The sequence below is a fragment of the Macaca nemestrina genome, chromosome 7 (assembly GCF_043159975.1).
Source record: "Macaca nemestrina isolate mMacNem1 chromosome 7, mMacNem.hap1, whole genome shotgun sequence".
Taxonomy (NCBI): domain Eukaryota; kingdom Metazoa; phylum Chordata; class Mammalia; order Primates; family Cercopithecidae; genus Macaca; species Macaca nemestrina.
Window position 1 is genome coordinate 33533755 of NC_092131.1, and position 63176 is coordinate 33596930.

The following is a 63176-nucleotide window of genomic DNA, read 5'->3' on the forward strand; positions in this document are numbered from 1 at the left end:
GAGATCCTGCCACTGCACTCCAGCCCGGGCGGCAGAGCGAGACTCCGTCTCAAAAAAAAAAAGAAAAAAAAAAAAAAAGAAAAAAAAAAAAAAAGAAGTATGCTGGCCGTGTGTGGTGGCTTATGCCTGTAATCCCAGCACTTTGGGAGGCTGGAAAGCAGGAGGATTACTTGAGTCCAAGAGTTCAAGACCATGTTGGGCAACATATTGAGACTCTACAAAAAAATTTTTTTTAATTAGCTGGGCATGGCTGGGCACAGTGGCTCACCCTTCTAATCCCAGCACTTTGGGAGGCTGAAGCGGGTAGATCACCTGAGGTCAGGAATTCAAGATCAGCCTGGCCAACATGGTGAAACCCCGTCTCTACTGAAAATACAAAAAATAAGCTGGGCGTGGTGGCGGGCACTTGTAATCCCAGCTACTCAGGAGGCTGAGGCAGGAGAATCGCTTGAACCCAGGAGGCAGCGGTTGCAGTGAGCCAAGATCACAACATTGCACTCCAGCCTATGTAACAACAGCAAAACTGTCTCTCAAAAAAAAAAAAAAAAAAATTACCTGGGTGTGGTGGTGCACACCTGTGGTCCCAGCTACTCAGGAGGCTGAGGTGGGAGGATCACTTCAGCCCAGGAGGTTGAGGCTGCTCCAGCCAGGGAGACAGAGTGAGACTCTGTCTCATAAAAAAGAGTATCTAGAGATATTTAAAACCAGAGGGTAGGCCGGGCGCGGTGGCTCACGTCTGTAATCCCAGCACTTTGGGAGGCCGAGGCGGGTGGATCACGAGGTCAGGAGATCGAGACCATCCTGGCTAACACGGTGAAACTCCGTCTCTACTAAAAAATACAAAACAAAATTAGCCGGGCGTGGTAGCGGGTGCCTGTAGTCCCAGCTACTCGGGAGGCTGAGGCAGGAGAATGGCATGAACCTGGGAGGCGGAGCTTGTAGTAATCATGCCACTGCACTCCAACCTGGGTGACAGAGCAAGACTTCGTCTCAAAAATAAATAAATAAATAAATATAAAATAAAAATAAAAATAAAAACCAAAGTCTTGCCAGGCACAATGACTCATGCCTGTAATCCCAGCACTTTGGGAGGCCAAGGTGGACAGATCACCTGAGGTCAGGAAATCGAGACCATCCTAACACGGTGAAACCCGTCTTTGCTGGAAACACAAATAATTAGCCAGGTGTGGTGACACACACCTGTAATCCCAACTTCTCAGGAGGCTGAGACAGGAGAATCACTTGAACCCGGGAGGCGGTGGTTGCAGTGAGCCAAGATCACACCGTTGCACTCCAACCTGGGCAACAACAGCAAAACTCTGTATCAAAAAGAAGAAAAAAAAAACCAAAGTCTTATTGCATATGTGTCTTTCAATGGCAAAGTGTCATTGTAAAAGGGTTCTGTCTTTATCTCCAATAAAGTGAAATATGATTGTCACCTAAAATTCTGAATGAGGACATAAAATTACAAACTACACTTACTGGACCCTGAGAATCCTTGAATTTAGGATTAAGAACCAGTTATGTAGTCAAATGTTTATAAACAATTCCAGGGGGCCTAGGTCTTACCAAGCTTTGTAACCTTCCTCTCCCTCACCCTCAGACCTCAACAAATGTGGATGGAATGAATGAAATACCAAACATGTCAAAGAGTCCGGGCATGGTGGCTCATGCCTGTAATCTCAGCACTTTGGGAGGCTGAGGCGGAAGGATTGCTTGGGCCCAGGGGTTTGAGATGAGCATGGACAACATAGGGAGGCTGCCTTCCTATCTCTGCCCTCCCCTGCCAGCTCTCTCTGCATGACTCTATTTAAAAAAACAAACAGGCTGGGCATGGTGGCTCACGCCTGTAATCCCAGCACTTTGGGAGGCCAAGGCAGACAGATCACGAGGTCAAGAGATCGAGACCATCCTGGCTAACACGGTGAAACTCCGTCGCTACTAAAAATACAAAACCTTAGCCAGGCGTGGTGGTGTGCACCTGTAGTCCCAGCTACTTGGGAGGCTGAGGCAGGAGAATTGTTTGAACCCAGGAGGCGGAGGTTGCAGTGAGCTGAGATTGTGCCATTGCACTCCAGCCTGGGTGACAGTGTCTCAGAGACTCTGTCTCAAAAAGAAGCAAAACAAAGAAAACACAAGTCAAAGACACTTGGTTCCCTCCTATTTCCATGAAGATGAGCTCTGAGGATCAGTGGACGTTGCGGCCATCAGTCTTTGTCCTGGATACTGCCATGCAACCCAGTTATGCCCTCCTTGTTGTGCACCAATTCTATTTTTTGTCTTTTTTTTGGGATGTGTGTGTGTGTGTGTTGTTTGGTATTAGATTCGAGTTTTTTTTTTTTTTTTTTTTTTTAGACAGAGTCTCACTCTGTCACCAGGCTGGGGTGCAGTGGCACAATCTCAGCTCTCTGCAACCTCCGCCTCCCAGGTTCAAGCGATTCTTCTGCCTCAGCCTCCCGAGTAGCTGGGATTACAGGCATGCGCCACCATGCCCAGCTAATTTTTGTATTTTTAGTAGAGACGGGGTTTTACCATATTGGCCAGTCTGGTCTCAAACTCCTGACCTCGTGATCTGCCTGCCTCGGCCTCCCAAAGTGCTGGGATTACAGGCATGAGCCACTGTGCCTGGCTTTTTTTTTTTTTTTTTTTTTTTTTTTTAGACAGGGTCTCACTCTCCCAGACTGGAGAGCAGTGGTACAATCTCGGCTCACAGCAACCTCTGCCTCCTGGGTTCAAGCGATTCTCATGCCTCAGCCTCCCAAGTAGCTGGGATTACAGGCATGCACCACCATGCCTGGCTCATTTTTTTGTATTTTTAGTAGAGACTGGGTTTCACCATGTTGGCCAAGCTGGTCTCAAACTCCTGACCTCAAATGATCCACCACTTCAGCCTCCCAAAGTGCTGGGATTACAGGTGTGAGCCACCACGCCTGGCCTTTTTTTTTCTCTTATTTTTAGACACAAGATCTCACTCTGTAACCCCAGCTAGAGTGCAGTGGCTCAATCATAGCTCACTGCAGCCTTGAACTCCTGGCCTCAAGTGATCTTCCGGCCTCAGCCTCCCAAAGCACTAAGATTACAAGCATGCACCACTGTGCCCCAATTTTGTTTTTGGTTTTTGTTGTTGTTGTTGTTTTGAGATGGAGTCTCACTCTGTTACCCAGGCTGGAGTACAGTGGTACGATCTCAGCTCACTGCAACCTCCACCTCTCAGGTTCAAGCGATTCTCCTGACTCAGCCTCCCAAGTAGCTAGGATTTCAGGCACCTGCCACCACACCCAGCTAATTTTTGTATTTTTAGTAGAGACAGGCTGGTCTCAAACTCCTGACCTCAGGTGATCTGCCTGCCTCAGACTCCTAGCGTGTTGGGATTACAGGTGTGAGCCACCGTGCCCGGCCCACCCTCCCAATTCTAACTTAAGTGACAACAGATAACTCTGCCCAGTTAAGGCATCCAGAAACTGATCTCAACTGTCAATACCTGCAGGCTGCCACACTGCAGAGGCCCCTGTCTGAGCCAGGATGGGCTGCGGCGGGGCAGGGAGGCAGGTGAAGGAAAGGGAACCAAAAGCCACTCAGCCTGGATGCTCCCCAAATACCTCCCTGATCCCACAGCCTGCACTTCTCCTCCTCCTGGCCCTGGGGGCTGCAGTATGGAGTGGGGTGAGGCATTGGCAAGGACCCGCTGTGGTCTTCCTGCCTTCTGCCAACCCAGTGGTCTCTGCAGGCAAAGGGTGATACGCGAGCAGCTGCTTGCAAGTCTCCTGCTGGCTGCCCTCCTATCTCTGTTCCCCCAGCTCTCTCTGCCTGGCACAGAAGACCTCCTAGAGTTAAGTGGATTTCATGCTATTTTCAAAGTCATTTTTCATGGAATTTTTTTTTTTTTTTTTTTTTTTTTTGAGACGGAGTCTCACGCTGTTGCCCAGGCTGGAGTGCAGTGGCGCGATCTCGGCTCACTGCAAGCTCCGCCTCCTGGGTTCACGCCATTCTCCTGCCTCAGCCTCCTGAGTAGCTAGGACTACAGGCGCCCGCCACCGCGCCCGGCTAATTTTTTGTATTTTTAGTAGAGACGGGGTTTCACTGTGGTCTCGATCTCCTGACCTTGTGATCTGCCCGCCTCGGCCTCCCAAAGTGCTGGGATTACAGGCTTGAGCCACCGCGCCCGGCTATTATTTTTTTTTTTTTGACAGAGTCTCGCTCTGTCACCCAGGCTGGAGTACAGTGGTGCGATCTCGGCTCACTGCAACCTCCACTCCTGGGTTCAAGCGATTCTCCTGCCTCAGTCTCCCGAGTAGCTGGGATTACAGGTGCCTACTACCATACCTGGCTAATTTTTGTATTTTCAGTAGAGATGGGGTTTCGCCATATTGGCCAGGCTGGTCTCAAACTCTTGACCTTGCGATCCACCCGCCTCGGCTTCCCAAAGTGCTGGGATTACAGGGGAGAGCCACCACACCTGGCCACATGGAAAAATTTTTATGCCATTAAACCTACTTTCTGCTGCTTCTCATCTAAAACCTTCCCTCCTCCTCTTCCATGAGATAAACTAGCAATGGGAACACTTAGGAACCCACTAGTGACACCCTACAGGTAACCTGGGTGTCACTGGCTGGGGCTGGGGAGAAGCAATAACACTAGGAGAAGGTTCTGGTGAGATATCAGGCCAGTGAAAGTGGACAGCCACTGGGCGGGAGCAGGCTCCCCTGCACACACTCTCCGGGCTTTGCTTCTCAGCCTTCCAGCCTCATCCTGACAACTGCCTTGTGGCAAGAGCCCTGTCCCCTAGCTTCCCATCCTCCTGTGACAGCCACCAAACTGGAATGAGTCTTTTACAACCAGTGACTAGGGTCACCTGAGGGGCAATTGAGGCATTTCCCAGAGACTCCCAGGCAGCCAACACTCAAAGAGCTGGCTCATTCTCGGAAAATAGGCCACAAGGTACCAGACACAGATCAGCCAGCATAGCCTTCCTGTGAGCCTGCTGCACCTTTTGCCCATTCCATATGGAAGCCTCTATCACACTGTGTCACACCACAGCTGCTGCAAACTGAGGCCTTTGTGAGGACAAGAGTTGAATACAGGCCGGGCGCGGTGGCTCAAGCCTGTAATCCCAGCACTTTGGGAGGCCGAGACGGGTGGATCACGAGGTCAGGAGATCGAGACTATCCTGGCTAACATGGTGAAACCCCGTCTCTACTAAAAAATACAAAAAACTAGCCGGGCGATGTGGCGGACGCCTGTAGTCCCAGCTACTCGGGAGGCTGAGGCAGGAGAATGGCGTGAACCCGGGAGGCAGAGCTTGCAGTGAGCTGAGATCCGGCCACTGCACTCCAGCCTGGGCGACAGAGCGAGACTCCGTCTCAAAAAAAAAAAAAAAAAAAAAAGAGTTGAATACAAACGGCTCTGTCTCCTCAGCTCACAGCACAGAACTCAGCCTCTCAGAGGCTGCTAGATAGGAACCTATTACATCTGCCAGATCCCTCATGAGCAGGGCCGACACAGGCCTTGGCCAAGACTTGGGCTGTCTAGTAGCCTCAGGTGTGACCTGTTATGAAAGCTGTGCTCAGGGGAAAGGATGGGACAGGGATGGGCTAGACCAGTGGAATTCTCTTCCCTGTGATTACCCAGCAGTGTGCAACCTTGTGAAACCTGACTTTGAAAATAGCGTGAAATCCACTCAACTCTCCCTAGGGTCCTGCTGGGATGGAGGTATGGGAACGAGAACGTTCTAGGACGACTCTCAGCTTTCTGGCCAGTTCAACTAAGAACCTGATGCTGCAGAAACCAGGATGAAAAATACTCAGAGAAGTGTGTCCGAGGGGGAATGGGGGGATGAGCCCAGATTGGCAGGCAGTGAGATTGAGGCAATGGTGGGACATCCAGGAGCAGCAGTTGGGATATGAGGTGGCTGCTCAGGACCCAGAAGCCACCAGCAATGCCCTGGGGCCTGAGTGCTGGACTCCAGAGAAACATTTGGGGAGCAGTTTATGTTGACCTCTTCCTGCAGAGGATAAAATTTTTTTTTTAATTTTTTAAAAATTATTCAATGTTTCACTGGATTTTTTAGGGGGGTGAAGCTTTATATTTAAGATTGTTAAATCTTAACATCATCTGAGTTCAGGAGTTCAAGACCAGCCTGACCAACATGGTGAAAACCTGTCTGTACTAAAAATACAAAATCAGCCAGGCATGGTGGCACACGCCTGTAATTCCAGCTACTCAGGAGGCTGAAGCAGGAGAATTGCTTGAACCCCGGTTGCAGTGAGCCAAGATCGTGCCACTGCACTCCAGCCCGGGCAACAAGAGTAAAACTCTGTCTCAAAAAAAAAAAAAAAAAAAATCGTTAGAAGCACTTGTTACATTACAACTGCACAGAATGTTAGAAGAAGATGCAAAGTTAACCTCACACTTTTTTCCTCCTTTATTCACACACTGTTCATTTCACTGGACTTTCTTTCTACACTGCATCAGAGACAGAAAATGAAGAAAAATACAAATAAGTTCAACAGATGTTGATTTCAAAAATCAGCATGAAGTATTCTTTTTTTTTTTTTTTGAGACGGAGTCTCGATCTGTCGCCCAGGCTGGAGTGCAGTGGCGCGATCTCGGCTCACTGCAAGCTCCGCCTCCCGGGCCGACGCCATTCTCCTGCCTCAGCCTCCCGAGTAGCTGGGACCACAGGCGCCCGCCTCCGCGCCCGGCTAATTTTTTGTATTTTTAGAGCATGAAGTATTCTTAGCAAATACAGTCAGCACTTGGTATCCCTGCCTTTCTAAGCATATTAGAAAGAAAACAGCTTTTCTACATAATAATAATGTATCCATACTTATGAAATCTTTTCCAAATCAATCAATACTGATATACCATTTTTTATCTTAATTTCTATCAACAGAAGCTAACATTTCTGCCTGTGAGTTCAGGGCTCAGTGCTAGTCTCTGGAAAAAAACACCTTTCAGTCCTGGGACAGGAGTGTCTTTAACCTGGAGGGTAACCTTGAGCAAGAGTATCCATGGGTATTGACTTCCTCCTAGAATACAGGAGTCAGACTCCCAGGGGTTCTCAAACTGGGCTCACCTAGCACTGTGTGCAGGGTATTATCCTATAGGCATTACTGTAATCCCATCTTACAGATGGGAAAAGTGAGGCACAGCAAAGTTATGTAAGTCATCCGTGTGCATATACTGCCTCTCCAATGTCTAAGTTTGGAGTCAGCAGGTGTGAATGGGGCCCTGGAATCCACACTCCTAATAAGCTCCCGTGGAGACTGCGATCCAGGTAGTTTTTAGACCCCACTGTGATATACTGCTCCAGGCATCAGAGGATTTGCTCTGGTTTGAGAGTGCAGGCAAAAGAGGAAACAGGAGAATCCAGAACCCCAATAAGGGTAGTTCTCAGGAAGTTGCTACCACCCTCTGATGGCCAAAGCAGTAAGGCAGGTACACAGCTGGTTGGGAAATCAGAGCCGGGTGCCTATTGGGAACCCAGACAAGATTTTGTCTGTTGCTGCACCCGATTGCCATCTGCTGGCTATACATGGCTACTGCAGGCCAGATGGACACATCCCCAGTCCAACTCGTCCATCAAATGTTAAATGGTTACATGGTGGTGGGGATTCAGTGAAGACTCCAGGGCTCAGTCCAGAGTCTCAACAATGCCATTTGTGGGAGGGAGAAAAGCATGCAAGGGAAAAGGTCAGTCTGAATGAGGGGCTGGTGGGGAGAAATAAGCCGGAAAGTAGGGGCCAGAATCAGGTGGACCTCAATACAGAGTTAGGATTTTGTGCTGAGGACTATGGGAAATCCAGCAGTTAGACTTTCAGTAGGATCATCTTGGCCTGTCAGGAAGAACTAGGATAGTTTGAGTGGAGGCAGAGTCAGTTTGAAAACTGTTCCAGTATCAAAGATGAGAAACAGATGCTGGTATAGATTAGGGGGTAGCTGTGGGGATGCAGAAAAATGGTCCATAAGAAATATGGAGGAATTGGGGTTGATTAGGTCTGATAAAACCAAATCCCAAAGGAAAACAGCAGGAAAGGGATAGAGACCCCATTTCACTTATTCCTTCTTTCAACACATTTTAGCACCTATGATGCCAGGAGCAAATCTACCTGCTGAAACACAGTGGTGTGAGCAAGTCAGGGAAAAACCCAGATTTTCATGGAGCTTGTGTTCTGCTGGGGAGGTGGGCAATAATCAAATAAGCAAATAAACAAGAGAAACATCAGATGGGAGTAAACACCCTGAGAATGAAAATGGTGGTGCGATGGTGACCCTCAGAGATCTGAACGGTGAGAAGTCTGCCATGTAAATATGACAGGGAAAAGCATTCTAGACCATAGGAGCAAATGCAAGGGCCTTTAGAGCAGAAACAACTGTTCAAGACCAGGGGCAGCTGGTTTGGCTGTAGCATGGTGGGTTGCGGCCAGCATGGAGCAAGGAGCAGAGAGTCAGGGGCAGATTATCTGGGCTTTGTAAAGCAGCACAAGGAATTCTAGGAGCAAAGGGAAGCCACAGACACATTTTAGGCAGGAAAGTGATAAATCCGATTTCTCTGGCTGCTCTATGGAGAATGGGTTGTATAGGGGCCAGGCATGGCGGCTCATGTCTATAATCCCAGCACTTTGAAAGGCTGAGGCAGGCAGATCTCTTGAGGTCAGGAGTTCGAGACCAGCCTGGCCAACATAGTGAAACCCCGTCTCTACTACAAAGACTAAAATTAGCCAGGCATGGTTGCACATGCCTGTAATCCCACCTACACGGGTGGCTGAGGCATGAGAATTGCTTGAACTCAGGAGGTGGAGGATGCAGTGAGCTGAGATTGTGCCACTGCATTCCAGCCTAGGTGACAGAGCAAGACTCTGACTCAAAAAAAAATAAAAATAATGGTGGCCAGGCGCGGTGGCTCACGCCTGTAATCCCAGCACTTTGGGAGGCCGAGGCGGGCGGATCACAAGGTCAGGAGATCGAGACCACGGTGAAACCCCATCTCTACTAAAAATACAAAAAATTAGCTGGACGCGGTGGCGGGCGCCTGTAGTCCCAGCTACTCAGGAGGCTGAGGCAGGAGAATGGCGTGAACCCAGGAGGCGGAGTTTGCAGTGAGCCGAGATCGCGCCACTGCACTCCAGCCTGGGGAACAGAGCGAGACTCCATCTCAAAAATAAAAATAAAAATAAAAATAATGGGTTGCAGCACTTTGGGAGGCCGAGGTGGGTGAATCACAAGATCAGGAGTCCAAGACCAGCCTGGCCAAGGTGGTGAAACCTCATCTCTACCAAAAATACAAAAATTAGCCAGGCATAATGGTGGGTGCCTATAGTCCCAGCTACTCGGGAGGATGAGGCAGAGAACTGCTTGAACCCGGGAGGTGGAGGTTGCAGTGAGCCAAGATCACGCCACTGCACTACAGCCTGGGCAACAGAGTGAGACTGTCTCAAAACACAATAAAAATAATGGGTTGTATAGGGGTATAGGGGCAAGAGTGGAAGCAGGGAGATGGGGTAGGAAGCTCCGATGTGCGCCAGCAGAGACAATGGCAGCAGATGGAGAGAGGGTTCTGGGTATCATTTGGAGTCAGCATCAATAGGACTTGCTGATGGATTGGATGTGGGGTGAATAAAAAGCAGAGGCGAGAATGACTCCCCAGGAGTACAAGGATGCCAACCACTGCAGGAAACCTAGACAGGAGGAGAAGGGCCTAAGGGAACTTCTTCCCTAATGATTCCTCCCTCACCAAACAGGCAAAGGCCTGGGCTTAACGCTCCCATTACATCCCTGCCTTCACCCTTGTCCCACCAGGCAGAGGGAGCATGCAAATTAGCCACTGTAAGGCTGTGTCCTTATCTGTGACTGGGCCTACCTGCCTGAGAACATTGCAAGGACAAAATAGAATGCCTGGCACAGATTTGACTCCAGGTGCTGGCCTGGCCTCCATGGCCCAGGGCCAGCCTCACAGTGGGCCCCTTTCAAGCCAGCCTGTGGTGGCAGCAGCCCCTTCCCCACTGGGAATGCCAGGTTTCTCCCATGGGAGGGAGGGCATTTCCAGGTAGCCAGAGCCCCACCCTTCAGCTGGAAAAGCACCCAAGGTCACTTCTAGATCCAATTCAGAGTCCCCAGAATAACTCTTTTCATCCCCCAAGCCCTAGACCTGAGTGTGTCCCATCAAGAGACAGAGGTCACTCTTGTCCTCTTAAACCAAAGGGGAGCAAGGGAATGGGCAATCACATCCTGGCAAAACAAATACCAGAGACTAAGCACTGTGGGCACCACATCACTTTATTTCTTTGGTTTTCAAACTTTAATCTCGGACAAGGCAAACTCAGTCTCCCACCTGCCTGGCCGCTTTGTGATCCCTCACTGAAGATGGGCCTCCAGCTCCAAGGAGACGCTCAGCAGAAAGATGGAATCCCCAACAGCCAGCCAGGCTGGCAGAGGACTGCAGGGTCCCAGCAGGTGGATCAAGCACCCGCAAGCAGAGACTCTGGGCTATAACCCCCAGAGCCTGCATCTCCTCCCAGCCTTGCCCCACCTGGTACCACGCTCCTTGCAGGGGACAGGCCAGCCCCTCAGTGATCTCTGGCGCCTCAATGCCGTTCCTTAGAGGCCAGCTGTGGTTCTTCCTATACATCCCTGCTGCTACTCATGCTGAACCTGGCACCTTCTCCCTTGGGGATGCCAGGCACAAGCTGCTGATCAGCTCCACGTTTGCTTTTTTTTTTTTTTTTTTTTTCTCCTCCAAGAGAGGGGGTCTCACTACATTGCCGAGGCTGGTCTCTAACTCCTGGCCTCAAGTGATCCTCCTGCCTTGGCCTCCCAAAGTGCTAGGATTACAGGCATAAGCCACCACATCTGGCCCCCATATTTGAGCCTAATGTTCGGGAAACAACTGAGTAAAGAGGATGCCAACCCCCAAAAGAAACTGAAGATCTATGTTCTGCCCAGTGGGACTGATAACCATGCTATGATGCTCCTTTTGTCCCCAGGAAAAGCTGAAAGCAGCTCTAGCTAAGCAACCCCCCTCTAAACCCCCTGACATACATACGGTTTCCAACTCCAGCAAGGGGGCCAGCCAACCCACTCAAATCAAAACCAAAAACTAAATCATAACAGTAAAAATGTGACCAGCAAACAACCAAAGAGAACATCTCTGGTCCCACAGCTTCCTACAGGAGACCAGATGGCTGATTTCTGGCACTCTGTCCTGGAGCCAGAAAATAACACAAATATACCCTTGGACTTAGGGTAGACACTGTGGGACCCAGAGCAAAGGACATCCTGGCCAAGCCTGGGGTCAGCTCCGGTCCCTGACCTTCTCCAAACTGGTCCCCCTTCCTCCCAGCCCCTTTTGTACCTCCCTGTCAGCCATCTACCAGGGTGAGGCCATCATAGAGGGCTCGCTTCCACATGTAGTATGTGGAGCGGGCAGTGAGGGGGAAGAGGGCACTGAACTCCTTGTAGGAGGGGAAGCTCTTGGACTGGAAGCGCTTCTGCAAGAACAGCTTGGCCTGGGCCTTAAACTTCGTGGTAGCGATCATGTCCATTACCAGCATCCGGCCATCCCTCCCACCCGCTGCTGCCACCACAGGTTGGCTCAGCAGGGGCCCACTGTGGGGCTGGCCCTGGGCTGTGGCCCCCTCTTGCAGGGCCCCCTCTCTGGAAGGCCCTCCCTCTGCATCTTCTGAAGAAGCCCTCACAGGTGGGGCCATCACAGTTGTCACATCCCTGCCAGCCTCCTCCTCCTGCTTCTCCTCAGCCTCCTGACCTCCTTTGCCCAAGGTGGGGGCTGGCACCTGGAGTTTGGACAGGCCTCTGGGCCAACCCCGAGCAAGACTCTTCCAGACCCAAAAGGCAGAAGGTGACAGGCTGGGGTAGCGGAGGCGGAAGCGGCAAAAAGGGAGATGCCCACTCAACACCTGCCTGCGGGCAGCCCTGCGCAGACGCCTCTGCCAACGGGACAGGGGCATCCTTAGTGGCAGGAGCTCCTGGGGGGTGGGAGGCTCCTCATCCGTGGCCTTCCCTGCCCCCTCTTCTGCTTCACTCTTCCAAGGAATTACAGCCCCTTCCCCAACAGATGCTGGCTGGGGAGTCCCAGGAGCAGAGAGGGCTGGTGCTGGCTTGAAGCTGGGGTTCCTCCGGAGGGCCTTTCGCCGCCAATTGTAATAGGTGGACCGTGAGATGCCAGGGAACCTACGTTTGAAGCAGCGATAGGGTACCAGTGTGTTCAGGGAAATGCAATGCTCCAGGTACAACTTGGCCCGCTGCATTAAGACCATTCCAGGGCTTGACACCGCCAGTGCTGAGCACTCCAGCTCCTCCTCAGCCACCTGCTCCTCTGGCAGCTTCTCTAGCTCCTCCATGCCCAGCACCTCCTTGGGGGGCAGGGCCGGGCAGGTGCCAGAGCCCAGCAGCTCATGCTTCCAGGCGTAGTAGGTTGAGCGGGAGATCTCGGGGAACCGCTGGAGGAACTGCTGAAGCGGCACGACGCCCCCCCGGTGGAAGCTATCCTGCAGGAAGTGCTTGGCGGAGAAGCGGGCAGCCACCCTCTGCCGGTGCTCCTGGGACTGCCGCCGCCAGCGGTAGAAGGTGCTCTTGGTGACGCTGTAGCGCTCACACAGGTGAGAGTAGCTGAGGCCAGGTTCGCGGTTGAGCAGCTCCAGGGTCTTGGCCGGCGATGACAGTGGGGCCAGGGTTGGAAGAGCTGGGGCCATGCCAGGAGCACCTTCAGCCTCCACCTCTTCCAGCCCCACCACAGGGGCAAAGTACTGGTGGCGGAAGAAGTGGCTGGTGAGGGGCTGACCAGCCCACATGATGTGCAGCGTGGAGGGCATGTGGTCGCAGCGGCGGGGCCGGATGACACGGTTGAAATAGGGCCGGATCTTGAGGTTGCGCATGGGGTAGATGGAGTAGATGTTCCGCCGGAGCACAGAGGCGAGAGCATACAAGTGCCACACGTTGGAGAAGCTGCTGGGGAAGCAGGAGGCCTTGACGTCAGCATCGAAGATGGCCTCCAGCGTGGCGGGGGGCAAGCTGGTCATCTCAGGGGACTCCTCAGAGCACAGGGAGTAGCGCACGGCCTGCAGCATCACTTTGGAGTCGATCATGCCCTGGAGGTAGTAGTGTCTGTGCAGCAGCATTTCCACCACTGTGCGGGCCCGCAGCTCCAGGCTGAGGCCCGCGTCACCCCACAGCAGCATGCTGGCCGCCTCGAACAGCAGGCTGCCCTCGCCCTTGCACACCAGCGGCAGCATGTTCCGTGGAGCATCGTCGGGATACAGGCTCAGGGCCACCGAGTCCACTTCCAGCACCTGGAGGCCAGGGCCTCCCTCTCGGCAGGTGGGAAGAGTGAAGGAAGACAGGACCTGCTTGGCCTCTAGGGCAGCACCTACAAGACCCTCCAGGCCTTCGCACTCCACTGCCTCCTGCAGCTCCTGCAGCACCCGCTGCACCAACTGATTCCGAGAAGTCATCCTGCCAGGGCAAAAGATAGAGGGGCAGTGGTCAGGTCGAAGTGCCCAGATGATGACTAACAAAGGTGCCCTGTCCACTCCTGCACTTTCTGGTAAAAGGTAATGTCTATCTGCTCCTATCCTCCCAGAACAGACGGGATTGGTTCATCACTGAAATGATATTGAGGAAAAGTGTGGTCTCTGGAACGTGGCTTTGAATCCTGGCTCTGACATAAGCTTGGTCACCTTGGGTCACTTAACCTGTCTATGCTTCTGTTCATTTTCTATAAAATGGGAATGGGGTTTTAAAATCTGCATTATAGGCCAGGCACGGTGGCTCACACCTGTAATCCTAGCACTTTGGGAGGCCAAGGCAAGTGAATCACTTGAGGTCAGAAGTTCGAGACCAGCCTGGCCAACATGGTGAAACTCCGTCTCTACTGAAAATACAGAAATTTGCCAGGCATGGTGACGGGAGCCTGTAATCCCAGCTACTCTGAAGGCTAGGGCAGGAGAATGACTTAAATCCAGGACGCAGAGGTTGCAGTGAGCTGAGATCAAGCCACTACACTCCAGCCTGCACGACAAAGTGAGACTGCCTCCAAAAGGGGAAAAAAAAATTAATAGAATGTGCTTGATTGAGTTGTTCCGGGCATAAATGAGACAATAAAGGGATGTTGGCTGGGCGTGGTGGCTCATGCCTGTAATCTCAGCACTTTGGGAGGCTGAGGTGGGTGGACTGCTTGAGTCCAGGAGTTCGAAACCAGCCTGAGCAACATGGCAAAATGCCATCTCTACAAAAAATACAAAAATTAGCCGGGCATGGTGGCATGTGCCTATAGTCCCAGCTACTTGGGAGGCTGAGGCAGGAAGATCATCTGAGCCCGGGAATCCGAGGCTGCAGTGAGCAATGCTCGCACCACTGCACTCCAGCCTGGGTGACAGGAGTGAGACCTTGTCTCAAAAAAAAAGAGAGGCGGCCGGGCGCGGTGGCTCAAGCCTGTAATCCCAGCACTTTGGGAGGCCGAGACGGGCGGATCACGAGGTCAGGAGATCGAGACCATCCTGGCTAACACGGTGAAACCCCGTCTCTACTAAAAAATACAAAAAACTAGCCGGGCGAGGTGGCGGGCGCCTGTAGTCCCAGCTACTCGGGAGGCTGAGGCAGGAGAATGGCGTAAACCCGGGAGGTGGGGCTTGCGGTGAGCTGAGATCCGGCCACTGTACTCCAGCCCGGGCGACACAGCGAGACTCCGTCTCAAAAAAAAAAAAAAAAAAAAAAAAAAGAGAGGCCAGGTGCGGTGGCTCATGCGCTCTGGGAGACTGAGGCAGGCGGATCACTTAAGGTCAAGAGTTCGAGACCAGCCTGGCCAACATGGTGAAACCCCATCGCTACTAAAAATACAAAAAAAAAGAAAAAGTTAGCCAGGCATGGTGGCACGCGCCTGTAATCTCGGCTACTCAGGAGGCTGAGGCACGAGAATTACTTGAAGTTGGGAGGTGGAGGCCGCAGTGAGTAGAGATCGTGCCACTGTGCTCAAGCCTGGGTGACAGACCGAGACTCTGTCTCAAATAAATAAATATAAACGATGCTATTTTTTAAAAAAAGTAAAGAAAGAAAACCATGATCCTTAAGTACATGTCTTTTTCAATACTGGGTGTAATCAAATGGGTCATACTCATAACACGCTTGCTGCAACCCCAGGTACGATGAATGTCTCCACTGGATGATTGTTCTGCTTTTCTGATAAATTAGCTCCCTTTAGCATGATGTACAATTTTTACTTGAAAGAAAGTCTAATAAACACTGGTCATTCAGATTCGGATATATTTGGCAGATATTTTCTCAAAAATGAATGAAATGAACCTGTCATTTCAAGGGAAACAACTATTTGCTACCAATAAAAAATTATGAGCTTCCATTTGAAAATTCCAATTTTGGGAAACCTATATCCATTGCAGTGATCTTAATAGCTTCCTAATATCCAAAGATTTTTCTAATGAGATCAGTGGTGACATAAACAAATGTTTTGTTTTGTTTTGTTTGTTTTTGAGACTGAGTCTCGTTCTGTCGCCCAGGCTGGAGTGCGGTGGTACAATCTCAACTGGCTGCAACCTCTACCTCCCTGGTTCAAGCAATTTGCTTGCCTCAGCTGCCCGAGTAGCTGGGATTACAGGTGCATGCCACCATGCCCAGCTAATTTTTGTATTTTTAGTAGAAGCAAGGTTTCACCATGTTGGCCAGGCTGGTCTCAAACTCCTGACCTCAAGTGATCTGCCCGCCTCAGCTTCCCAAAGTGCTTGGGATTACAGGCGTGAGCCATCATGCCAGCCCTAACAAATATAATTTTTTATGCTGTATAATGAATTGTCAATTGTTTCCACTAAAGATCTACATCACTCAGTGAACATTTCCCAAATAGCCAATGGGTGCTGTTACAAAGTCATGCACTAGTAGAAGAATCATTCAAAGTACAAAAGAAACCCATGGGGCTGGACGCAGTGGCTCACGCCTGTAATCCCAGCACTTTTGGCGGTCAAGGTGGGTGGATCACGAGGTCAGGAGATCGAGACCATCCTGGCCAACGTGGTGAAACCCCATCTCTACTAAAAATACAAAAATTAGCCGGGCATGGTGGCGGGTGCCTGTAGTCCCAGCTACTCAGGAGGCTGAGGCAGGAGAATTGCTTGAACCCAGGAGGCAGAGGCTGCAACGAGCCAAGATGGCACCACTGCACTCCAGCCTGGCGACAGAGTGAGACTCCATCTCAAAAAAAAAAAAAAAAAAAAATAGGTAGTTTTTTTTGCTCTGGAAATGTCACTTTTCATAAAAATGATTATTTGTTACTGTATAACAGGTTTTTTTATTTATTTCTCAGTTTTGATTTTATATACAATATACATTGGTAGATATAAGCTACATAAACAAAAGGTTTTCAGGGTCTTCAGACTGTACAGGAGTCCTGAAACCAAAAAGTTTGAGAAGTGCTGCCCTAGAACAAAAACAGCTTTTTCAAAGGAACAGCAACAATCTATTCACTGCACCAAGATCTAATAACTATGATTCACCAAGCATTTACTATTTGCCATGCACTGTCCTAATCCTGACACTGATACTTTAAGTACTACCATTACCCTCAATTTACAGGTGAGGAAACTGAGGCAATTGAAGTTAACTTGATTTGCCCAAGGTCACAATACAAGCTAGTTGAAACCAAACGCTTTTTCTTTTTTTTTTTAATTATACTTTAAGTTCTAGGGTACATGTGCACAACCTGTTTTTTGTTTTTTTTTTGAGACAGAATCTCACTCTGTCACCCAGGTTGGGGTACAGTAGCACATTCTTCGCTCACTACAACCTCCGCCCCCAGGGTTCAAGCCATTCTCCTGCCTCAGCCTCCTGAGTAATTATTCCTCTGTGGTGGCAGGCACATGCCACCATGCCCAGCTTATTTTTGTATTTTTAGTAGAGATGGGGTTTCACCATGTCGGCCAGGGTGGTCTCACAGTCTCAAACTCCTGACCTCAGGTGATCCACCCACCTTGGCCTCCCAAAGTGCCGAGATTACAGATGTTGGCCCCAAATGCTCTTTAGGGTCTGTTATTCATCTCCTGTTTAAACCATTAACCACCTTTCAACACAAAACTAATCATATCGATTACGGGTATGTTTTTATTGTTCAGTTGCAAAGCAGAGTGGTATTCCTTCATAGACATTGTTTTTAAATTAGAAGAGGGACCATTATCCTTTCTGGTTTCTCAGACCGGGTTCTCAGATTAAACTTGTTCTCAGAGTTCAATAAATTGTTCTAGGTGAATGAGCCTTAGGTTTAAAAACGGTGTTTGTGTATATACATTTTTCAGCTCATCAAACTGTATACTTAAGGCCAGGTGTGGTGGCACACGCCTATAATCCCAGCACTTTGGGAGGCTGAGGCAGGAAGATCACTTGAGCATAGTTTGAGATTGCAGTGAGCTATGATCATGCCACTGCACTTGAGCCTGAGCAATAGAGTAGACTGTCCCCAAAAAAGCAAAACAAAACAAAACAGCTACATTTGAAAGGAATGTATGAATGCAAATTGTAATTTAGTATAAAATTTTTTAAAAAAATTAAAAGTACTGAGGCCAGGCGTGGTGGTGGCTCAACCCAGAACTTTGGGAGGCCGAGGCAGGCGGATCACGAGGTCAAGAGATCAAGACCACCCTGGCCAATATGGTGAAACCCCGTGTCTACTAAAAATACCAAAAAAAAAAAAAAAAAAAAAATTAGCTGGGCATGGTGGCCTGTGCCTGTAGTCCCAGCTACTTGGGAGGCTAAGGCAGGAGAATCGCTTGAACCCAAAAGACGGAGGTTGCAGTGAGCTGAGATCGCACCACTGTACTCTAGCCTGGTGACAGAGCAAGACTCTGTCTCAAAAATAAAAATTAAAAAGTACTGAGGGAACACCCACCAGAATTTTACTTGATAATCAAAGAAGGAAAGTTGTTTAAAAATTGTTCATCAGCCCATGTGCAGTGGCTCACGCCAGTAATCCCAGAACTTTGGGAGGCTGAAGTGGGCGGATAGCTTGAGCCCTAGAAGTTTGAGACCAGCCTGGGCAACATAACATAACCCCATTTCTATGAAAAAAAAAATTGCCTGGCACAGTAGCACGTGCCTGTAGTCTCAGCTACTCAGGACGCTGAGGTGGATAACCTGAGCCTCAGGGGGCTAAGACTACGCCACTGCACTCCAGCCCGCCACTGCACTCCAGCCCGGTGTCAGAGTGAGACTCTGTCTCAAAAAAAAAAAAAAAAAAAAAAAAAACCAACAACAACAGAAAAAACACAAAATAAAAATGAAAAAAACAAACATTGGTAATCAGAATCACCTTTGGATAAAATTTCTAGGCTGTAGATTTCTTTAAAATGTGTATAACAAATCTGGTATAACCTCTCACCTTATTTCTATTTGTACCATATGATTTAACTCTAGAAGCTGGTTTGTATTAATCTGTCAACTTTTATGCCTTTTATATTTACTTTAAAAAGAAAACTATTACTTTTCTTTGGATTCAGGAAATAAACCGTATCAGTCCTGAGTAAAGACAGCACTTACGTTATACAATTTTTTAAAAATGAACGCTGAAGAACAAACCGTGTACACCTAGACAAGCTTTTTCATTTTGGCAGACAATCATGTCAACAAGCAAGACGTTGGGTTTTTGTTTCTCTTGCATGATGTCACTTGTTGAATGCTATTTTACAGCTGCATACAAATGAGCGTTGGGCTAGATACTTTGTAAACAAAATTAGGAAAATAGCCACCATTTACTGACTGCTTCCTATGTGCATTTAACTAGGTAATTCAACCAAAATCTCAGGAAAAACAAGACGGAACAATATATTGAAGCTGTGTGGATGATTTTTTACACCCTTACACGCAATTAGCCGATTTCCTGAGCAGAGCATGATGTTCCCCCGAGTGTTAACAAGTATCTGCCAGCTTTTCACCCTTAAGCATTTGGAGTTCAGGGTTTTCAGAGGTAATTTTGTTTATATGTGGTTCTCACCTTCCTTCCATGTGAACTACAATCTATCACACCTACACTATCTACAGGATCCTTAGTCTGAGTTCACACCTGGAGTCTCCGAGTTTACATTAAGTAGCTTTCCCAAGACCACACAGCTTTTAAAAGCTACAAAATCTAAGCAGCCTGACTCTCAAGCTCCCCTTCTAACCACTATAATTCCATCACCCAAAATTCTCCTCATGCAACGGATCCACAAACATACGGATTTTTAGGACTTTGAGACAAAGTTGGCCATTTTACAGATAAGGAAATTGAGGTCCAGAAAGGTAAAGTCGACTTGCCTGAATTCATGCAGCAGTGTCCAGATACCTTCCAACACAACGTCCAGATATGCCACACTTCCTCTTGCACAGTCCCCACCCTTCCCCACCCTCCTCGTCCCACCCTATCTACTCTCTCCGGGCCCAGTTCCACCCGGCTCCACCCAATCTCATTCCTTCCTCTTCTCCAAAGAGGTACGAGGTACAAGTATGTGATACCCCACTTCTGGCTTCCTCAAAAGCTTAAGGAAAACCAGCTCCACACTCACCCCCAACCCACAGATGGATTGGCCCACCAGAGAATAGGGCCGTGTGGAAAGGGTAGGGGCTGCACGGGGAAGCCTATCACGCTTAAGTAGACAATTGATGATGGGGTTCAGGTGCAACAGTCTTTTTGGCAATGGCTCTCTTCCTAGAAGTGCAATGCAAAGCAGACAGGCCGGTTGCCAGGTGCATTCAGGGAAGGAGGTGCAAAAAGTGATAGCTAATCTATGGACTTTGCCCAGCTGGCCTGCCCTGGCCCCCACAACTCTTAGAAGTGATCTAAAAAGGTATGAAACCAAGGAGGCAAGGCGCCCTTGGATTGCACAGGCTCTCCCCTCCTCTTGCTTGAGATTAGAAGGGAGGGGGTAAAGGCAGGACATCCAGAGGCATCCAGCCAGGATCTTAGCACCAGTAAAACCAAGGAATGAATGAATGGCCACAGGCTACTCTGCAGGGCACTCACAGCCTCGCCTTCACCAAGGTCAGCCTCCCCGCTCTCCCATTCTTTATTTCAAGCAGATGGGGTCTCAGAACCCAGGTCTGGCCTCTTGTCCCCTGCGTCTTAGCAGTGAGCCAGGGATCTGGGTGGGCCAAGGGATGGAGGGGCAAGAGATCTGCTGTTATGGGGCTGGCCTGGTCTTTAGAACAAACTCCTTCCCCACCAGCCTCATCCTGGGCTCTAGCTTACCATGGATCCCGTGTTCTCAGCCCTCCCTTTTCTTCCTCTCCCTCCCAAAGCAGGCGCTGTGTTCTCTTTCGTCAACCCGCACATGGCCCACACAGGTCTCAGTAAGGTTGTGGGTTTGATTATCCCCTGGATGGCTGACTCCTCACCCAGCCTTGCTCCGTGCCTCTCTGCCCTGCCCTCCCTGGCCTGGCCACACTAGCCCGACTGCACAGGCTGCACCCTGCCAGGGCCTAAGGGAGCGCCAGCCATCTTGGCTCCCTCCCCGGTGGCCCTGGAGGCCCAGCCAGGCAAGAGCAGCTGCCAGGGTTGGCTTGTGGCAGCCAAGCCTTTGGGCTGCGACTTCCCAAGGAAATTCCCACCACCAAGGGTAGTGGCTGCACCTTGGGTCACAAGGGTGGGCCTGAGGCCACCAAGTCAATCCAGCCCAGTTCAGTTGCTCTACTGGACCACGTGTTTGGAAGGGAGGGAGAGTGCAGCCCACAAGGGGAAGCAGCACAGGATCCTGGTTGCCCCTTAAGGTGCCAGGAGGCAATGAGTGGCAAAAGAAGGAGCTGGCAGGTCTGGGGCTGCAGGGACAAGGGATCCAGCCTGAGAAGCTCCGGGAACCTGGGGAGGGACCGAGGCCAGACCATTGTGGAGGGTGGGGAAGGGAGATAGGCAGACGGGTGGGGGTGGGGACAGGGCTGGAGGTGGAGGTGGGGGTGGGGAGAAAGAGAACTTGAAACAATGCGTCCTCTCCCTCTACATACACACCCAGACACACACACACCACATAGCATCTTCACGTGGTCAGTCCTTGACCTGGGCCCAGTAGGGTCCCGAGATCATCCCTGACCCCGCTGGAGCCCCCAAACTGTACAGGGCACCCCCACCCTTCCTAGTTTTGAGGAAACTCGCTGGTTTACTGACCTGGAGGGTGACCCAGAGCCCTGGGGGCATCCACTTCTCGCTCCACCTTCCAGCCTGGAACATTTAAGTCACCCTGTGGGGAAAGGCCTTCTCAGACAGCGTCCCCAGACGAGCTCGTCTCACTCCAGAACCAGTTTCATATCTGTAGAGGACCATTGAGCATGGACCGTCTACAGCCAACTGGCCGGTGGGGAAGCGGCTTAAGCCACTCCCCCCAGGAAATCGCCCACCCTCAAGTGCTCTGTACCAAGATGAAAGAAGTGCAAATTCGGGGGTCACTTCCAATGGTAAAGTGATAGCAGCTATTGTCATCCACTCTCCCCAGCTGGGGGTGTTAAAGCGCCCTGACCCAGCTCTGAAACAAACCCCAAACTGCCCAGAGAAAACTTGAAAGAAAGTTGAAAGATTTCCAAAGAGTTTGGGGGGAGGGGAGTGAAGGGGAGGAGAAGGTTCAGATCGAAAGACCTAGGGGAAGAAAGTCTGTGGCCAGGCTTGCAGGGGAGGTGGAAGAGAGCAAAGCTGGGGCCCAGAAACTAGCTATGGATGATTGCTTAAGAGAAATACCTTGAGGGTCTCTGAACCCTCAAAATGCATCTCTTTGTGAGGCAGCTCTCACCGACCCTGGTCCTGTAAGACAGGGAGAACCAGGCAGACTGAAGAGCTACTCACCACCCCATCATGGTGCAGGCTCCTTTCCCATCCAGGAAGTCCCCACTTTCTCTAAAGGCTGCATCTCCACCATTCTCCATTATCTGAGCATCCCCCAGGCTTGAGGCTCAACACCTCTCATTCCCAAAGCAAGCCTGGGCCAGAGCTGCATCTGTCAGGAACCAGGGGGCCTATCCTAGGGCACCTAACTTACTGAGCCCAACTGGAAGGTGGGGGCATGCAGTACCTGCAGCTTCGGTCCCTCCCCCATGGCTCACCTAGGGCCCAGGGGCCTCAAATAATCCCAGGAGGAACCAGTCCAGCCCCTGCTGATGGGGGAGGTGAAGGCCTCAGGATTGCAGCCTTGGTGGCAGCTTCCCCCCTACCCCCCAGGGGCTTTCCAGCCTGGCTTTAACCCTTTGGAGTACTGTAGCTAGCTGCTTCTTTCCAATTCCACCCATCACTCCTCCGTGCTGTCTTTCCCCTGGCAACCACTGTAAAATGCCCTCAAGTATCCGTTATGCTCCAGCTCCACTATTATCATTTTCTCCTCTCTCAATCACAGCTCCACACTTATCACCAAAAGCAAAAAGTCCTTCACTAAACACCCTTTCCCAGGGGCACTGGAAGAAGGGCCGTCAGACTTGAACTCAAGTCCAGTTCCTGCAACATAATCACACCCGCCCCACCCACCATGATGGCAGTGGCCTGAGGCTGTGGCTTAGCGGATGTCTTGGACTTGGGTTTGAATGCCAATCCTACCCCTTACTAGAGTGTGGCTTTAGGCAAATTGTTCAACCCCTCCCAGCCTGACTTTGTGGTTAATGGGGTATAACATCTACCCCAGAGAGTCATTGGGTAAATTCCTGAGATGATAAATTTAAAACATTTAGAACTCTGCTTGGTACAAAGAAAGTGTATTCCAGTTCTCAGCCTTTCCAGTTAATTTGAAATTATTTTTAAACTCTTAATATACATATGCTGTATTTTTAAAGTTTTAGAGAATAGTGGTTATCTCATAGAAGGAGATGGAATTACGAAATACCTTTTCTTTCCACACTGTGTTCTTTCTGTGCTGTTTGACAGTTTATAAAAACATCTACATTACTTGCTATCATTTTAAAAAGCAATGAAGATAATTTAAAAATTTTTTAAAGGCTAATGGAATCTTTCGAAGTGTTTTTAAAAAAGAAAGTAGCAAAAAAACAAAAAGGTTTGTTGGCTTTTCCATTACAAAAGTAAGAGTGTTATTTATAGAATAATTGGGAAATTTTTTGAAAGTAAAGTAAAAGGTAGAAAAATTACCTATAATCCCATTATCTAAAGACAGCTATTGTTAACATCTCAGTATATTTTTTTCTAATCCAGTCCATTTTTCTTAGAATTACACAAGTTAAGCATTCTCTTTATGAAAGATTCAAATAATACAGAATAAAATGGCCAGGTGTGGTAGTGCATGCCTATAGTCCCAGCTACTCAGAAGGCTGGGGCCAGAGGATTGCTTGAGTCCAGAAGGTAGAAGCTGCAGTGAGCTATGATGGCACCGCTGCACCACTACACTCCAGCCTGGGTGAAAGAGTGAGATCCTGTCTCAAAAACAAAGGAAAAAAAAAAAGAGTAGGTAAGCAAGCCCTTTTTCCATACCCAACACATTCCCCCCACTATGCCCATCTGCCAGTCCTTTTGCTATGCATTTTCATCTTTTTTTTTTTCTTTTCTTTTCTTTTTTTGACACAGGGTTTCACTCTGTTGCTGCTGGGGTGAAATGGTGAGATCATAGCTCATATGCAACCTCAAACTCTGAGCTCAAGTGATCCTGCCACCTCAGCCTCCCAAGGAGCTGGGACAACAGGCACACACCACCACGCCCAGATAATATATATATATTTTTTAAGTAGAAACAGGGTCTCCCTATGTTGTCCAGACTGGTCTCGAACTCCTGGGCTCAAATCCTCCTGCCTTGGCCTCCCAAATTGCTGGGATTACAGGTGCGAGCCACCATGCCCAACCCATTTTCATTTTCTTATGTGCATATATACGTGTTTATTTTTCTAGCTTCTCTTTTGTTTTTTCTTTGTTTTTTTCTCTTTTTTTTAATTCTTTTTCTTTTTCTTTTCTTTTCCTTTTTCTTTTTTTTTTTTTTTTTGGAGATGGAGTTTTGCTCTTGTTGCCTAGGTTGGAATGCAGTGGCACAATCTCGGCTCACTACAACCTCCAACTCCCAGGTTCAAGCGATTCTCCTGCCTCAGCCTCCACAGTAGTTGGGATTACAGGCCCCTGCCACCACGCCCAGCTAATTTTTGTATTTTTAGTACAGACAGGGTTTCGCCATGTTGGCCAGGGTGGTCTCGAACTCCTGATCTCAGGTGATCCACCCACTTCGGCCTCCCAAAGTGCTGGGATTACAGGTGTGAGCGACCGTGCCTGGCCAAGGATATTTTCATTTTATGTTAAACAATTTTAAAAACATTTTTGACTAAATAATAATAGGCAGGGTGCAGATTGGGTGTTTCACCAACATGGTGAAACCCTGTCTCTACTAAAGATATAAAAATTAGCCAGGCATGGTGGCAGGTGTCCATAATCCCAGCTACTCTGGAGGCTGAGGCAGGAGAATTGCTTGTACCTGGGAGGCGGAGGTTGCAGTGAGCTGAGATTGTGCCACTGCACTTCAACCTGGGAGACAGAGTGAAACTCCATCTCAAAAAAAAAAAAAAAAAGGCAGGTACAGTGGCTCATGTCTGTAATCCCAGCGCTTTGGGAGGCCAAGGCAGAAGGATCGGTTGAGCCCAGGAATTTGATACCAGCCTGGGCAAACACAAGAAGCTCCCGCTCTACAAAAATTTTAAAATTAGCCAGGTATGGTGGTATGCACCTGTGATCCTAGTTACTCAGAGGCTGAGGCAGGAGGATCGATTAAGCCCAGGAGGTGAAGGCTGCAGTGAGCCAAGATTGTGCCACTGCACTTCAGCTTGGGCAACAGAGCAACAGCCTGTCTCAAAAAATAAATGAAAAATAAACAAGCCGGGCGCAGTGGCTCAAGCCTGTAATCCCAGCACTTTGGGAGGCCGGGACGGGCAGATCACGAGGTCAGGAAATCGAGACCATCCTGGCTAACATGGTGAAACCCCGTTTCTACTAAAAAAATACAAAAAACTAGCCGGGCGAGGTGGCGGGGGCCTGTAGTCCCAGCTACTCGGGAGGCTGAGGCAGGAGAATGGCGTGAACCCGGGAGGCGGAGCTTGCAGTGAGCTGAGATCTGGCCACTGCACTCCAGCCTGGGCGACAGAGTGAGACTCCGTCTCAACAAAAAAAAAAAAAAAAAAAAAAAAGAAAAGAAAGAAAAATAAACAAAAATAAAAATTTTACAAAAGGATCAGGATTCAAATTTCAGCTGTGTTCTCTACCTACAGTTTCTGTCTCCAGAAGCAGCCAATATTGGCCGGGCGCGGTGGCTCAAGCCTGTAATCCCAGCACTTTGGGAGGCCGAGACGGGCGGATCACGAGGTCAGGAGATCGAGACCATCCTGGCTAACACGGTGAAACCCCGTCTCTACTAAAAAAAAAAATACAAAAAACTAGCCGGGCGACGTGGTGGGCACCTGTAGTCCCAGCTACTAGGGAGGCTGAGGCAGGAGAATGGCGTAAAAAACCCGGGAGGCGGAGCTTGCAGTGAGCTGAGATCCGGCCACTGCACTCCAGCCTGGGCGACAGAGCCAGACTCCGTCTCAAAAAAAAAAAAAAAAAAAAAAGCAGCAGCCAATATTGTTTCTAGTGTATCACTCCAGAGATAGGTTCTGTATAAACAAGCAAGTCTCAGAGAGCTTTTTTCCTTTCTTTAAAGCACAAATGGTAGTCTACTAAACACTCTTATGAACGGTTTTTCACTTTATTTTTTTATCCAGAACCATGACTGTCCAATGAAATTTAAAGAGGGTTACGCACATATTTTTACATTTTTCTTTTTTTTAGACAGTGTCTCCCTCTCATGCCCAGGCTGGAGTGCAGTGCCACGATCTCAGCTCACTGCAACCTCTGCTTCCCAGGTTCAAGCGATTCTCCGGCCTCAGCCTCCTGAGTAGCTGAGGTTACAGGTGCCCACCACCATGCCCCCGGTAGTTTTTTTTTTTTTTTTTTTTTTTTTTTTTTGAGACGGAGTCTTGCTCTGTCGCCCAGGCTGGAGTGCAGTGGCCGGATCTCGGCTCACTGCAAGCTCCGCCTCCCGGGTTCACGCCATTCTCCTGCCTCAGCCTCCGGAGTAGCTGGGACTACAGGCGCCCGCCACCGCGCCCGGCTAGTTTTTTGTATGTTTTAGTAGAGACGGGGTTTCACCGTGTTAGCCAGGATGGTCTTGATCTCCTGACCTCGTGATCCGCCCGTCTCGGCCTCCCAAAGTGCTGGGATTACAGGCTTGAGCCACCGCGCCCGGCCCGGTTTTTTGTATTTTTAGTAGAGATGGGGTTTTACCATGTTGGCCAGGCTGGTTTTGAATGCCTGAGTTCAAGTGATCTACCCACCTCAGCCTCCCAAAGTGCTAGGATTACAGGTGTGAGCCACTGTGCCCAGCCACTTTTACATTTTCTAGTGAACACTTTTTTTTTTTTTTTTTTTTTAAATATAGTCTTGCTCTGTCAAGGCTGCAGTGCAGTGGCATGATCATGGCTCACTGCAGCCTTGACCTTGATCAAGCAATCCTCCCATCTCAACTTCTCCAACTGGCTGGGACCACAGGTGGGCACCACCACACCTGGCTAATTTTTTTTTTATTTTTTGTAGAAACCAGAGTCTTGCTATGCTGTCCAGGCTGGTTTTGAACTCCTGGGTTCAAGTGATCCTCCTCCTTTGGCCTCCCCAAATGCTAGGATTCTAGGCATGAGCTACCACGCCCAGCCAGTAAACACATTTTTTAAAGTTAAAAGGAGACCGGGTATGGTGGCTCACGCCTGGAATCCTAGCACTTTGGGAGGCTGAGGTGGGTGGATTGCTTGAGGTCAGGAGTTCAAGACCAGCCTGGCCAACATGTGAAACCCCGCATCTACAAAAATACAAAAAAAAAAAAGAAGCCAGGCGTGGTGGCACACACCTGTAATCCCAGCTACTGGGGAGGCTGAGACAGGAGAATCACTTGAACCCAGGAGGCAGAGGTTGCAGTGAGCCAAGATCGTGCCATTGCACCCCAGCCTGGGCAACAGAGCAAGACTTCATCTCAAAAAAAAAAAAAGGTTAAAAGGAAAAGGTGAAGTTAGTGTGTCTTTGTTGTTAAGAGTGTCTTACTCTGTCATCCAGGCTGGAGTGCAGTGGCTTCAACACAGTTCCCTGCAGCCTCGACTTCTGGGGCTTAAGTTATCCTCCTTCCCCAGCTTCCTAGGTGGCTGGGACCACAAGGTGCACACCACCTTGCCTGGCTAATTTTTTTATTTTTTCTAGGGATGAGATCTTCCTATATTGCTGAGGCTAGTTTCAAACTCCTGGATTTACGTGATCCTCCCGCCTCAGCCTCCCAAAGTACTGGAATTACAAGCATGAGCCAAGGTATTGGCAATGAATTAACAATACATTTTCTTTTAAAACAATATACCATTTTGACAGGAACTCAATATCGAAATATCATTTTGCCAGGCGCAGTGGTTAACACCTGTAATCCTCACACTTTGGGAGGCTGAGGTGGTGGATCACTTGAGGTCAGGAGTTCAAGACCAGTCTGGCCAGCATAGTGAAACCCCAACTCTACCAAAATTACAAAAATTAGCCAGGCGTGGTGGCGCATGCCTGTAATCCCAGCTACTCGGGAGGCTGAGGCAGGAGAATCACTTGAACCTGGGAGGCAGATGTTGCAGTGAGCCGAGGTCATGCCATGACACTCCAGCTTGGGCAATAAGAGTGAAACTCCATCTCAAAAAAAAAAAAAAAAATTGGCTGGATGCAGTGGCTCACGCCTGTAATCCCCACACTTTGGGAGACTGAGGCAGGTGGATCACCTGAGGTTAGGAATTCGAGACCAGCCTGGCCAACATAGTGAAACCCTGTCTCTACTAAAAATACAAAATTAGCCAGGCATGGTGGCACGCACCAGTAATCCCAGCTACTCAGGAGGCTGAGGCAGGAGAATCACTTGAACCTGGGAGGCGGAGGTTGCAGTGAGCCAAGATCATGCCACTGTACTCCAACCTGGTGACAGAGTGAGACTCCATCTTTAAAACAAAAAAAAAATTATTAATGAGATGTTTTACATTCCTTTTTTATACCAAGTCTTCAAAATCTGGCGTGCATTTTACACTTAAAGCACATCTCAATTGGGATTAGCCACATTTCAAATACTGCACAGCCACATGTGGCTGGTGGCTTCTATTTTAGCAGAGATAACATGAACTCCATGTAATGCATGGGTGTGCTTTATGGATCCAGTCTTCTGATGAACATGAAGGTCATTTCCATCTTGTGCTGATTAAACCCCGCTACGGTGGGTAAGCTTGTACATGCATAATTTTCCACATGTACAAGTATAGCTATACCTTCAAATTGTATGTGTAATAGTAATTTGTATAGATCTTGCAAATTTCCCCACTTAGAAGTTATACCAGGCCAGCCAGGCACGGTGGTTCACACCTCTAATCCCAGTACTTTGGGAGGCTGAGGCGGATGGATCACCTGAGGTCAGGAGTTTGAGATCAGCCTGGCCAACATGGTGAAACTCTGTCTCTACAAAAATTACAAAAATTAGCTGGGTATGGTGGCATGTGCCTGTAATCCCAGCCACTCGGGCTATTGAGGCAGGGGAATCGCTTGAACCTGGAAGGTAGAGTTTGCAGTTAGCCAAGATTGCACCACTGCACTCCAGCATGACTCCAGAGCAAGATTCTGTCTCAAAAAAAAAAAGTTATACCAAATTTCTTTCCCAAAAACAGTATGAGAGTACAATTTCCCCACCCTGTCAGTATAATGTGTTATCAAAGTGTTTTATAATCTTTGCCAATCTAATAAGTGAAAAATTATTCCCTCAGTATAGCTTTTTGTTGTTGTTGTTTTTCTCAGTATAGTTTTAATTTACATTTTTTAATTATGATAAAAGAGCATTTTTCATATATGTAAGAGCCTTTTAGACTGGTGTGGTGGCTCACACCTGTAATCCCAGAACTTTGGGATGTCAAGGCAGGAGGACTTGAGCCCAGGAGTTCAACACCAGCCTGAGCAAGACAGTGAGACCCTGTCTCCACAAAAGTAAAAAAGAAACAATTAGCCAGGTGTAGTGGCATGCACCTGTGGTCCCAAATACTTGGGAGGCTGAGGAGTTCAAGGTTGTAGTGAGCTATGATTACACCACTGCAATCCAGTCTGCGTGACAGAGTGAGACCCTGTCTCAAGGAAAAAAAAAAAAGCCATTTATGTTTTTTCTTTTGAATATCCTATGCCCATTTTGCTATTAGATTATAGCCCTTTTTCTTATTGATTTGTCAGAGCTTTGTACAGTGTGTGTATATATGTACACATATATGCACACACATACACAAATACATTCACATGTGTATGCACGTATACACACATATACATATATACACATTTGTATATGTGTGTGTGTGCATATGTATGTACATATACATGTACATACACATACATACATAGTTTTATTTTGCACAAGCCCTCAGAAATAAATGTAGGATATATTAAGACAGTCCTTGGTTGATGACGGGAATTAGAAATATTTTTTCTGAATTTGTGGTTCCTAGTTGGACTTTGAACCACAGTCCAAACAGATATGGTACAAATCTGTCTTGTCTTTTTTTTTTTTCTGAAGCAAGGTCTTGCTCTGTCACCCAGGCTGGAGTGCACTAGTGTAATCACAGCTCATTGCAGCCTCAAACTCCTGAGTTCCAGGGATTCTTCTGCCTCTGCCTCTGCCTCTGCCTCCTGAGGAGCAGGAGCATACCACACCCAGGCTGATCTCAAACTCCTAGACTGACATATCTGTCTTTTCTTTAATGGATTTTGGATTTGGTAAATTTTAATTTCCTTTTATTTAAACTGTCAAGATGAGATGTCACAAAATTAAGGGCCTGGTTATTAAGGTGTTCAAACACCAAAATCCCAGTTTCCCAGCAATAACTAAACCAGCTTCCACAAGTAGACATCTTTAGTTAATATGTACCTTGCTTTGAACCAAATTCAGATTTCAGAAGCAGAGGAGTTGGGGGTAATCCTTCACTTATAAAGAGACATGCGGCCAGGTGTGGTGGCTCACGCCTGTAATCCCAGCACTTTGGGAGGCCAAGGCATGTGGATCACTTGAGGTCAGGAGTTCGAGACCAGCCTGGCCAACATGGTGAAAGCCCATCTCTACTAAAAATACAAAAACTAGCTGGGCATGGTGCTGGGCGCCCGTAATCCCAGCTAGCCTGGAGGCTGAGGCAGGAGAATCACTTGAACCCGGGAAGCGGAGGGTACAGTGAACCAAGAAGATGCCATTGTACTCCAGCCTGGGCAACAAGAGCAAAACTCTGTCTCAAAATAAATAAATAAATAAATAAATAAAGAGATACGCAATAGAAAAGCTTCCTTTAAATAATGAGAGAAGTAATTAACCATGTTTATGTTTAAATGGACAGCTTTCCAGGGGTTGTGTAAGTGGTGGTTCATCTGAACTTGCATCAGCTATTAAAAGCAAGTCCTATGTTGAGTAGGACATTGATTGGGTGGTGAAGAGTCTAAATTTTGGAGTATGACAGGGTCAGTATTCCAGCTCTGCCCCGTGCAACACGGGGCAAATTACCTGGCCTCCCCAGATCTAATTTCTCACTTAGAAAATGATGGTAACAACCCCAGAGAGGTTGCTGTGAGGATTAAATGGAAAAACTGTGAAATTCTTAGCACGGGTCTAACCATGAAATGCTCAGTAAACAGTGCTGCTATTCAGTTACTCTCTTCCCTACTCACCTTCTTTCTACAGAGATTTAAAGAATTCATCCATCTGTAGGCCGGGCATGGTGGCTCACGCCTGTAATCCCAGCACTTTGGGAGGCTGAGGTAGGCAGATCACCTGTCAGGAGTTCAAGACCAGCCTGACCAATATGGCGAAACCCTGTGTCTACTAAAAATACAAAAATTAGCTGGGTGTGGTGGCACACACCTGTATTCCCAGCTATTGGGAAGGCTGAGGCAAGAGAATTGCTTGAACCCAGGAGGCAGAGGTTGCAGTGAGCCGAGATTGTGCCACTGCACTCTAGCCTGGGCAACAGAGTGAGACTCGATCTCAAAAAAAAGAAAAGGCTTCTCATTCGTTCTGCAACCTATTGTATTCACTATACACAAAGGCCTTAAATCCAATTGCTGCTAGTCTTACTTTCATGACATCATATTCTCCTAGCTTCTTTTATTTTCTTTTTTTTGAGATAGGGTCTTGCTCTATTGCCCAGGCTGGAATGCAGTAGTGCAATCATAGCTCACTGCAGCCTCAAAATCCTGGGCTCAATCGATCCTCCCACCTCAGCCTCCCATGTAGCTGGGACTACAGGCATGTGCCACCATGCCCAGTGAATTTTTTTCTTATGTTTTGTAGAGATGGTGTCTCACTATTTTTCCCAGGCTGGTCTAGAACTCTTGGGCTCAAGTGATCCTCCCACCACCTTGGCCCACAAAGTGTTGGGATTACAGACATGAGCCACCATGCCCAAGCTGGTTTCTTTTTCTTTTTCTTTTTTTTTTTTTTTTTTTTTTTTTTTTTTTTTTTTTTTTTTTGAGACGGAGTCTCGCTCTGTCGCCCAGGCTGGGGTGCAGTGGCTGGATCTCAGCTTACTGCAAGCTCCGCCTCCCGGGTTTATACCATTCTCCTGCCTCAGCCTCCCAAGTAGCTGGGACTACAGGCGCCCACCACCTCGCCTGGCTAGTTTTTTGTATTTTTTAGTAGAGACGGGGTTTCACCATGTTAGCCAGGTTGGTCTCGATCTCCTGACCTCGTGATCTGCCCGTCTCGGCCTCCCAAAGTGCTGGGATTACAGGCTTGAGCCACCGCGCCCGGCCCTGGTTTCTTTTTCTTTTGTTCTTTCTTTCTCCTTCCTTTTTTTCTCCCCCTCCTCCACCCTTCTCCTTTACCCTCTCTTTGCCTCTAACCAGGACTGAGGCCTTTACTCCCCGACCAGAGTCCCTTGGTGATTACCAAGAGATGGGTGACCTCTCAGACTCTGGAGTCAGAGCAACCAGAATTGAATCTCAGCTCCCCTACTTCCTAGTTATGGAACTTTAAACGAGCCTGACCCTCAGTTTCCTCATCTGTGAAATGGGGCAAGTGATATCTACTTTACAGGGTCAATGAAATGATCTGATAAAACAGCCATATCACTACTTGTCCCTGAGGAAATAAAACCAGGGAAATATGATTGTCGATTCAAACTACAATTAGTGGTTCACACCTGTAATCCTAGCTACTGAAGCTAGGAGGATCTGAAGCAAGAGGAACATTTGAGGCCCAGGGTTCAAAGTCAACCTGGGCACCCTAGTAAGACCCTGTCTCAAAAAAAAAGAAAAGAAACAAATGGCTGGGCACGGTGGCTCACTCTTGTAATCCCAGCACTTTGGGAGTCCAAGTCAGACAGATCACCTGAGGTCAGGAGTTCGAGAGCAACCTGGCCAACATGGTGAAACCTCATCTCTACTAAAAATCTAAAAATTAGCCAGGCATGGTGGCTCACACCTGTAGTCCCAGCTACTCAGGAGGCTGAAGCATAAGAATTGCTTGAACCCGGCCGGGCGCGGTGGCTCAAGCCTGTAATCCCAGCACTTTGGGAGGCCGAGACGGGCGGATCACGACGTCAGGAGATCGAGACCATCCTGGCTAACACGGTGAAACCCCGTCTCTACTAAAAAATACAAAAAACTAGCCGGGCGAGGTGGCGGGCGCCTGTAGTCCCAGCTATTTGGGAGGCTGAGGCAGGAGAATGGCGTGAACCCAGGAGGCGGAGCTTGCAGTGAGCTGAGATCCGGCCACTGCACTCCAGCCTGGGCGACAGAGCATGACTCCGTCTCAAAAAAAAAAAAAAAAAAAAAGAATTGCTTGAACCCAGGAGGCGGAGGTTGCACTGAGCTGACATCATGCCACTGCACTCCAGCCTGGGCAACAGAGTGAGACTCGATCTCAAAAATAAAAATAAAAAAATAAAAATAATTAGCTGAATGTGATGGCATGCAACTATAGTCCGAGCTACTCAGGAGGCTGAAGCGGGAGGATCACTAGAGCCTAGGAGTTTGAGGCTTCAGTGAGCTGTGATTGTGCCACTCCACTCCAGTCTGGGCAACAGAGCAAGATTCTATCTCTAAAACAAAAAACAGATTACAATTTGTTAAACATCTACTCTGTGTAGGCATTATACTCAGCTCTGTGGAAGACACACAAAGAGTGAATGCAGTCTTCCAGACAGCACAGAAAGGTGCATAGCAAGTTCTCAATGGTAAGAGCTCATAATGAGAGCTACCATGACTTGCTATTACTGTGGAAAGGAAGAAGTATTTCTTGAGCCCCTCACGCTTGGGTACTGGTGGTTCTCAGAGATCTGTGCTAAGAGGGCTGTCAGGCTGATGCTGGCTTCTCTGGTCATTTGCAACTCCAATCTAACATTATTCATGGCTGTAAGTCATTTCACTTAGGGGTAAGTGTGAGTATAGATTGGATATTAGAGTATAAGAAGCAATTAATGTGAAATTTGTTAGGAGTGAGAACAGTATGATGGTTACATATGAAAATGTTCGGCCGGGCGCGGTGGCTCAATCCTGTAATCCCAGCACTTTGGGAGGCCGAGACGGGCGGATCACGACGTCAGGAGATCGAGACCATCCTGGCTAACACGGTGAAACCCCGTCTCTACTAAAAAATACAAAAAACTAGCCGGGCGCGGTGGCGGGCGCCTGTAGTCCCAGCTACTTGGGAGGCTGAGGCAGGAGAATGGCGTGAACCCGGGAGCAGTGAGCTGAGATCCGGCCACTGCACTCCAGCCTGGGCGGCAGAGCGAGACTCCGTCTCAAAAAAAAAAAAAAAAAAAAAAAAAATTTTCTAACCTTTTAGATATACATTTGAGAATTTAGGAATAAAATGTCAGGGATTTGATTTTTTTTATCAGGAATAAAAAGAATATATATGGCACAATGTGATACTTTTTGGATCAGGCGTTCATTATACTGTTCATTCTGAGTGGTTCATTATACCATTTTTCATTTTGGGTGTGTTTAATAACTTTTACAATAAAAAGATGAAATATTTTCTTTGAGGAGTGAAGTATCACTTTAAAGGAGCAAGGGGGAAGGACACTTACCTGCAAGCCAGGCTCCCACTTCGGGGAAAAGCAGGCAGCCCAGGTACCCGGGATGGGCAATGTCATCGGTCATCTGGATTACCATCTGCTTGTTTGCAGGGTCTTTGATAGGTGCCCTTGGGGCAATGGGCTTCACAGAGCAGCTGTCCTCAGGAAACTTACCTGGCAAGGGAAGAAGGTTTGTCAATAACTCAGCCCTTCTCCCACCCCAAGGAAACAGGCACAGGTACCCACTAGGGGAACAGCTGGCCCTGAAGCAGTTTCAAGGGCTTGTGATCCTCCCCCTCCAAGTTTGTTGCATTTCTTCAGCCCTCTCTATTTCATCCATGAAGAGGAAACAAGACCCCAAGGCCAAACTCAGGATCTCCCAATCACCCTGCTCTTCCTCTCAGGCCTGGTATCTTTGGGCTTAGTTTACTCACAACTCCTTTCATCCCCCATTACCACACACAGGCAACCACCTTTATTAGTTTCCTTCCAGAGTTTCTTTTTTTTTTTTTTTTTTTCTTTTTTTGAGACAGTGTCTCACTCTGCCACCCAGCTAGACTAAAGTGGCACGATCTCAGCTCATTACAACCTCCGCCTCCCTCCCAGGTTCAAGCAATTCTCCTGCCTCAGCCTCCCAAGTAGCTGGGACTACAGTCATGTGCCACCATGCCCAGCTAATTTTTGTATTTTTAGTAGAGACGGGGTCTCACCATGTTCACTGACTAGTCTCAAACTCCTGACCTCAAGTAATCCACCCACCTCAGTCTCTTAAAGTGCTGGGATGAGAGGCATCGCACCTGGCCCAGAGTTTCTTTTCATCAGTACAAGCAAATACAAAAATACATGCCTCAAGGACAGTATGTTCTGAATAGGCATAAACCCAACTCAAAGTAAATTCAAAATACAGAAGATTACAAAATGTTCAGGTAAGAGTGAAATAAGTGTGGGAGTTGTTAACATCTAGATAAGATCTAAAGCCAAAGGGGTAAGAAGAGAGGAGAAAAAGAGAGAAAGAAAAAGGACAATCCTCTAGAGTCACCTAGAGGAAAACAGTGAAAAGAATTACCACGAGGAAACTTTTTTTTTTTTTTTGAGATGGAGTTTCGCTCTCGCTGCCCACATTGGAGTGCAATGGCGCGATCTCGGCTCACCGCAACCTCCGCCTCCCGGGTTCAAGTGATTCACCAGAAGGGAACATTTTAAGTCAATTATATTACCCACTACTGATGTGTGAATAGATCTATGGGAACTAACCCAGAAATATAGCCAAATTAAAGTGGGATTTCAGAGTTAAATAAATCTTATGAATCCACTTTTGCAAAAATCTATCTACTATATACGTGTGTGTGTGTGTGTATTTAGTGAGTAGAAAGAAGTCTGGAAGACTATAAATGGAGCAAACTAATGGAAAACCCTGGAAAGGAGGTTTGTGGAAAGAGGCTGTTTTTTTTTTTTTTTTTTTTTTTGGAGACAGTTTCACTCTTGTTGCCCAGGCTGGAGTGCAATGGTGGAATCTCAGCTAACCGCAACCTCTGCCTCCCAGGTTCAAGCAATTCTCCTGCCTCAGCCTCATGAGTAGCTGGGATTACAGGCATGCACCACCATGCCCAGCTAATTTTGTATTTTTAATAGAGACGGGGTTTCACCATGTTCACCAGACTGGTCTCAAACTCCCGACCTCAGGTGATCCGCCTGCCTCTGCCTCCCAAAGTGCTGGGATTACAGGTGTGAGCCACCGCACCTGGCCAGCTTTTTTACCTTGCACACTTCAGTTTTGTTTGCATTTTTGCCATAATAATGCATTCTTTTTGTAAATAAAGAAGATCTGAGACTGGGTGCAGTGGCTCACGCCTGTAATACCAGCACTTTGGGAAGCTGAGGCAGGCAGATCACTTGAGGTCAGAAGTTTGAGACCAGCCTGGCCAACATAGTGAAACCCCATCTCTACTAAAGATACAAAAATTAGCTGGGCCTGGTGGTTCGTGTCTGTAATCCTAGCTACTTGGGGAGCTATGGCAGGAGAATTGCTTGAACCTAGGAGGTGGAGGTTGCAGTAAGCCAAGTCCACACCACTGCACTCCAGCCTGGGCAATAGAGCAAGACCCTGTCTCACACAAAAAAAATAGAACATCTGCAAAAGGGGAGAAACTGCTTAAGGCCACCTATATTGAAAATTTCTGAGCCTGTATAGAATGGCAATGAAAATCACTGGCTTTAGAGTTGAATAAACATGGGTTTAAATCCCAGCTGTACTGCATGAACCAGTTAACCTCTCTGAGCCTTAATTTCCTCATCTGTAAAATGTTGATAGAATAATATAAGTTCTTTATAGGACTGTGATAAGGATTAAATGAAGAAATACAAGTCAGGGCCGGGCGCGGTGGCTCAAGCCTGTAATCCCAGCACTTTGGGAGGCCGAGACGGGTGGATCACGAGGTCAGGAGATCGAGACCATCCTGGCTAACACGGTGAAACCCCGTCTCTACTAAAAAAAATACAAAAAACTAGCCGGGCGAGGTGGCGGGCGCCTGTAGTCCCAGCTACTCGGGAGGCTGAGGCAGGAGAATGGCGTAAACCCGGGAGGCGGAGCTTGCAGTGAGCTGAGATCCAGCCACTGCATTCCAGCCTGGGCGACAGAGCGAGACTCCGTCTCAAAAAAAAAAAAAAAAAGAAAGAAATACAAGTCAGGCATTTAGTACAGTGACTATCATACCCAAAACGCTCAATTAATATTAGTCATATTTTAAAATAGTGATTAGATCAAACTAGCCAATCAGAGGTACGCACTTGGACCACATTTATGTTAACACCTCTAGACCTACTGTCACTGAATTGCTTTTTCTGTGTCATGCTTTGGATCTCCACTGAGGGTTATTGGACACATTGGTTACATGGTTTCCCATATTCTATTATCCAGTTATGGTTGTTCTTTCTTGCTCTGTCACCCAGACCGGAGTGCAGTGGCATGATGTCAGTTCACTGCACCCTCCGCCTCCCAGGTTCAAGTAATTCTCCTGTCTCAGCCTCCCTAGTAGCTAGGATTACAGGCATGCACCACCACACCCGGCTAATTTTGTATTTTTAGTAGAGACAAGGTTTCACCATGTTGACCAGGCTGGTCTCAAACTTCTGACCTCAAGTGATCCACCTTCCTCGGCCTCCCAAAATGCTGGGATTACAGGTGTGAGCCACTGCGCCTGGCCTTTGTGTTATGGTTATTTGGATGCAGGTCTCCACTACTAGATTTCTTTGAAGGCAGGAATCATATTCTTTGTCTTTGTATTCTTCAAGTTATTCAATGGTGATGTGAAGACTGCTACTATTGTCTACTGCCAGAATCCAATCCACAGACCCACCCTCTGTACCAAGGAGCTCAGAGGTGGGCTGCATGTACCTGGGAGTATGCAAGATGATTCTCAGAAGAACTTCCGTGTAGATTATATATTTTCTTTCATTCTTTTCCATTTCTACATTTGTGTTTTACAAGGCACATAATATATTAGTGCATACATATCATTTATAAAGAAATACCCCTATAAGGCCAGGAGCAGTGGCTCACACCTGTAATCCCAGCACTTTGGGAGACCAAGGCAGGCGGATCACGAGGTCAGGAGATCGAGACCATGGTGAAATCCCATCTCTACTAAAAATACAAAAAATTAGCCGGGTGCAGTGGCGGGCGCCTGTAGTCCCAGCTACTCAGGATGCTGAGGCAGGAGAATGGTGTGAACCCGGGAGGCGGAGCTTGCAGTGAGCAGAGATCGCGCCACTGCACTCCAGCCTGGGCAACAGAGCGAGACTCCGTCTCAAAAAAAAAAAAAAAAATACACCTAAATTGGGAAGTTTAACCATTTTGCTCATGGAATGTTAACCTATAAAATTTGGAAAACAGTATCTTCTTTATGAGTTATCTCAGACTCAAGGTCACAAAAAGCTGTTTCTCCCCAGCAATTGGTTTATTGTTTGTTTGAGATGGAGTCTTGCTCTGTCACCCAGGCTGGAGTGCAGTGGTGCAATCTCAGCTCACTGCAACCTCTGCCTCCTGGGCTCAATTGATTCTCCCACCTCAGCCTCCCTAGTAGCTGGGACTACAGGCACCCACCACCATGACTGGGTAATTTTTTGTGTTTTTGTTAGAGATGAGGTTTCACCATGTTGCCCAGGCTAGTCTTGAACTCATGAGCTCAAGCAATCCGCCCGCCTCAGCCTCTCAAAGTACTGGTATTACAGGCGTGAGCCACTGTGCCCAGCCTAGGTTTATTGTTTTTAATGAACTTCTATCATTAATACCTTTCCTTCTTGACTTTGGCTTCCAGGAACCTCAGAGCCAAACCACAAACCAGATGTGCGCATAGAATGCCTAATATTCACATTCTGAGGGCTTTGGTAATGAGCATAGCTTCTGGAACCACATTGCCTGGGTGAGCCACTTAGTGCTTGTGTGACCTTGGGCAAGTTGCTTAACCTCTCTGTGCCTCAGTTCCCTCATCTGTGAAATGGTGATTATAACTGTAGTAACCTCATAGAATCATTATGAAGATTAAATAAAATGGTGCATGTAAAGCAACTAAAACAATGCAGTGGCCGGGCGCGGTGGCTCAAGCCTGTAATCCCAGCACTTTGGGAAGCCGAGACGGGCGGATCACGAGGTCAGGAGATCGAGACCATCCTGGCTAACACGGTGAAACCCCGTCTCTACTGAAAAATACAAAAAACTAGCCGGGCGAGGTGGCGGGCACCTGTAGTCCCAGTTACTCGGGAGGCTGAGGCAGGAGAATGGTGTAAGCCCGGGAGGTGGAGCTTGCAGTGAGCTGAGATCCGGCCACTGTGCTCCAGCCTGGGCGACAGAGCAAGACTTCGTCTCAAAAATAAATAAATAAATAAATAAATAAATAAATAAATAAATAAATAAAACAATGTAGTGAACATGTAGTGAACACTCAAATGTTGTTTATGTTGTTTTATTTATTTATTTTTGAGACAGTCTTGCTCTGTCGCCCAGTGGAGTGCAACAGTGCAATCTTGGCTCACTGCAACCTCCACCTCTTGGGTTCAAGTGACTCTCCTACCTCAGCCTCATGAGTAGCTAGAATTACAGGCATGTGCCACCATGCCTGGCTAATTTTTGTATTTTTAGTAGAGACGGGGTTTTACCATGTTGGTCAGGCTGGTCTTGAACTCCTGACATCAGGCCTGCCTCGGCCTCCCAAAGTGCTGGGATTACAGGTGTAAGCCACCAGGCCCGTCCTATTGTTTTATTGTTATTCACTCTTACTCAATGATTTCCTTACCTTTGCTTTTCTTTTTTCCTTTTTTGAGACAGGGTCTCACTTTGTCCCAGGCTGGAGTACAATGGCATGATCTTGGTTCACTGCAGCCTTGATCTCCTGGGTTCAAGTGATCCTCCCACCTCTTTTTTTTGAGACAGAGTCTCGCTCTGTCGCCCAGGCTGGAATGCAATGGTGTGATCTCGGCTCACTGCAACCTCCACCTCTTGGGTTCAAGCAGTTCTCTTGCCTCAGCCTCCTAAGTAACTGGGATCACAGGCGCATGCCACCACACCCAGTTAATTTTTGTATTTTTAGTAGAGAGAGTTTCACCATGTTGGTCAGGTTGGTCTCGAACCCCTGACCTCAAGTAATCCACCCGCCTTGGCCTCCCAAAGTGCTGGGATTACAGGCGTGAGCCACCACACCCGGCTTCTCTTTTTTTGTAGAGACAGGGTCTCACTATGTTTCCCAGGCCAGTCTCCAACTCCTGGGTCCAAGTGATCTTCCTGCCTCAGTCTCCCTAAGCACTGGAGTTACAAGTGTGCCTGGCCTCCTTACCCTTGTTTTTCTTCAGCCCTGTTTCTGCTATTCTTTACGTATTTTTAGTAAGGTACTTCAAATTCTTTTCTGGAAAGTATAAACAAACAGTTATAGACATTTTTATTTATTTATTTATTTATTTGTTGAAGCAGAGTCTCACTCTGTCGCCCAGGATGGAGTGCAGTGGCGCTATCTCAGCTCACTGCAACCTCTGTCTCCTTGGTTCAAACAATTCTTGTGCCTCGGCCTCCAGAGTGGCTGGGATTACAGGTGCCCATGACCGTGCCCAGCTAATTTTTCTATTTTTTTTTTAGTACAAATGAGGTTTCACCATGTTGGCCAGGCTGGTCGCTTACTCTTGGTCTCAAGTGATGTGCCAGCCTCAGCCTCCCAAAGTGCTGGGATTACAGGCGTGAGCCACTGCACCCAGTCAGCTATAAATATATATGTGTGTGTGTGTGTGTGTGTGTGCGTGTGTGTGTGTGTGTGTATATATATATATATATATATTTTTTTTTTTTTTTTTGAGACGGAGTTTTGCTCTTGTTGCCCAGGCTGGAGTGCAATGGCATGATCTCAGCTCACTGCAACCTCTGCTTCCTGGGTTCAAGTGATTCTCCTGCCTTAGTCTCCTGAGTAGCTGGGATTACAGGCATGTGCCACCATGCCCGGCTAATTTTATATTTTTAGTAGAGACGGGGTTTCTCCATGTTGGTCAGGCTGGTCTGGAACTCCCGACCTCAGATAATCCACCCGCCTTGGCCTCCCAAATCGCTGGGATTACAGGCATGAGCCACCATGCCCGGCCTATAAACAGTTTTTTGATGTGCCAGGCACTGTGTTAGGCATTTGAAGAATACAAAGACAAAGAATGTGATTTCTCCCTTCAAAGAAATCTAGCTGGAGAAACACGCATCCAAATAACCACAACCCAAGAATAGAATATGGGAAGCTGCGTAACAGACGTGTCTGAATGCCATGAGGACACTGAGGATCTGAGACCCAGGAAAGTTTCCAGAAGAAGGTGGCATGGGAGATCAAATATTTCAAGAGGAGGAAGCAATGGAAGATGCATGACAGTCTCTGTAGGATTGATGTGCCACTCACACTGCTGGGTCCGAGTGGGTGCTCAAGAAATCCCTGTTTGTGAATGTTCGATTCAAGCAATGTGAAAAGGGGTAAAAAGAGTTGACAGGACAATGCCCAAGGGCACTGGTTGTTAAAGGAAGTGAAGAAGAAGAAGAAAAAAAAAAAACAGGAGGCCAGGCATGGTATCAGGCCTGTAATCCCAGCACTTTGGGAGGCCGAGAAGGGCAGATCACCTGAGGTCGGGAGTTCCAGACCAGCCTGACCAACACGGAGAAACCCATCTCTACCAAAAATACAAAAATATTAGCTGAGTATGGTGGCACATACCTGTAATCCCAGCTGCTCAGGAGGCTGAGGCAGGAGAAATGCTTGAACCTGGGAGGTGGAGGTTGCAGTGAGCCGAGATCGCGCCATTGCACTCCAGCCTGGGCAACAAGAGAGAAACTCCGTCTCAAAAAAAAAAAAAAAAAACAGAGTAGGAGTCAATCCTCCAGAGGGGGAAAGGTAAACTTGCCCTGCCAGGCCAGAAAACACAGGTGTGAAAGCCAGGTAAGCAGTAGTTGCTTTGAGGGAGGAGGAAATGGAAGCTTTGGGGTTGGGAGTGGGTAGGTTTGAGAGGGGTCCTCTGTGCAAATCTATCTACAATACAGAACAAAGATCCAAAACCCCTAACATTTCCCCTTGGGGCTCAGAGAGGGAACCTTCCTTTTTTTTTTTCCCCGGGGTGTGGCTTCAACTTCAGGCCCTTCCAGAACTACATATGGGCATATAGTCTTTTAAGGTGTCCTATCATCTCTAAGCAAAGTAATCCCAGGTAACTTCAGCCACATGCTCCCTTCCTTTGGAGGCATATGTAGGGTAAGCCTGAAAATGAGGGACCTAATCACAGTTAATTTCCCACCCCAAGTGTCCCTAAGAAGTGACAGAGTATGGTGAACAAAGTACAGAATTTGGAATTGAACAAAACTGGGCTTTTACTTCTAGCTTCTGACATGATACTAACCTAGTTAAATTAATCTGTAAAATAAGGATGTCAATGTCTGCATGAAAGGCATGTTGTGAAGATTTCACATGTCTCACACAATGTAATGTGTGCACATCTAGTATTCTGCAGGCACTAAGATTACCTCTAAGCTCCCTCCATTCCTGAAATGAATAAGCTAGAACTTATTGAGGACTTCTACTGTATCAGGCACTGTGCAGACGTGTGTTTTCTTTTTTGTTTACACATATGTTTCTTTCTGTTTTAGATGGACTTTTGCTCTTGTTGCCCAGGCTGGAGTGCAATGGTGCAATCTTGGCTCACTGCAACCTCTGCCTCCTGGGTTCAAGCAATTCTCCTACTTCAGCCTCCCGAGTAGCTGGGATTATAGGCGCCTGCTACCATGCCTGGCTAATTTTTTCTGTTTTTAGTAGAGATGGAGTTTCACCATGTTGTCTGGGCTGGTCTGGAACTCCTGACCTCAGGTGGGCCACCCTCCTCTGCCTCCCAAAGTGCTGGGATTACAGGCATGAGCCACCGCACCCGGCCCAGACTTGTGGTTGGTTGGTTGGTTGGTTTGTTTTTGAGACAGAGTCTCACCGTGTCCTCCAGTCTGGCTAATTTTTCTTGTATTTTTTTTAGTAGAGACGGGGGTTTCACCGTATTAGCCAGGATGGTCTCGATCTCCTAACCTCGTGATCCGCCCACCTCGGCCTCCCAAAGTGTTGGGATTACAAGTGCAAGCCACTGCACCCAGCGCAGACTTGTGTTTTATTCATGCTCCTGTTTTACCAATGAGGAGGTGGTTCTTGCCCTTCAGAATGAGGCAACAACATGTGTTCTTTCCCTTCTTTCTGCTCTTGCAGACTTGATCTGCTAAAGTCAAGTGGTCAACTTCTAGAATGCCTCAAGTGTAGTCAGAAAGTCTGATACTGCTGCCGGGCGCGGTGGCTCACGCCTGTAATCCCAGCACTTTGGGAGGCCGAGGCGGGGGGATCACCTGAGGTTGGGAGTCGGAAACCAGTCTGACCAACATGGAGAAACCCCATCTCTACCAAAAATACAAAATTAGCCAGGCGTGGTGGCACATGACTGTAATCCCAGCTACTAGAGAGGCTGAGGCAGGAGTATCACTTGAACCTGGGAGGTGGAGGTTGCAGTAAGCCGAGATCGCACCATTGCATGCCAGCCTGGGCAACAAGAGCGAAACCCTGTCTCAAAAAGAAAAAAAGTTTGATACTGCTAAAGGCTATACTTCAACTAACTCAGTGCTTACGTAAGTCTAGTAGTACTTCAAGGCCACCCTGGGCCCTTTACTTTTTTTCCCCAGAAAGAGCAGGGCAAGTAGTATCTGTTTAGTTTTCACATAGAACAAACTGAGTATCATCTCACTTTCCTTTCCAAATCAACCTTTCCTTCCTTCTGTTTCTTTAGAAGTGTTTCTCAACTTGGCTGCCCACGGGAAACACCTGGGGAGATTTAAAAAATGCCTTCCAGACCCGGCACAGTAGCTCACACCTGTAATCCTAGCACTTGGGAGGCCGAGGCAGGCAGATCACTTGAGGTCAAGAGTTCAAGACTAGTCTGGCATAGTGAAACCCCGTCTCTACTAAAAAATACAAAATAATTAGCTGGGCATGGTAACACGTGCCTGTAATCCCAGTTACTCAGGAGACTGAGATAGGAGAATCGTTTGAACCTGGGAGGCGGAGATTGCAATGAGCTGAGATCATGCCACCGCTCCGTCTCAAAAAAAAACAAAACAAAACAAAAAAAAAACCCCGAGCGCGATGGCTCACGCCTGTAATCCCAGCACTTTGGGAGGCCGAGGTGGGTAGATCACTTGAAGTCAGGAGTTCGAAACCAGCTTGGCCAACATGGTGAAACTCCATCTCTATTAAAAATACAAAAATTAGCCGGGTGTGGTAGTGCACACCTGTAGTCCCAGCTACTCGGGAGTCTGAGGCAGGAGAATTGCTTGAACCCGGGAGGCAGAGGTTGTAGTGAGCCAAGATCGCGCCACTGCACTCCAGCCTGGGTGACAGAGCGAGACTCCGTCTCAAAAAAAAAAAAAAAATGCTTCCATAGGCCAGGCACTATGGCTCACACCTAGAATCCCAGCACTTTGGGGGCCCAAAGTTGGACAATTCTTTTTTTATTTTTTTAATTTTTATTTATTTATTTTTTGAGATGGAGTCTCGCTCTGTTGCCCAGGCTGGAGTGCAGTGGCACAGTCTCGGCTCACTGCAAGCTCAGCCTCCCGGGTTCACGCCATTCTCCCTCAGCCTCCCCAGCAACTGGGACTACTTTAGGAGGCTGACTGGGACCACAGGGGCCCACCACCAAGCCCAGCTAATTTTTGTATTTTTAGTAGAGACGGGGTTTCACCTTGTTAGCCAGGATGGTCTCGATCTCCTGACCTCATGATCCGCCCACCTCAGCCTCCTAAAGTGCTGGGATTACAGGCGTGAGCCACCACACCCGGCCAAGGTGGACCAATTCTTGAACCCAGGAGTTCAAGATCAGCCAGGGCAACATAGCAAAACCTCATGTCTACAAAAAAAAAAAAAAAAATTAGCTATTCGTGGTGGCACGCGCCTGTAGTCCCAGCTACTTGGGAAGCTGAGCTAGGAGGATCACCGGAGCCCTGGAAGGTGTCACTGCAGGCCAGCCTGGGTGACAGAGACCCTGTTTCTTATTTTTTTTATTTTTTTTATTTTTGAGACAGAGTTTTGCTCTGTCACCCAGGCTGGAGTGCAGTGGCATGATCTTGGCTCACTGCAACCTTCGCCTCCCGGGTTCAAGAGATTCTCCTGCCTCAGCCTCCCGAGTAGCTGGGATTACAAGCATGTGCCACCACACCCAGCTAATTTGGTTTTTTTTGTTTTTTGTTTGTTTGTTTGTTTTGTTTTAGTAGAGACAGGGTTTCTCCATGTTGGTCAGGCTGGTCTGGAACTCCCAACCTCAGGTGATCCACCCTCCTCGGTCTCCCAAAGTGCTGGGATGACAGACATGAGCCACAGCACCTGGCCAATAACTTACTCTTTTTAACCATGCAGCATGTCATGGATCTCTTTCCTTGTCAGTATAAAATTACCTCATTTTTTTTAACAGCTGTAGAATATTTTATTGTAGGGAGGTATTATAATTTATTTAAGCAATCCTTTGCAACTGAATCTTTGACTTCTTCCAGTTTTTCACTATTAGAAACAGTGTTGCATTAAACAAATGTGTGTATGTTGTGCAAATGTTCCTTCCTGTAAGACTCACCAAGTAGAATTGCTTGGTCAAAAAAACAATCTGTAGACACATCTATATGTATATATTTTTATTTTCGGGTAATTGAAGGCAGCACTTCATGATATCATTCATTGGGTACATATATGGGATTATTGTTGTGGCTGAACTTGGTTCTGAGCCCTTCAAGGGACTACAGAAATCCACTGGGCTCTCGAGACAGAGCTCTGGCTGGGCTGATGGAAACCATGGCCACCTCTGACAGCTCTACCATGGCTTCTCTGAGGCAGGAGGTGGTCAGGGCACAGGGTCTTCCATCCTCACCCTGCAGGGTACCTTTTGATATATTGGCCCATAACCCAGGAAGTTGGAGGTACTTCGGGAGGCTCTCAGAAGAGGTGGAATATACCAATTAAAATCAACCAGTGCTAGCCGGATGTGGTGGCTCACGCCTTCCCTTCTCCCCAATCTCTTCCAGGACAAGATCACCACAAGGGCCAGGTGCAGTGGCTCATGCCTGTAATCCCAGCACTTTGGGACGCTGAGGCGGGTGGATCATCTGACGTCAGGGGTTTGAGACCAACCCAGTCAACATGGTAAAACCCTGTCTCTACTAAAAAGACAAAAATTAACCAGGCGTGGTGGTGGGAACCTGTAGTCCCAGCTCCTCGGGAGGTTGAGGCAAGAGAATTACTTGAACCCAGGAGGCGTAGATTGCAGTGAGCTGAGATCGCACCATTCACTGCACTCCTGCCTGGGCAACAGAGTGAGACTCCATCTCAAATAATAATAATAATAATAATAATAATAATAATAATAATAATAAAATCAACCAGTGCTCATGTTGTCTGAAACTAGGCCCAGTCCAGAAGGGCACGGCTTTCAAAAGAGGAAGGAGGAATCGCAGAGCAGCAAACCAAAGCCAGGCCTGTGTCTTGAGAGGGCCTCTCACCAAGGGAAGGTATAACTGCCCCTTTTCCTGGCCTGTCCTGCTCTACAGGCATTTGAAACAAAATGTGGACTTTAGGAGGCTGCCTGGGAGGAAGGGGAGCCTGGGTGGGGCCATCCCTGCGGATCAGGAAAGGGCAGGATCATAGGATGGCTCCTGTAATTTGCGAGAGTCCTAAACAGCGCAGACTGTGCAAGAGTTTGAGGGAAGAGTTACCCAGTTGGTCCTCAGATTCCTACTCAAGGTGGCAGGTGGGGAAGATCTGGATTCACATCCTGTCACTACTGTGGACCAGCTGACCCGAGGAGCCTTGGGGTGAGCCTCTGGGTCCATATATATTTCACCTTGGGCTGTGGTAAGGATTAAATGAGGAAACAGATGCATTGCACCTACCATTGTTCCGAGCACACAATAGGTGCTCAATAAATAGTGAGCACCTATCAGTGGATAAAACCACTAGGTGGATACCTAATCCAAGGTGATAGGGAACCACCTAGGAAAGAGGATCCCAAATCCTACAGGACAGCCACCTGTGGCGCCTCAAATCAGGAGCACAAAGTGACAGGCAAGGAGCTTCCCATTGCTGCTGCTTGGTAGGTGGGATAGATTGTCCTAGACAAAGGATCTACACCTTTAGCCCTGGATTCTAGGATGTGAACCACACACCCATATCCTGCTGCCCCGCCTATCTGTGTCACGGCAACTCCCCAGGGAACCAGGAGGAGTGTCCTGGGGTCCAGTGGGCCTGTGGCCATGGCCATGAGTGGGGAGAGAGGAGCATGGGGTGGGAAGGCTGTAAAAGATGTAAATGGTGTGGTGTGGAGCACGGCTCCAGCTGTCTAGCACTCCCTGGAGCTGGCAGGAGTCCAGGGAAGGGGCCCCAGACTCAGGGCGCCTTTTGTTCCAGGGCTTGGCTATGTAAAAGGTGGGGGAAGGGGCAAGAATTCACGGAACTTGTCCATTCATTGGAGCCCCCGCTGCCAGCAGGTGCGAGAAGGAGGGAGGGAATGAGGGACTTGGGGCTGGAAGGTTTAGATATGAGAATGGCAGCTCAGCATGCAGTGGATGACAAACAGATTCCTCAGCTTCCATCCTCCAGGGCTGTGAACATTCAAGCCAGCCAGACCCCAGCCTGCTTAGAATGTGCCACAAACTGTTTCCTCTAGCCCCCAATTGGCGTTCCAAACCCCCATCTCTCTTATCCCCAAATTCCCATTTTCTATGCTCTGCCAAAACACCCTGCTTCCCCAGGACCACTTCCATTGCTGTCTGATTTTCTGAGGTTTTCTTTCTTTCTTTCTTTCTTTCTTTCTTTCTTTCTTTCTTTCTTTCTTTCTTTCTTTCTCTTTCTTTCTTTCTTTCTCTTTCCTTCCTTCCTTCCTTCCTTCCTTCCTTCCTTCCTTCCTTCCTTCCTTCCTTCCTTCCTTCCTTCTTTCTTTCTTTCTTTCTTTCTTTCTTTCTTTCTTTCTTTCTTTCTTTCTTTCTTTCTTTCTTTCTTTCTTTCTTTCTTTCTTTCTTTCTTTCTTTCTTTCTTTCGTTCCTTCTTTCCCCAGGACCACTTCCATTGCTGTCTGATTTTCTGAGGTTTTGTTTCTTTCTTTCTTTCTTTCTTTCTTTCTTTCTTTCTTTCTTTCTTTCTTTCTTTCTTTCTTTCTTTCTTTCTTTCTTTTCTGTTCCTCTTTGGCTGCTTGGGGCTCACAGCTTCCAGGGCCTTCTCCAAAGCACTATATTCCAGCACTAGATGCTGCTTGAACATATCAATTGAGATCCCAGATAAATCAGCACGGGGAGAAGGACTTGGAATCACACAAACGTGGGTCCGAACCCTGCTTGCCCTTCCCAGCTGGACAAACTCCAGGCAAGTTACTAACCTTTCAGAGCCGCATTCTTTAGGTAAAATGAGGATAATGTTTGTTCCCACTTCTCAAGAGTTTTTGTACACATTAATGCTGAGTTGATGTCTAGAAAGCTCTTTGCACAATGCCTGGCACAGAACAAGCGCTCAATGGACAATAAGCATAGGAAAATAAGGCAGAAAGCCCCTGCAGTGTTTTCATTTGTATTTCCTTGTTGCTAAAGAGATTAATCTTTTTAATGTATGTTTATTAGGTATTTATATTTCTTTCCTCTTTTTTCTTTTTTTTTTTTTCTTTTTTTATTTTGAAACAGGGTCTCACTCTGTTGCCCAGGCTGGAGTACAGTGGTGCAATCATGGGTCACTGTAGCTTCCAACTCCTGGGATCAAGCAATCCTCCTGCCTCAGCCTCCTGAGTAGCTGGGACTCCTGAGTAGACAGGGGTCCCACTATGTTGCCCAGGTGTTCTCAAACTTTTGGGCTCAAGAGATCCTCCTGCCTTGGCCTCCCAAAGTGCTGGGGTAACAATCGTGAGCCACCATGCCCAGCCTATTTATAGTTCTTATTTCTTACATAAATTACCTGTGTTCATCTCTTGGTGGGACAGCTTTATACATTTTGTAATTCTTTGTCATATACGATTTGCAATTTTTCTCTCTTGGTTTGTCACTTGCTTTTGACTTTTTGGTGTCTTTCAACATACAAAATCTCTTTTTCCTTCTATATACCATATTCCCAAATCTGCATTAGTTTCTCATTTTCCACAACATCCTCTCACAGATGGACCACAGGCGCTGTTCCTGTATAGGCTGATTTTCTCAGCATTTTGGGGTCCACACTGACCCTCGCCTTGACCAGTGCACTACTCAAGACTTTATTAGGCCTTCCATTGTTCCCCAGATGTGGAAAACCTGCAGCCAGGGCTGTTTGAATCCTGTAGTATTTTAGTTTTATCCCAAAATGCACACACTCCCCCCTACTGGTTTCTGGAAGGATCACACTCTTTTTTTTTTTTTTTTTTTCCCCAACTGGTTTATTTGGGGAAACTCTAAAATCTGATTAAGAAATCAGTGTCGGCCGGGCGCAGTGGCTCACGCCTGTAATCCCAGCACTTTGGGAGGCCGAGACGGGCGGATCACGAGGTCAGGAGATCGAGACCATCCTGGCTAACACGGTGAAACCCCATCTCTACTAAAAAATACAAAAAACTAGCCGGGCGAGGTGGCGGGCGCCTGTAGTCCCAGCTACTCGGGAGGCTGAGGCAGGAGAATGGTGTGAACCTGGGAGGCGGAGCTTGCAGTGAGCTGAGATCCGGCCACTGCACTCCAGCCTGGGTGACAGAGCGAGACTCCGTCTCAAAAAAAAAAAAAAAAGAAATCAGTGTCTGAATGAGAATGTATTTATTTATTTATTTATTGTATTTATTATTAGTTTTTTGAGATGGGGTCTCACTCTGTCTCCCAGGCTGGAGTGCAGTGGCAAGATCTCAACTCACTGCAACCTCCACCTCCCAGGCTCAAGCCATCCTCCTGCCTCAGCCTCCTGAGTAGCTGGGACCATAGGCATGTGCCACCACGCCCGGCTAATTTTTGTGTTTTTGGTAGAGACAGGGTCTCGCCATGTTATGTACGCTGGCCTCAAACTACCAGGCTCAAGTGAGCATCCTGTCTTGGCCTCCCAAAGTGCTGGGATTACAGGCGTGAGCTACCACACCCGGCCTGAATGAGAATTTAAATGTCCCCCATTAACCCTCACTTTGGGGCCCAGGACTGCCTCAGGCTGTCCATATCTTAACATCTCAGCCAGCTGCCAGACAGACTGGCCGTAAGATGCATTTCTGAGAAGTATATGTAAATCTTACTTGATGAATTCCATTTTAATGCTGTAAGAGAGATTAAAATTAAAATAAATGTCTTTAATTCTTTTTTTTTTTTTTTTTTGAGGTGGAGTCTCACTCCGTCACCCAGGCTGGAGTGCAGTGGTGCCATCTCAGCTCCCTGCAACCTCTGCCTCCCAGGTTCAAGTGATTCTCCTGCCTCAGCCTCCCGAGTAGCTGAGACTACAGGCGCCTGCCACCACGCCCGGCTAATTTTTTGTATTTTTAGTAGAGATGAGGTTTCACCATACTGGTCAGGCTGGTCTCGAACTCCTGACCTCATGATCCACCTGCCTTGGCCTCCCAAAGTGCTGGGATTACAGGTGTGAGCCGCCGCACCTGGCCTCTTATAGCTCATTTACGGGGTACTTACCATGTGCCATTCACTGCAGTTAAGCACTTTACATGAAGCTCTCAATCCTCAGGACCATAAGGAAAGATCAAATTTCTCCATTTTATAGATAAGTAGACTGAAGCTCTAGGAAGTTATGCAGCTTGGCTGAGGTCACCCAGCTGGAAGGTTGCCAGATTCAGCAAACAGACATATAGGAAGCCCAGTTAAATTTGCATTTCATATAAACAATCAATACTTTTTTAGTATTGCATGTCCCAAATATTGCATGCCTTATTTTATCTGGCAACCCTTCCCAGATGATAAGTAGTAGAATGTGGCCTAGAATCCAGGTCTCCTGATTCCCTGACCTTCCAGTGGGAGGACTGGGGAGTACTGCATGGAATTCTTTGGAAAGGAATGTACTAACTCTTGGACTCTACCTCAGACATATGGAACAGAATCTCTGGGGGTCAAGCCTAGGAATCTGCACTGGTTTTCTTTTAGTTTGTTTTTTTTTTTTTAAGATGGAATTTCGCTCTGTCACCCAGCCTGGAGTGCAGTGGGGCGATCTTGGCTCACTGCAGCCTCCACCTCTCGGGTTCAAGCAATTCTCCTGCCTCAGCCTCCTGAGTAGCTAGGATTACAGGTGCCCACCACCACACCCGGCTAATTTTTGTGCTTTTAGTAGAGATGGGGTTTCCACGTTGGCCAGGCTGGTCTCGAACCTCAGGTGATTCGCCCGCCTCAGCCTCCCAAAGTGCTGGGATTACAGGCGTGAGCCACTGCACCCAGCCGGAAGCTGCACTTTTTAACAAGTATCCTCACCTTCAAACCCCTACTCCCCAAGGATTTTTCTTGAACTTTGAATTTTGAGAGTACTTTTGTCTCTATGCAGCTTGTAGGTGGAGAAGTCCATATTCAGCTGTCCTGTGGCATCTAATATTCCTAGTATGCTTTTATTTTTTCGAGACAGAGTCTCACTCTGTCGCCCAGGCTGGAGTGCAGTGGCACGATCTCAGATCACTGCAGCCTCCACCTCCCAGGTTCAAGTGATTCTCCTGCCTCAGCCTCCCGAGTAGCTAGGATTACAGGCGCATGTCACCACACCTGGCTAATTTTTGTATTTTTGTAGAGACAGGGTTTCACCATGCTGGCCACGCTGGTTTCAAACTCCTGACCTCAGGTGATCTGCCCACCTTGGCCTCCCAAGGTGCTGGGATTATAGGTGTGAGCCACCATGCCCAGCCCTTAGTATCCTTTTTACATTCATTCAGTCATCCATCCATAAAACTCCTTGACAGATATTTATTGTTTGAAAGCTTGTCCTGCCAGCCAGGTATAGAAAGGAGAACTGGAGGCAACCGGAGCCCTTGAGGAGCTTCTGTTCCACTGCAGGACACTGACAAGAAAACACACACAATAGGAATACAGGGGGTGTTGGGTTGGACAGCCCCATAGGGGCTATGACAGGATTTGCTTCAGAAGCAGAGGGGGCAGAGTGGGAGCGGTCAGTTGCAAATTTTAGGGGATTTGCTTCTGTGGAGTCTTGAAAGGCCAATAATTGTGTTTTCCTACCAAGGGGAGAACAAATGATAATAGATATAAATTTTAGACAGTGGTTACAATTTGCAATAAGAAATGAACTTAAATGGGCCAGGTGCAGTGGCTCATGCCTGTAATCCCAACACTTTGGGAGGCTGAGGAGGGAAGATCACTTGAGCCCAGGAGTTCAAGATCTGTCTGAGCAACACAGTGAGACCCCATCTCTACAAAAAATATAAAAATTAGCTGGACGTGATGGTGCATTCCTGTGGTCCCAGCTACTCAAGAGGCTGAGGTGGGAGGATTGCTTGAGCTCTGGGAGGCAAGAGGTTACAGTGAGCCATGATTGTGCACTCCAGCCTGGGCAACAGAGTGAGACCCTGTCTCAAAAAATAAAAAATAAAAATACGGGGGGCCGGGCGCAGTGGCTCACACCCGTAATCCCGGCACTTTGGGAGGCCGAGGCAGGTGGATCATGAGGTCAAGAGATCGAGACCATTCTGGCCAACATGGTGAAACCCCATCTCTACTAAAAAAAAAATACAAAAAATTAGCTGGGCGTGGTGGCACATGCCTGTAGTCTCAGCTACTCAGTAGGCTGAGGCAGGAAAATTGCTTGAACCTGGGAGGTGGAGGTTGCAGTGAGCTGAGATCGCACCACTGCACTCCAGCCTGGGGGACAAGAGCAAGACTCCGTCTCAAAAAAATAAATAAATACATAAGTAAATAATGAAATAAACATACATTTAAAAAATGCCAATGAAAAGCTGGGCATGGTGGCTCATGCCTGTAATCCCAACACTTTGGGAGGCTGAGGCAGGTGAATCACCTGAGGTCAGGAGTTTCAGACCAGCCTGGCTAACATGGGGAAACCCCACCTCTACTAAAAATACAAAATTTAGTGGGACGTGGTGGTGCAGGCCTGTAATCCCAGCTACTCTGGAGGTTAAGGCAGGAGAATCGCTTGAACCCAGGAGGCGGCAGTTGCAGTGAGCCAAGACCACGCCACTGCACTCTAGCCTGAGCAACAGAGCAAGACTCTGTCTCAAAAAAAAAAAAAAAAAAAAAAAGTAAATGAAAGAGAGTGAGCATGTAGGCTCTGGAGCCAGACATCTGGTTACATCCAAGTTCCCCCACTTACTAGCCCTATGACCATGTCCATGTACCCCACCTCCATCCTTTCTATGCCTCAGTTTTGTCTTCTGTGAAACCGGGATGATCATATTCTCCTCCTCATTGGTTGGGTGTGCAGGTTAAAGGAAATAATCTATATAAAATGCCTCATGCAGCTCCTACTTAGTAAGTATTCAATAGAGGTTAACATTAACAAGTTTCTTCTCTTTACTACACCTTCCCTGCAGCCTACAAATGTGTTGTAACAACTTTCCATCCTTGATCCTCGATCCTCCTCTTATTACTGACACATTACCTGTCCCCATTTGGGGCACAACTCTTTGAAAGAATTGTCTGTTGGCCGGGCGCGGTGGCTCAAGCCTGTAATCCCAGCACTTTGGGAGGCCGAGACGGGCGGATCACGAGGACAGGAGATCGAGACCATCCTGGCTAATCCGGTGAAACCCCGTCTCTACTAAAAAATACAAAAAACTAGCCGGGCGAGGTGGCGGGCGCCTGTAGTCCCAGCTACTCGGGAGGCTGAGGCAGGAGAATGGCGTGAACCTGGGAGGCAGAGCTTGCAGTGAGCTGAGATCCGGCCACTGCACTCCAGCCTGGGCGACAGAGCGAGACTCCGTCTCAAAAAAAAAAAAACAAAAAAAAACAAAACAAAACAAAAAAAAGAATTGTCTGTAATTCCCATTTCTACTTTCTCACCTCCCTGTTTCTCCTGAACCCACTCCATGGAACCTGCTCTTGTCAAGGCCACTGATAAACTTCATATTCATTTCCAGTGGGCAATTCTCAATCCTTACCCACAGCCTTTCAGGAATATTTGACACAGCTGATCCACCCTTGCTTCATCTTCTTCTTCTTCTTTTTTTTTTTTTCCAATTTAAGAGACGGGATCTGGCCAGGCGCGATGGCTCACACCTGTAATCCCAGCGCTTTGGGAGGCCAAGGCGGGTGGATCACGAGGTCAGGAGTTCCAGAACAGCCTGGCCAGCATGGTGAAACCCCATCTCTACTGAAAATACATAAATTAGCCGGGCATGGTGGCGCATGTCTGTAATCCCAGCTATTCAGAAGGCTGAGACAGGAGAATCCCTTGAACCCGGGAGGCAGAGGTGGCAGTGAGCTGAGATCGCACCATTGCACTCCAGCCTGGGTGACAGGAGTAAAACTCCGTCTAAAAAGAATACATCTCTAATACTTTTCACTTCCTCTACTGCAAGTACTAAGGTCTTTCAACCTTAGGACTATTGTCTTTTTTTAAATTTTATTTTTGAGACACGTTCTTACCCTGTTGCCCAGGATGGAGTGCAGTGGCACAATCATAGCTCACTGCAGCCTCCAACTCCCAGGCTCAAGCGATCCTCTTGCCTCAGCCTCCCTAATAGCCTGGACTACAGTTGCTTGCTACCAGGCTCAACTAATTTAAAAAAAGAGATGAGGTCTTGCTTTGTAGCCCAGGCTGGTATAATGCTCCTGGCTTCAAGCAATCCTCCACGTTGGCCTCCAAAAGTGCTGGGATTACAGGCATGAATCACTGTGCCCAGCCACCACTGACATTTTGGTTTTTGGTTTTGGTTTTTTTTGGAGACAGAGTCTCGCTGTATCCTCCAGGCTGGAGTATAGTGGCATGAACTCTGTTCACGGCCACCTCCGCCTCCCAGGTTCAAGTGATTCTCATGCCTCAGCCTCCCAAGTAGCTGGGATTACAGGCACCTGCCACCAAGCCCAGCTACTTTTTGTATATTTAGTAGAGATAGGGTTTCACCATGTTGGCCAGGCTAGTCTTGAACTCCTGAGCTCAGGTGACTTGCTCTCCTTGGCCTCCCAAAGTTCTGGTATTACAGGCGTCAGCCACTGAGCCTGGCCCACTATTGACATTTTGAACCAAGTAATTCTTTGTCACGGGGAGTTGTCCTGTGCATTATTGTAGGATACTTTGCAGCACCCACTAGAAGCCAATAGCATCCCCGATTTATGACAACTGAAAATGTTCAGATATTGAACAAATGTCCTTGGTTGGTAGGGAGAGTTGGGGAGAGGTATGCGGAGAAGCTAGAGCAAAGTCACCCTGGTTGAGAGACACTTCTCTACAGCTCTGTACCATTCTATAGTACACCAACCTGTCCCTTTCTATAGTCCCAACCATGACCCTCTCTTACCTGAAATACCAGAATAGTTTCCTATCTGGTTTCCCTACCTCCATTCTAGCTCTCCATACAGCAGCATCCAGGGTGAGCCTTTTAAATCATCAACCAAATTTTGTCACTCTTCTGTTTTTAACCCTCAATGGCTTCCTGTAACAATAAAGATTCAAATTTTTATGATAGTGTGCAAGACTCTACATGACCTGGCGCTTGTGCATTTCCTATCACTCTCCCCTTGTTCATTGCACTCCGGTCATGCTGGTTTCTTTGCTCTTCCTTGAACATCTCAAAAATAATCCCTCCTTTGGACATTTGCATTTGCTGTTCCCTTTGTTTAGAATGCTCTTCCCTCAGAATCTGCATGGCTCCTTCCTTCATTTCACTCAGGTTGTTTGTTCGTGTGTTTGTTTGTTTGAGATGGAGTCTCACTTTGTTGCCCAGGCTGGAATGCAGTGGTGCGATCTCGGCTCACCGCAGCCTCTGCCTCCCAGGTTCAAGCCATTCTCCTGCCTCAGCCTCCCAAGTAGCTGGGACTAGAGGCGCTCACCACACCTGGCTAATTTGTATATTTTTAGTAAAGAAAGGGTTTCCCCATGTTGGCCAGGCTGGTCTTGAACTCCTGACCTCATGATCCGCCCACCTCGGCCTCCCAAAGTGCTGGGATTACAGGTGTAAACCACCGCACCGGGCCTCATTTAGGTTATTTAAAACCTCCTCGGAGAGTCCTTCCCTGACCACCCTATCCCAAGAAGCACCTCCACCATCATCCTCTCTCCCCATATGTTGGGTGATGGACATGTTGACCCACAGCCCAGATTCCCTTTCAAGGCAGGACTTGTTGCCCCAGCAGCTGGGAGTGCCATAAGCAGACAGCCTTCAGCTATCAGCTCCTTTGAGAATTGCCTCAGCTACAAGAGAGAATGTGCCCAAGGTTACACCCTTTGCAAGATATCCCCCGCCCAGTGACTGATTGGGGTGGAGTAGAAAGGAGGGCCACCGTGGCCCAACAGGAAGTAACTGAGATGGGCCATGTCCACTCTGGTGCTCCCCATGGGGTCGGCTGAGGCTGTAGTAGGGCCTGCCTCTCAGCTTGATTCCTCCCTCTGCCCAATCATGCTTCCTTCATCTCCCTACCAAGATGCAATCTCTATAGTCATTGAGCCTGATAAGCATTGTCTCAGGGTGTGGGTCCAGTGGACCCTACCTGTGACACCCACTGTACTTTTCTTAGCACTATCTGATTTATATTTAATATCGTTTTGTATCTGCCTAAGGTCTGTGAAGGCAGATACTTTGTCTTGAAACTGCTATATCTCCAGCACTGATGCCTGGCACATACAGAGTAGTTGCTCACTAAATACTTTTTGTTTGCTTTTTTGTTGTTTTGTTTTTTGTTTGTTTGTTTGTTTGTTTTTGAGACGGAGTCTTGCTCTGTGCCCCAGGCTGGAGTGCAGTGGCGCGATCTCGGCTCACTGCAAGCTCCGCCCCCCCGGGTTCACACCATTCTCCTGCCTCAACCTCCCAAGTAGCTGGGACTACAGGCGCCCGCCACCTTGCCCGGCTAATTTTCTTGTATTTTTAGTAGAGACGGGGTTTCACCGTGTTAGCCAGGATGGTCTCGATCTCCTGACCTCGTGATCCGCCCATCTCGGCCTCCCAAAGTGCTGGAATTACAGGCTTGAGCCACCGCGCCCGGCCTGTTGTTTTGTTTTGTAGAGACAGGGTCTTGCTATGTTGCCCAGGCTGATCTCAAACTCTTGGCCTCAAGCAGTCCTCCCGCCTTGGCCTTCCAAAGCACTGGGATTATAGGCGTGGCTACCACACCCAGCCAGGTCAATAATTACTGAATGTTGAATGAATCATCACTGTTCCTGGTCGAGGTGGCTCACACCTGTAATCCCAGCACTTTGGGAGGCTGAGGCAGTCGGGTCACATGAGGTCAGGAGTTCTAGACCAGCCTGGTGAACATGGCGGAACCCCATCTCCACTAAAAATACAAAAAAATTAGCCAGGCATGGTGGCACATGCCTGTTATCTCAACTACTTGGGAGGCTGAGGCACGAGAATCGCATGAACCTGGGAGGTGGAGGTTGCAGTGAGCCAAGATCGCACAGCTACACTCCAGCCTGGGCGACAGAGCAAGACTCCGTCTCAATTAAAAAAAAAAAAAGAATTATCACTGTCATTTCCTTACTACTGTTGGGGCTCAGAAAATAATACCCCAAAGTAAGGCACTTTGGCATGCTGATGCTTTGAACTGAAAGATATTGGAAGGACCTCAAAAGCAAAGTCTCTTTCTTCTCTTCTCCTGTACTTTTTTCTTCTGCTTCCCTTCCTCTCCCAAGGCAGGCCATAGAAACTAGAACCCTTCTTCTCCAAAGCCAGCCATAAAACCTAGAAATAGGACTTTAACCTTCCTCCATCCTTGTGTGTAGGATCTGGCCATAAAATTATCTGACCTACCTTGTCTGAAAATAGATCATAAGACCTTCGTTTCAGAAGGGGCCCTGCCCTAAACCCAGGAGAAAGGAATGCCACACAAACAGGCCAAGAAGAATCTGAACACAGGCCTTGCTGGGTTTCCCCACTCAGTCTGTTACTGTTAGATCATTCCCTTTCTGTCTGATCATGTTTCAACACAGCTGTCATGCTTCATTGAATCTAAGCATAAAAACGAACAGTTTTTGGCTGGACACGGTGGCTCATGCCTGTAATCCCAGCACTTTGGGAGGCCAAGGCATGCGGATCATGAGGTCAGGAGATCAAGACCATCCTGGCTAACACGATGAAACCCCGTCTCTACTAAAAATACAAAAAAATAAAAATTTAGCCAGGTGTGGTGGTGTGCACCCGTAGTCCCAGCAACTCAGGAGGCTGAGGCAGAAGAATTGCTTGAACCAGGGAGGTGAAGGTTGCAGTGAGCCAGATCGTGCCACTGCACTCTAGCCTGGGCCACAGTGCGACACTTCGTCTCAAAAAAAAAAAAAAAAAAGAACAGTTTTTTTCTTGAGTCTTTGGGTCTTCATTTCTGAAGGCTCCCATGTCACATACAATTTTGATTAGATAAATCTGATATGCTTTTAGATGGACATGGTGGTGTGTGCCTGCAATCCCAGCTACTGGGAAGGCTAAAGCGGGAAGATGGCTTGAGCCCAGAAGTTCAAGGCTGCAATGAGCCATGATCACGCCACTGTACTCCAGCCTAGACAACAGAGCAAGACCTTGTCTCTAAAACAAAAAATTAAAAGAGAAAGTTATAAATTTCTTGTGCTTTTCTCTTGTTAACCAGTCTTTTGTTATAGGAGTGGTGGCCATGACCCTTCTGATAGGGAGGAAAGTTATTATACCTTTCTACCCTTCAATACTCCAAGATTACTCTATGGTTGGGGAGTCCTTGGGTTATATCTAATATAAAGGCTCCAACTGTTTTTTTGTTTTTGTTTTTGAGACAGGGTCTCGCTCTGTTGCCCAGGTTGGAGTGCAGTGGCATGATCTCAGCTTCCCAAGAAACTGAGACTACATGCTTGCACCACCACACCCAGCTAATTTTTGTTTTTCTTTTGTAGCAATGAGGTCTTGCCATGTTGCCTAGGCTGGTCTCCAACTCCTGAGTTCAAGGAATCCTCCTGTCTCAGCCTATCAAAGTGCTGGAATTACAGGCATGAGCCACCACGCCCAGCCAAGGCTCCAACTTTTTAAGACTTGCAGGGGCCATAATCTTTCCAAAATGATTCCAGGGTGGAAACAGGCCAAGACGGTTTCAGATCTAGAGGACTTGACAGCAGGGCTCTGCTCAGCTGACAACTCTGTCCCTCTTGCTCACAAATTTAATAGGCTGTTTTCACTTGGGGAAGATGCCACCGTCCTTTGAACTAGCTACACCACAGGCATTTTGACCTGGTCAGCCCACAGGATAAATTTTAGATTAAGCAGCTATTCTTGAGTAGTTTTACACACTTTCATGTTTTTTAAGAACATTCACATTGCTCAGGAATTTCTTCTTTTCTTTTGCTCAGGAATTTCTTAGGATGGCCATTAGATGTGGGTCACTTTATCATTCTAATTTTATATACAGGGAAACCTAGGTCAGAGGAGTAGCTTCATTCATCCCAGAAGTGTTTAGTGAACACCTTCTATGTGCCAGGCACTGGGCTGGTTATTGGAGGTTGACTAGGCAAGCTCCTTGGCTAGCAAGGGGAACAGACAGGTCCCACTCTGTCTATAACTGAGGTGTGAACCAAGAGCTTGGAGAACCGGAAGATAAAATGATTGCTTCTCTTTTAGAGTATAACCTCTGAAAAAATTTTATCGTATAGGTAACATTTTAAAAAACAAAACACAGGCCAGGCACGGTGGCGCATGCCTGTAATCCCAGCACTTTGGGAGGCCGAGGCAGGCAGATCATGAGGTCACGAGTTCGAGACCAGCCTGACAAACATAGTGAAACCTTGTCTCTACTAAAAATACAAAACTTAGCTGGGTGTGGTGGAGTGAGCCTGTAATCCCAGCTACTCAGGAGGCTAAGACAGGAGAATCACTTGAACCTGGGAGGCGGAGGTTGCAGTGAGCCAAGATCCCGCCATTGCACTCCAGCCTGGGCGCCAGATTGAGACTCTGCCTCAAAAAACAAAAACAAAAACAAAAACAAAACACAGGCCAGGTGCAGTGGTGCATGCTGGTAACCCCAGCACTTAGGGAGAGTGAAGAAGGCAGATCGCTTCAGCCCAGGACTTTGAGACCAGCCTGGGCAACAAGGTGAAACCCCATCACTACAAAAAATACAAAAATCAGCTGGGTGCGGTGGCATGTGCCTGTAGTCTCAGCTACTCTGGAGGCTGAGATGAAAGGATTGCTTGAGCCTGGCAGGTCGAGGCTGCAGTGAACAAAAACTACATCACTGCACTCCAGCCTGGACTACAGAGTGAGACCTCATCTCGAAAAAAAAGAGAGATTAAAAAACAAAACACTTAAACATACAGGCTCTTTGGTCAAACTGCCTTTTGCTCTCTCCATTCCTTGCATTCTGAATTCCTATAGATTGCAATCATCTTCAGTGGGTGCACACTTATGCACACACAAACATGCTTTTAAAAAACAAAATATGGAGCCTATCTTCTTTTAAACTTAGCCATATTTGGGATATATCCAAAGATGTTAATTGCAGCATTATATGTAATAGCAAGAGACTATAACCCACTAAAATATCTGTCAATAGGAAACTAGATATATAGTTCCTCTGCAGAGACAGTCCCTGACTTATGATGGTCCAGTTTGACAATGGGTTTGTCACGAACTTAACAGTGGAAAAAAGTAATTACTTAAATCTGTGTATGCTGGCTGGGTGCGGTGGCTCATGCCCACAATCCCAGCACTTTAGGAGGCCAAGGTGGGTGGATCACCTGAGGTCAGGAGTTCAAGAGCAGCCAGGCCAACATGGTGAAACTCCATCTCTACTAAAAATACAAAAAATTATCCAGGTATAGTGGTGGATGCCTGTAATCCCAGCTACTCAGGAGGTTGAGGCAGAATTGCTTGAATCAGGAAGGAAGAGGTGACAGTGAACGAAGATCACGCCACTGCGCTCCAGCCTGGGTGACAAGAGCGAAACTCCATCTCAAAAAATAAAAAAAGTCTGTATATGCTGATATGGAACAACTTCCAAGATATACTACAAAGTGTAAAAAGCAAGCTGCGGCCTGGAGCGGTGGCTCACCCCTGTAATCCCAGCACTTTGGGAGGCCGAGGCAGGCAGATCACCTGAGATCAGGAGTTCAAGACCAGCCTGGCCAACAGGGCGAAACCCTGTCTCTACTAAAAATACAAAAATTAGCCGGGCATGGTGGAGCACGCCTGTAATCCCAGCTACTTGGGAGGGAGTAGCTTGACCCCAGGAGGCAGAGGTTGCAGTGAGCCAAGATCACGCCAATGCACTTCAGCCTGGACAACAGAATGAGAGTCCGTCTGAAAAAACAAACAAACAAACAAAAAAACGCAAGCTGCAAAACAGAGTGTTTAAAAGGAAAAGGAGGATTTGTGTTTGAGTGTGGGTATGTGTGAAATATATTTACATATAAGTTTGCATATATATAAAACATTTCTGGAAAGATTCCTAAGAAGCTATGAACAGCTTGGCTCTGGGGTGGAAGACAAACTCATTTTTCATTATATGCCCTATCATCTTTTGTGAAATTTTTTTTACCCACATGCTTTTCAATTTTTCAATTAAAAAACTAGTTAATTAAATGAAACAATAGGGCATAGACATTTTTCAATGTTTAATATTAATGTCACATTTAGCTCTTATTATTGCCAGGTAATGTTTAAGTCTTAATATCTATTAACTTGTTTATTCCCCACAACAACCCTCTGATGTGGAAACTATTATTACCCTCATTTACAGTTTTAAAAAACTGAGGCTGGGTGCAGTGGCTCATGCCTGTAATCTCAGCACTTTTGGAGGTCAAGACAGGAGGACCACTTGAGGCCAGTTCAACAGCCTAGGCAACATAGTGAGGACCTGTCTCTACCCCCTCAAATTTTTTTTAAAGAACATTTTAAAAACCTCGCCGGGTGCATGGGCTCACGCCTGTAATCCTACCACTTTGGGAGGCCAAGGTGGGCGGATCACTTCAGGTCAGGAGTTTGAGACTAGCTTGGCCAAGATGGTGAAACCCTATCTCTGCTAAAAATACAAAATTTAGCTGAGTGTGGTGGCACATGTCTGTGATCCCTGCTACTTGGGAGGCTGAGGCAGGAGAATCACTTGAACCCGGGAGGCGGAGGCTGCAGTGAGCCGGGATCATGCCACTGCACTACAGCCTGGGTGACTGAGCAAGACTCTGTCTTAAAATAAATAAATAAATAAATAAATAAATAAATAAATAAATAACAGAGGCAGCATGCCCCCAAGGTCACACAAATACCAAGTGATAGAGTGGGATTTGAACCCACGCAATCTGGCTCTGAAGCCCATGTTCTGAATCACTATGGCAATGCTACTGCTCCTTTTCTTTTTTTTTTTTTTTTTGAGACAGAGTTTTGCTTTTGTTGCCCAGGCTGGAGTGCAATGGCATGATCTTGGCTCACCACAAACTCCGCCTCCCGGGTTCAAGCGATTCTCCTGCCTCAGTCTCCCGAGTAGCTGGGATTACAGGCATGCGCCACCATGCCCGGCTAATTTTGTATTTTTAGTAGAGATGGGGTTTCTCCATGTTGGTCAGGCTGGTCTCGAACTCCCAACCTCAGGTTATCTGCCTGCCTCAGCCTCCCAAAGTGCTGGGATTACAGGTGTGAGCCATGGCACCCGGCCATCTCCTTCTTATTAATAGCTGCAAAATATATTCTACAAAGTGAGGGTGTCATATTTTGTTTAACTGCTCCTCCTTTGATAAGCATTCTGGTTGCTTCTAGGATTTTGCTATTACCTTCTATGCTGTAGAAACATCCTTGTGATTGACCCTTTGTCCTTTGTGCTTTTGGGTAAAGATATTTATAAGAGAATTCCTGGAAATAAAACTACTGCATCATCTAAAATTTGATAGTTATTACCAAATTATTTTCCTTTTTTAAAAAAAAACATCAATTTGTCTTCCCTTTATCTATGTATAAGAGTGAGGAAGTAGCACAGGACTCTAGTAGCTGAAATAAGAGAAGTTCGGTCCCATTAGAAAACAGTATAAGCAGAGACAGTGACCTGTGGGTTTTTAAATTTTATTTATTTACTTTTAGAAACAAGGTCTTGCTGCGTTGCCCAGGCTGGAGTGCAGTTGTATGATCATAGTTCAATGCAGCCTGGAACTCCTGGGTTCAAGCAATCCTCCTGCCTTAGCCTCCGTTGTGGAGGCTACAGTGAGCCTTAGCCTCACTGTGTGTTTTTTGAGGTTAGGGATTGTCTTGTTTATCTTTGTTCAACAAATAGCACAAGAATCACTTAAGGACTTTAAGTGGTCTGTTGATCTAGTTTACATTTGCGCACATTTCTCTGGCTGCTTTGTAAAAACTGGATTAGAGCAGGGGGAAATTCCAGTGTAGAAACCCAGTTAGAAGGTTTTGCAAATATTTGTTAAACAAATAGCTATTGTGCTGTTACGAGTGCTTCTGGAAAATGGGGACAGAGAAGGTGTGAACACAACAGACATGATCCATGCCCTCCTGGGGTG

At 47.6% G+C, this 63176-nt stretch overlaps 1 protein-coding gene across 4 annotated transcripts; it reads right to left on the minus strand.

Annotated features, from left to right (window-relative positions):
• Positions 1-10257: 10257 nt before the first annotated feature.
• LOC105495799 (vertebrae development associated) lies at positions 10258-55164 on the minus strand. 4 transcript variants are annotated; one of them, XM_071099851.1, is made up of 6 exons: positions 55071-55164; positions 50243-50382; positions 34084-34245; positions 21707-21769; positions 21143-21215; positions 10258-13467 (listed from the first exon to the last, which is right to left on the minus strand). In XM_071099851.1, the coding sequence occupies exon 6, from the start codon at positions 13464-13466 to the stop codon at positions 11358-11360; it is 2109 nt and encodes a 702-aa protein (XP_070955952.1). In that variant the 5' UTR covers position 13467; positions 21143-21215; positions 21707-21769; positions 34084-34245; positions 50243-50382; positions 55071-55164; the 3' UTR covers positions 10258-11357. The 4 variants fall into 4 exon arrangements, with proteins under 4 accessions (XP_070955952.1, XP_024653030.1, XP_070955953.1 ...); XM_024797262.2 differs by lacking the exon at positions 50243-50382; XM_071099852.1 differs by lacking the exon at positions 21707-21769.
• Between the last annotated feature and the right edge of the window lie 8012 nt (positions 55165-63176).

Coding starts and splice junctions, on each gene's coding strand:
- LOC105495799 (XM_024797262.2), bottom strand. CDS start 13,466: ATGACTTCTCGGAATCAGTTGGTGCAGCGGGTGCTGCAGGAGCTGCAG.